The sequence below is a fragment of the Ascaphus truei genome, chromosome 2 (assembly GCF_040206685.1).
Source record: "Ascaphus truei isolate aAscTru1 chromosome 2, aAscTru1.hap1, whole genome shotgun sequence".
In the NCBI taxonomy this organism is placed as follows: domain Eukaryota; kingdom Metazoa; phylum Chordata; class Amphibia; order Anura; family Ascaphidae; genus Ascaphus; species Ascaphus truei.
Window position 1 is genome coordinate 51986830 of NC_134484.1, and position 72089 is coordinate 52058918.

Sequence of the window (72089 nt, forward strand, 5' to 3'; positions counted from 1 at the left end):
CCATTACGGTGGCCAAAATATTATGGGAGAAGTACTTCATCCATTATGGACTGCCCAATCACCTGCATTCAAATCAAGGCCAGGACTTTGAAAGTAACCTCATCAGGGGGTTACTTAAGCTGTTAAACATCACAAAGTCCCGTAACAACTCCTGGACATGCTCTGCACCCTAGAAGCATCCCAGGAGAATGAGTGGAGTAAGCATATGGAGTCCATAGTGCATGCCTACAACTGCACCTGCCACGATTCCACGGGTTTCAGTCCTTACTTTCTAAAGTTCGGGCAAGCAGCACGGTTTCCTGTAGATAAAAGTTTTAGGGTATGTACCGACAGGGTACTCAACAAGACGCACTTCAGATACGTACTGGTACAGCTGCTTCAAGAAAGTCTGCAATGAGCCTACCAGCTCGCAGAGAAAGCTTCCGTTCATCTGAATGCCAATAACAAAATGCGCTATGACCATAAGTTCCGTCATTGGGAAATTTGTCTTGGAGACTCCATTCTCTTTCGTAACCTTGGAATCCCCGGCAAACAAAAATTAGACGACCGTTGGCGCGACGGGGTATTTTAGGTCGAATCGCAGATACCGGGCCTCCAGGCCTACCGCGTAAAAGATGCGGATGGCCGGGTATAGGTCTAAATCATCTTCTGCCTATCTTACAAGTGGGGGATGATGAACCATTGACAGAGGCTACACCATTGGCCGGTGAGCCAGAAGGTCCTGATGAGACAGTAATTGAAACAACTGAGGATCCTATGGAAGGACCCTCCAGTAACACAAACCAAATTCAACGGGCACCTCCCGAAGGAGCAACGGGTAATATGCCCAGGCCTCAGATACCCACTCCGGTGGCTCCAATGAGCCCTCCTCTGGACCCCAGAAGTCCTTGCTTTATACCTCACAGAGACATTATAGAGACTGTAGTACCCCCGATGAGAGAGACTGAGCCTCAAGAGTACGATAACTACTCTCCAGAGGGAGATTAAAAAGGGCTTCGCTGAGGCCAACGTGTTATGTACCCTCCTAACCGGGTAACCTATGATTCATTTGGGGCACACAACTATGAGGCTCTGCAGTGGTCTCGCAGTAAAATCAAGTCTGTCATTGTGATATTCACGGACATGTATAACTTGATGTAGTGTTATGTCATGTGATAAGTTGTACACATTGCAATGCATTTTTATTATATAATCTATGAGGTTATGTGTTACGCTGTTCCCAAGCAAGGATATTATTCTTTTCACAGGGGAAGAATGTGGCCATGACCCCCTGGGTCCCCCTTCTGTCTCCTTACCTCAGGTGTTGCCATGCTTGGCAGCGGAGTCAGGGGCAGGTGCCGGCAGTTTGTGGGGGGAGAGCAGTGGCAGGCGGGCTGGCGATCCAGTCACCGGAGCTTTGCAGAGGGTGCTGCCATCTTTGTTATGCGCATGCATGTGCGTTAGGGAGTTGCGCATACACAGTGCCCTGTTATGTCCGGTGTCCATCTTGGTACACCCTGCGCATGTACAGGACATGGTATAGTGGCGACCAGTCCAGACATGCTCCATGGGGGAACTGCATGCCCCAGCATGCTCTTGGAGATGGCTACATCATGTGACACAGAACAGCCAATAGGGCTGCAGCAATCCCCTGCGACTAGGATTGATACATTTGGCATGCCTAGACCACAAGTCAGTCAGAGCTGGGACAAGGAAAGGGTGGGCGTGTGTACAGGGTGTCTGTGGTCCCTTGCACTATGCCAGAGACCCCCATAAGCCCAAGCTAGGCCTCGACACCCCTAAGCTTGTGGTTGCTGCAGGGACAGGCCCATTAGATAGGGACACTGCCTCTGTAGTGCCAAGTTTGAGGGACACAGCCTGGACGCGGCAGCGAAATTGCAAGCCGGAGACTCTCTTCATGGTGGGACCCTCTAGCTGGACACCACCCCACGTGGAGGGGGACTCATCGCTGACGATGATGGCGTGGGACCAGATGGCCCCTTTATCATCAGTCAGCGCTACCGTGTGCTGGAGTACCTGACATGTATCACACCTACACCTACAAGTGCACCAGTTTTAACACGGGTTGTGGGCAGCACTGTCGCACACATTGGTTGTGTTCACTCTTGTGGACGCCAGGGTGTTTGGGTGTCCAGGGACACCAAAGTTTTTGGGGGGGATATCCAATCTGAGTGTCGACATTGTGTTTGAGGACACTGTGGGGTTACCGCCATGCGTGGCCTATTTGGTGTGGGTGTTATATTATTGTTCCTTTTTCATATGCATGCAGTAAACTGTTATCTTTATCAGTGTGTATTATTGCATTGGGTCCTATGGTGGGGTTATCCAACATAGCAGGATCCAGCACAGTTGGAGGCACAATCAGCAGACGGATTAGGAACACCCCAGGCTCCCAGCAGCAGAGGTTCAGGCCTCCTGTGAGCCACAGGTAAAGCACCACACACACAGTAGCCGCCATATCTCCCATAGGGTGGGGGAATCTGCGCTACATATAGAAATTTGAATAATATTTATCAAACAATTTGGGGGACTTCTCTTTGTGAATATTAGTTTCCTGCAGGCAAACCGCATTCCCTCATTTATTCCTAGCAAACATTAGAGAGCCTTCTTTTCACAGGAGATTTCATCCCTTCAACATTATGAAAAATAATTTTAAATATGGTACTCAGAAATTACCGTAATTGGAGACATTTTGAATAACATAAAATAAAATGTAGACATGACCAATAAATATATATATACATTGTCAGATTCTGTACCAAAGGAACAATTGGAAGGGGTTGGTTGGGGGTACATTATGGGGTTTAACCCAAACTTAGGATGGTTGAATATATCAGGTGATATTACTCTTTTTAAATCTAGGAGCAACAGAATAATGGAAAATTAGAACTTGCAATACAATGGGTTGACTGAATTTTAACCAAACTTTTAAGGGTGAAAGTTCTTATCAACTCTCGAATTTTCAAACTTTTTCAAAAAGGTTGAGTGAGCTATAAGTAATTTCACACATTTTTAGTCTACTGTACAGTATATGTTTTACTCTCTAGGAAAGAGGCCTCATCTACGAGAGAACATTACCCTACAAGTGGCAAGGGCTAGCACTGACTGGTAAATGATGTGTGTCAATGTAATTTTCTACATGTAGGTTTTTGATGAACAGAAATATCATTTTTGAATACATGCAATTTACATCTAAATGCCAAACACAGTATATTTCTGTGTGCCAAAACAAATGATTTTTTTAAACACAGCTGACACAGATGGGGACATTTAAGCATAGTAAATAGACAACACAAAAGCACAGTTTGAAATAGATTTTGATACTTGCCAATCAGATTGAGGCTCTTAGTACATATAGTAGGCACCAGAATCTTTCAAAAGTGTTTAGAATCTTGAAAGCAATACACAACAGAAGCCAAGGAGAAATATGATATTGATTTAATAAAACGTATCACTGTCAGATACTACTGTTTGGTAACAGGGAAGGATAGATCCAATATGCCATACCTGATATTATCGATATAGCACTGATGGTGGCGAGAAAATACATAACACTTTATTGGATTGACAATAGGGCCCAAATCATCTCAACCTTGGCATCTAAATTAGTAGCATTTTTAGACTTATTAGATTGGACACTGTTATTGATTAAAAAAAAAACCTGGAGTCAAATATATTAAGAAATGATTCCCCTTTGTTCTCAATGCTACTGGATGATATTTGGGATGAAAGGGAAAAAAAACTTTTAAAACAAATTCTAAACAATTTAACCCTGTATGCGAGAGGTTTCCAAGAGCAGTGATATACAACCTTGGAGTGCTATATCATAATTTGAAAAATAATATTTTACATTAAACAAGATGTTTCCTTATGTTCCTACTCCCATACCACCAAGATGAGGGAATTTTACTTAACATTTGTATTAAAAGTGTACTTTTTATTTTATTTATTCAGAACAACATATTAACATTTGCACACTCATACTCAGTCATGTCAATCATACATCATTATTTTCTTATGAAATCCTGCAATGATCATGCTCAGTCTTATAGAGAAATAATGTACTGTATGCATTAGACTAGTATCTGAAATACTTAGCACTAAAAGAATCAAAGGTTTTGATAAATTAGAAATAAATTATTTATTAACAAATTGATCCAAAAAGGACCAAGAGAAGACCCTCCACAGATGCACTCTATGATAATATAAGTATACTGATATATGATTTTTTCAGCCAGCTTACATTCTCTCTGGAGTAGGGTCTGTTTAAAATACAAAACAATAACATTTTATTACATCAAAGAATATATGTGTGACATAGTGAAAAATAAAAATATCTTAAAACCCCCGTAGCGGAGTAGTAGAAATTCTCTTTAGTATTGAGATTTTGGGCAAATTAGGAAATATTTTAACCATATAGGTTTTTGGCCCAATTTCTACTGTGACATCCAAATAGGTATTATATCCAATTTTGTTTACCAGAAAGATTCTAGAAAAACATATAGTTAGTTAACTGTTTGCGATACTAGGTATAAGACTCCCTATCTCTAGTTCTAAGTCCAGATAATTATACCATAGATATTCTATTTTGACACAAATAGACTGATTTCACAGACAAGGCATGTTAACACTTAAGTTGGTGTCGTGCTTATATATATGTGTCTGAATATATGGTAGGAATAAAGACATATAGAGTCCCTAGTGTCTAGGCAAATAGTGCAAAGATTCTGCCACAGTGGGTCAGAATAAATTAATCTAATACAGATAAGCCTATTAACGATAATTAGTGTCTCCAATTTGAAGAGTTTTCTTGCCTATAAGTGATATAGCATTGTTTATGTTCATAAGTGTATTGTACAATGTATTGTAACTCCAAGGTAGGGAATTATTATTCTGCCTCGGCGGGTCAGAATAAACAGTTGCTAGTAATACAATGTTATAGTCACTTAGTCTCTCTTAGTCTCTCGGTAGTTCATACATGCATTTCGTCACAATAAGTTATAGTCATAGTGAAAGCAGATTGGTGAATACACACCATAAATGACATCTCAAATCCAGTATCTCAAAAAAATACCATAGTAGGTTATAACGATGTTTCTGCTTCACAGATATAAGACAATACTATCAGATTCTATGCAAGACACACACAGAAAATATCCATCATATTATGGCTATGTGTCTGAATCTAAAGTATGTATTATGTGGCAACGCATGCGAGAGCACTACTTATAACAAACAGTTGAACTAGGTGATCTGCCCTACCTAGTCACTAGTCACATTCCTACACTATGATACTAGTGATTGTTATGTAATAATTTATATAATAATTAATGTATCACACAGTCACAAAATATATTTCTATTATCATAATTTTTTTATTATTATCACATTATAATTCACTAATGTAATTCTGATTGGGAAGGTTATTAGTTAAATATTTACAATGATCTGTATTGACCAATAGAGGGCAGATCACAGAGTTTAATCACATTCCTACACAACAACTCAAGTTATTTATACTGCACTATTCTAAATTGTGGGTATCTAGTAGTGAATTCCCACAATGTGGATATGAATTTTCACAAATATAATGAAATACTCTAATTTATTACCTCTGTTGACATGTTAACTATACTGTTCCCAAATGAAACCCTCAGATTTATTACCTCTGCTGACATGTTGATTAGTGAAAATAGACACCTTTGCTGGTCATATGGTCACTATCTTCCAAACTTCCAAAAGTTCACTCAAGTGGATATATAGAGCTTTTTAATATTCTGAGTCCGTAATACAGAGGAGCTGATAGGTACAAATCAGGTAATTCATTCTAATAGTAGAGAACACAGTCACGCCCCCAACTAAGGGATTATAAATATCCCCTATGTAGGGTCTGAATGCCAGACTTCTCCCCCCCTGAAGAAGCGAGTTGATCTCGTGAAACGTGCGTCGTGACGTAATCGGAGAGCGACACCAATACCCGGAAACACGGCTTGTATCATGAAACTTTGAATACTCTGACCTGCCGAGGCAGACTAGTTCAACTGTTTGTTATAATTAGCGCTCTCGTATACAGCATGCGTTGCCACATAATACATACTTTAGATTCAGACGCATAGCCATAATATGATGGATATTTTCTGTGTGTGTTGCATAGAATCTGATAGTATTGTCTTATATCTGTGAAGCAGAAACATCGTTATAACCTACAGTACTATGGTATTTTTTTGAGATACTGGATTTGAGATGTCATTTATGGTGTGTATTCACCAATCTGCTTTCACTATGACTATAACTTATTGTGACGAAATGCATGTATGAACTACCGAGAGACTAAGAGAGACTAAGTGACTATAACATTGTATTACTAGCAACTGTTTATTCTGACCCGCCGAGGCAGAATAATAATTCCCTACCTTGGAGTTACAATACATTGTATAATACACTTATGAACATAAACAATGCTATATCACTTATAGGCAAGAAAAATCTTCAAATTGGAGACGCTACTTATCGTTAATAGGCTTATCTGCATTAGATTAATTTATCCTGACCCACTATGGCAGAATCTTTGCACTATTTGCCTAGACACTAGGGACTCTATATGTCTTTATTCCTACCATATATTCAGACACATATATATAAGCACGACACCAACTTAAGTGTTAACATGCCTTGTCTGTGAAATCAGTCTATTTGTGTCAAAATAGAATATCTATGGTATAATTATCTGGACTTAGAACTAGAGATAGGGAGTCTTATACCTAGTATCGCAAACAGTTAACTAACTATATGTTTTTCTAGAATCTTTCTGGTAAACAAAATTGGATATAATACCTATTTGGATGTCGCAGTAGAAATTGGGCCAAAAACCTACATGGTTAAAATATTTCCTAATTTGCCCAAAATCTCTATACTAAAGAGAATTTCTACTACTCCGCTACGGGGGTTTTTAAGATATTTTTATTTTTCACTATGTCACACATATATTCTTTGATGTAATAAAATGTTATTGTTTTGTATTTTAAACAGACCCTACTCCAGAGAGAACGTAAGCTGGCTGAACAAATCATATATCAGTACACTTATATTATCATAGATTGCATCTTTGGAGGGTCTTCTCTTGATCCTTTTTGGATCAATTTGTTAATATATGCTATTTACCTCTATTGCACCATGATTACAATCTACTAAATACATTTAATAGGAGAGCAGAATAGAACACATTTTTTGCTCTAAAATAAATTATTTAACAAGATTGCAAGAATAAGTCTAATGTGTATGGCACTTTCCTTGTATCATGTTATAACTATAAACGTCCTTTCTACTGAACTTAATTATAAATAAAATATTATTTGTAGTTACAGTATATATTTTCTATAAACATCCTTGCATATCACATAATATAACGTGTAGTTTTAGGCAGCCAAGAAATACTGTACTAAAGGTTTATTCTCCTAAAAAATGTAAATAATACAGTATCTGTAAAGTTTAAATTAGTTTACATTTAGTTGCAACTGCATGCAAGTCACACACACACATAATTAATTGGGACCCTGTGTGATCTTTCTCCTTGTCATTCTACTGAGACAGCTGTGACCTCCGTCTACAGTGATTTACTTGTTGAAAAGTGCAAGGACCCGTTATCCATACTTAAAATCTTTGATGATTCTGCAACCTTTGATAAAAAGTAACATCTACAAATTATTGTTTCATACTCTAGTTAAAAGGCTAGTGGAACACATTCATTAAGGCTCTCATTTATCTAGAAATATATGGAATCTTCCTCTGTGTATTCCTGAAATCACAAAATACGAGAATAAAAAATGTTCTCATGCGCATGTCAAATAATAAAACAATGTCACTGTCATTCATTCAAACAGTGTATTTTTCATAGTTATTAGAATAAATGAGTATATAGCAAAAACATTTTTTCATTTTGTACCCATATCTACTGTATTAAACTGCAGACAACACTTTGTTTAACAGAAAACAAGTAAAAAGACTAATTGATTAAAAACATTCTGCAGTGAACATTTTTTTTTTCTTTCAATGATTGATAACAAAGAATAGCTTATCTCAGAGGAGATAGCAATCTGGCCTTAAAGCAGGCCGATAAGTAAAGGAGGATGAAAAATGCACAACAGGGACATTTATATAAAAAAAATAGATAGTCTTAATACTAATCTTTAACAACAGCAGTAAAATAAGATTTCTTGCAACAAGAAAAACCTCTATAAACAGATGATTCCTCATGCCCCACCTCAGAGGGCACTTGCTGAAGGACTTATGAGGGATGGGGAAATCTCCCAGAATACTCTTCTATCAAGCTTAGAACTAGAATGTACCTTCTCTGGACCTGTTTGTTTAATCCTCCCAATAGGTTGGTAGTCTCCTGACTACTTACCCTGACTAAACCAATGGGGGCACACCATCCAAGGTCTTAGACCCATATAGGACAGTTACAGGATTATCTACAAACCAAACTAAGAATGTTAAACCAAACTTTAGCTGACTAAAAAGGGGACCTGGAGTATCAATACAAAGGGATCTAAAACTCATCCTCTCTTTTCTTTAACAATCTACAGGGAGAGGCAAGGTCCAAAACAAAAAATATTAGTATCATATTTGGCAGAAGGGGGCGGGGGGTGTTTCATACGCAATTGTTAATTTTATTTTTTGTTTAAAAAAAATATTTTAGGAAGACTTCCGGTGATGTCACAGCCGATGGTCTGCTAGTGAGAGAGCTCCCGGCGCCCTCGCTATTAAAATTAACAGAATAAGCTTTTCCCCCACCCCAAACTCCCCGAATTTGGACCCCACATCGAGATCAAACACTGGAGAGATGACAGGGAAGGCGCAAAAGAAGAACCAGTACCCCGTCACCAAGTTCTTCCCCCCGGCACAGTGCCTGGCTGATATCTACCCCGATGGGCAAGATGGCGCCGAGGAAGAACCAGAGCACGAGGCGCGCAGTAGCCGGCAGAGCCCGATCGACACAGAGCCCCCCGTCTTAAATAAAAAAAAATTTGACTCCCTTATCACTAAAATGAGGAGGGGGGTCCAAGAGGACACGGAAAAAGCCCTTCAAACTATACGCGCCGAAGTGGGAGCGCTGACGGAGCGGACAGAGGACCTAGAGGTGAAAATGGATGGAATTACAAACGAGCAAGCAGAGACCCACGAAGAAGTACTAAGATGCGGGGATGCGATCCGCGACATGCAAAGCAAGCTCGAGGATCTGGAAAATAGGGAAAGGAGGCAGAACATCCGCCTCAAAAATATTCCTGAAGACATCACGCACGAGGAACTTCAACCTTACCTCCGCAGACTCTTCCTACAGCTTGTCCCCGACCTATCAGACCATGATTTACACACCGACCGAGCCCACAGAGCCCTGGGCCCAAAGTCAACAGACCCCAACCGTCACAGAGATGTGGTGCTTAGAATGCACGCTTACTCCGCAAAGGAACGCATCATGATGGCTGCCAGGGATCTACGCTCCGTGTCATTGGACGGTGTGCAAATCCAGCTTTTCAATGACCTCTCCCAACTAACGATAAGTAAAAGAAATGCGATGCGTCCACTTACCTCCCACCTCAGAGACCAAGGGGTTAAATACCGCTGGGGGTTCCCCTTTAAGTTGGTGGTGCTCCGCAATGGCCGCCACCACACAGTGTCCACCCCTAAAGACGCAAAGGACTTCCTAAAAGCATTAGGGGTCCCCCTCCCTCCACAGAAGAACAACCGTCCCCGCACGGATGCGACGTCGGAGACGGCCCCCCAAGAACCCCCCCGAGCATCGGAGAGACTGGCTAGTCAGCGACTCCGGTGAATCCAGATGTCCCCACTGCTTGCTGAAACTCAGCAAATCACAGGACGCCCTCACAGACGTCCCTCGCAGACCCAGAGGCCCTAAAGACCGAAGCAAATAACTACCACCAAAACCCTCAACGAATGAGAGTCCCCATGGGCCCTGCAGACCCCAACACAACTGCCCACAAACCTTTACCCCCCCCTCCCATACCCTCCCCTCCCATACCCTGCCCCCCCCTCCTTCCTCTCCCCCCCCTTCCCTCCGCTCCCCCCATCCTCCTCCCCCTCTCCCCCCCCCCACCGCTATTCCCCCCCTCCATACCCCGTCCCACCTCCCTCACCCCCTACCCCCCCCTCTAAACACAAATATCCAGTCTACTTACCTTCCCGCTTCCCCCCGATGCCAAGAGAACCGAAGCTGCACCCGCGGAGTTCCAGACACCAGCGTAGAGCAACAGCACCCATGCCACTCCCCAAGCTCCTCAGAAGCCGTCCTCTCGCGATCTCTATGAATGAGACTATCACCCGGGCCCCAACCCGAGGAGGCCCGACTCCGGGACCGGAGAACCAGGGACTCTCCTAATAGATACCTCACTCCAGGGACACCTGCCGTACCCCCCCCCCCTCTCTCCCTACACCGGTCCCTCTCCCCCCCCGCCATCCCTCCTTAACCCCCCTATCCTAACCCCCCCCCCTCGACCCCCACCCCCCCAAACCAGAGTACCCAGCCTACTTACCCCCACGTTTCCCCCCGATGCCAAGGGAACCACAGATGCACCCGCGGAGATCCAGCCACCAGAGAAGAAGAACAGCATCCGCGCTGCTCTACAAGCACTCTCTCCGCGTTCCCGATGGTCAAGAACCCCTCCAGACCCTTAACTCGGGGAGGACCAACTCCGAGACCGGAGATCCAGGGACTCTCCGAATAGACACGACTATACAAGGACTGCTGCCGGAGGCCCCCTCCCCCCCCCCACCCACAACAATCAGGTTGTATGAACGAACACTGACACCCTCCCCCCACTACTCCCTAATCAAAATGTGATGTATCCCATTATTCCCCAAGGAAAGCCCCATTAGCAATATACAAACCACATGTGTCTAAGTAAGGTATACATATACAGTTTAAGCATGGTCCAGGGTTAAGAAGGAGCTCTCCTCAGGAGTATCCCCCAAACACCAAAGAATGTTATAAATAATATGCCCCCCTTCCCCCCTCCTTCCCCCCCTTCCCCCCCTTCTTTCCCCCTCCTCCCCCCCCTTCCCCCCCTCCTTCCGCCCCCTCCCCCCTTTCCAATAAGACCAAGGACCTTGTTAGCTGACTCCCCCTTAAGAACCCACCCCCCCCATCTCACCCCAAGGTGTCCCCCCCCTCCCTCCCCCCCCCAGGGTAGATCTGCTATGTATAACCTGTTTCACTCTATATCAATGTATGCACCAATATTGAGTGTATAGAAGACAACCACAATGTTTAGGCGATACCTCGGCACAGGAAAAGAACTCCTCCCGAGAGCAATATTTAACCACCTATTGAGAAAGCAAATACTGTGTGCCCCCCCCTCCCCCCCTCCCCACCCCCCTCATCCCCCCATCCCCCACCACCCCCCCCCCGACCCCCACCCCCCCCAAACCAGAGTACCCAGCCTACTTACCCCCACGTTTCCCCCCGATGCCAAGGGAACCACAGCTGCACCCGCGGAGATCCAGCCACCAGAAAAGAAGAACAGCATCCGCGCTGCTCCACAAGCCCTCTCTTCACGTTCCCGATGGTCAAGAACCCCTCCAGATCCTTAACTCGGGGAGGACCAACTCCGAGACCGGAGATCCAGGGACTCTCCGAATAGACACGACTATACAAGGACTGCTGCCGGAGGCCCCCTCCCCCCTCCCCCCTCCCCACTCCCCCTCCCCCCACCATCCCACACCCCCCCCCTAAGCCCCCTCACCCCCCACCCCCCCCTCCCCCCTTCCCCCTCCCCCCCCTTCCCCCTCCCCCCTCCACCCCATCCACCACCTCTCCCCCCTCCCCCCCCTCCCTCCCCGCATTCCCCCCTCCCGCGACCTCTCCCCTCCCATCCCCCCTCCCCCCCTTCCCTCCTATCTTCCCCACCTCTCCCCCCTCCCTTCCCCCCTCCCCCCCCCCTCCCCCCACTCCAATCAGACCAAAGACCTTTTTAGCTATCTCTCCATAAGAACCCACCCCCCCATCTCGCTCCAAGGTGTCCCCCCCTCCCCCCCCCATCCCCAGGGTAGACCTATCATGTATAACCAACCTGTTTCAATCTATGTCAATGTATGCACCAATATTGATTGTATAGAAGACAACTACAATGTTTAGGCGATACTTCGGCCTAGGAAAAGAACTCCTCCCGAGAGCAATGTTTTAACCACCTACTGATGATGTAAATACTGTGTGCCCCCCCTCCCCCCTCCCCCTCCCCCCTCATCCTCCCTCCCCTCCCCCTCCCCCCTCATCCTCCCTCCCCTCCCCCCTCCCCCTCCCCCTCCCCCCTCCCCCTCCCTTCTCTCCTATCTTCCCCCCTCTCCCCCCCCTCTCCCTCCCCCCTCCCTCTCTCCCTCCCCCTCTCCCTCCCCCCTCCCTCTCTCCCTCCCCCTCTCCCCCTTCCCCCCCTCCCCCCCACTCCCCCTACCCCTCTCCCCCCGTCACCCCCTCGACCCCCCCTCTCCCCCCCTCCTCCCCCCCTCACTCCCCACCTCCTCCCCCCCTCCCCCCCTCGCCCCCCCTCTCTCCCCCCCTCTCCCCCACCCCCTCCCCTCCCCCCCCTCCCCCCCCTCCCCCCTCTCCCCCACCCTCTCCCCCACCCCTCCCCTCCCCCCCCTCCCCCCTCTCTTTCTCCCCCCCGAAACCATAAAGAGTACTCAAATAAAAATCTATCGTAAGGGGAAAAATAACGATTGTAAGGGATGTATAGAGAAAAAATGGAAGAAGACGAAGGAGAGTAAGCCCCCCAAAGGCCCTAGATGAACCCTCTCACTTAGGGTCCCCCCTCCCCCTATACCCACAACTTAGTGGGGGCGCCGAGCTTTGCTTGCTGGCTGCGATCTGTGAGTGACGCCCCGAAAGGTCTCCCAGGGGTCTTTTTGTACCCCATCCCCTTGACACCAGAATGTCAAGAGGAATCTTTTTCGAGCTCCAGGATAGCCCACTTTCTTTCTTGTCCTTTTGTGTCCTCCCTCCCTTCCCACCCTTCTGTTCCTCCACCCTCCCCCCCCTCTACGACCCTTCCCCAGTGCCTACCTCTGGAACAACAGAAACTCCCCCCCTGCATATACACATTAAGGCCCAAGCTAACCCTGACATGGGAATAACTCAGGGACAGGGGTTCATCCCCGAGACCCCCCCCCCCCACTAATGGCGTCAATTAAGATCATTTCCCTAAATGTTAAGGGCCTTAATTCAACCCGCAAACGCAAATTAGCCCTCCAAGAATTTAAAAAAACTAAAGGAGACATAATTTGTATCCAAGAAACCCATTTTAACAACACAGACCCGCCCAATACATTTAAACACACATATCCCCAAGCGTTTTTTGCATACTCCCCCAACAAAAAAAGAGGGGTGGCTATACTGATTAAAAACAATACCCCATTTGCCCCAACACAAGTAACTAAAGATCCCGAGGGATGGTATATACTCGTCAAAGGTACCCTATCAGGCTCCCCTATAGCCATCCTCAACATCTACGCCCCAAATGCAAACCAAACCCAATTCCTCCAGAATCTTCTCAGTACCCTTGACCAACCGACGCTCTCCTCCCTCCTCCTCGTCGGTGACGCAAATATGGTTCTAAACCCAGACCAAGATAGATCGGGCCAGACTGCGGCCCCATACTCTATCCAGCTACAGAAAAAAGCCCAAAAATTCCAGGATACTCTTAGAGAGTATTCGTTGACAGATATCTGGCGGACCCAGCACGTGGGCCAGAGAGACTACTCTTTCTATTCAGCCCCCCATCAGTCTTAATCGCGGATCGATTATTTTCTAGGCACCAACAATGTACTCCAGGCATCCTCCCACTCCGACATAGGCCCAATAACCTGGTCCGACCATGCCCCTATCATACTCACCCTCTCTCTGCCTTTCGTCAAAACATCAGTATATAACTGGAAACTCAGCGACTCGCTTCTCAACGACTCACAAGTGATTAAGACGATTAAGCACAAGCTACACACCTTTTTCCAACTAAACAAAGGCTCAGTCCCTGCAGCAGCAATGCTCTGGGAAGCGCACAAAGCCACCCTGAGAGGGGAACTCATATCACTAGCCTCCTATAAGAAAAAAATAAAACAAAAAGCCCAGAAAGAACTTACTGAAAAAATCTTAACGCTAGAGCAATTACATAAACAATCCCTATCGAAAAAGGTGTTTAGAACCCTTGAGAAAACGAGATCCGATCTAAAAATACTCCAACTTGACGAGGTAGAGAGAGCCCTGAAATGGACCAAACAGCGGTTCTATGATAGGGGTAACAAAGCGGACAAACTTCTGGCCTCAAAATTAAGAGGTATTAGGACAAAGGCCCAGATTACAAAGATCAGAACCAAAAACGGGCAAATCTCGTACAACGAGAAAGACATCGCGCGCGAGTTTGCAGAGTTCTACACGGACCTCTACAACCTCCACCCCACTAGCCAATCAAACGATAATGATAAGAGCACCTCCGACTACTTAACCCAATGCAGCCTCCCGTCCCTCACACAACAAGAACTTGAGTTCCTAAACCAGAGAATAACCCAAGAAGAGCTAGATAATGCAATATCCTCACTCAAAATAGCCAAGACACCCGGACCGGATGGATTCTCCAACGGTTACTATAAAAAATTAGCAAAATCCCTGTCACCCTACCTCCTACTGCTGCGGCCAAGTTTATTCGAGCATTTGCCCGTTCTCGGCCGCAGCAGTAACCTGGCGTGCGCCGGAGGGTGCCGGGCGCGTGCCGAAGCCTCGGAGGAGAGGCCCGCCGATCGGTGCTTCCCCCTCTCCTTACCGGGTCCGCCGGGTCCCCCGGAACGTCCCGCCGCCGTCAGTACATCCACGCGACACCAGGGCTCCCTCGGGGAGCCCTGGGCACGCGTACAGGCGGCACAGGCACCCGATGATGCGTGACCGCGCATCGGTGATGCGCGGCACGCTGAGGGAGTGCGGCTCGCAAGCCGGGACATTTCCCGGCTTGCGGAATGAGCCGCACTCGAATAAAGTGTGCCGCCTATGTAGAAATGTTTAACTCCTTTCTACAGGGAGAACAGATCCCAGGCACTATGTCAGCAGCCAATTTGGCCATCATACATAAAGAGGGCAGAGACCCACTTCAATGCGGCAGCTACCGCCCAATATCCCTGCTAAACACTGACCTCAAGCTTTTCAGTAAAATTCTAGCAAAAAGACTGAACCCTATTCTCCCAAGGCTAATTCAAATAGACCAGGTGGGATTTGTGTCAGGAAGACAGGCCTCTGACAACACCCGCAAAATTATTGATATTATAGACCACGTGCACCTCAAACAGTCTCAGGCCTTGATACTCAGCCTCGACGCGGAGAAGGCCTTTGACCGGATCAAATGGTCCTTCCTTGACCAGACGATGCGCCAATTCGGCTTCTCCGGCCCATTCCTTGATGGAGTCCGAGCCCTCTACACTAACCCCACAGCCTTATTAAAACTACCAGGTGGCCGATCCAACCCAATAAAAATCCAAAACGGTACCAGACAAGGCTGCCCCCTTTCCCCTTTACTCTTCACCCTGTCCATAGAGCCCCTAGCCGCCCAGAATCAGAACTGAACCAACCGTAAAAGGAATCTTAGTCGGTGACAGGGAATATAAAATCTCCCTGTTCGCCGATGATATTATCCTTACCCTATCAGATCCCCTCACTTCCCTCCCCAACCTAGAAAAACTATTAGACCAATTTGGCCGCCTCTCAGACTACAAAGTCAACACAGACAAGTGAGAGGCCCTCAATATCTCTCTACCGAATCCCATATGGACAACCCTGCAAAAGAAATTTAAGTATAAATGGAATAGCTCCCATATCAAGTATTTAGGGATTAAAATAGCGAGCTCATATGGCTCACTATATCAAACCAACTACCCTCCCCTTTTCCGTCAGATCATAAGAGATCTCGAGACCTGGCAGACCCACCAAATATCCTGGTTCGGCAGAATAATATCCACCAAAATGAATATCCTTCCCCGCTTGCTTTATTATTTTCAGACCGTCCCTGTCCCCGTTCCACTAGCATATCTGAGGAATATCCAGACCCATATTCTGCGTTTCATCTGGCAACAACGAAGAGCCAGGGTCCCACGGTCAGTACTTTTAGCGTCGAGGACGAGAGGGGGTCTGGGGGCGCCGGATGTAGTCCGATACTACCAGTCAGCCCAGCTGAGGCAGGCGGTGGTTTGGAACAACCCCCCGACCTCTAATTGCTGGTTAGAGATAGAGACGCACCACGCGTCCCCGACCACCCTCTCAGCCCTACTATGGACCCACGTCCATAAAGGTAAGAAGCCCATGAGACTCAGCCTTGGAGCAATGAGATGCACGTGGTCGACATGGTTGAAAACCAAAGGGAAATATGGCCTAGCTTCAACCCCCTCTCAATTGACCCCCCTATTCGGGAACCCGGATTTCCCGCCCGGATGTTCCCGACCCCAATTCAGCCAATTTCAAGGCCTAAACATCAGAGTGGTTGCGGACTTACTGGAAAACGACGAGGTCATGCCCCTCTGGGAACTACGAATTAAACTAACGTCCCCTGATCTTCCTATATTCCAATATTTACAGATTAGGCATTTCCTGAGAACCCAATCCCCTAGCCTAAAATTCCCACCGCGCTCCAGATTTGAGACCCTCTGCCTCAGAGGCGAGTACCAAAGAGGCCTCATCTCCGAGATATATAAAATACTAGAGGCGGCCCAGCCCTCTCCTAATCATTTATATATGCATAGGTGGAGCGAGGACCTGAACGCCAATATAGACCTTGAGGACTGGGAGGATATCTGGGAGGCAGCTACCAAAACTTCAATTTGCTCCGTCACAAAAGAAAATATCTATAAAATATTATTTCACTGGTACCTGACCCCGAGTAGACTGAGCCAAATCTACCCAGGCACCCCCGACGAATGCTGGAGGGGATGTGGTCAAAGGGGGGACATGTCCCACATTTGGTGGACATGCCCGGAGATCCAAAAATTCTGGACCCGGATCCAGAGCCTTCTGACCGAGACCCTGGATGTAGAGATACCCCTGGACCCCCTGACCTACGTGCTGGGAAAACCAGTCGACGACCTTCCCACCCCTATAGCCAGACTCATGGCAGCGATCCTAACGGCCGCCAGATGCTGCGTAGCTGCGGCTTGGAAGAAAATCAAAGCCCCCTCTAGAAGAACGGTAGTCACTAGGATAGATGGAATTATGGGTATGGAAAGACTAACGGCAATGCTGAGACAAAAAATGCCGCAATTCTACTCAACCTGGGAACCTTGGCCAGGATCAGGCGCCCTGACTATCACTTAAACTTTACCGCAGGACTAACTCCCCTCCCTCCGAACCCCAAAGCTCCCCACCACCGCCCTCCCTCCCCCCCCCTCTTTGTCCAAGTCGTTCCCAACTATCCACCCCTCCTTCGTCATCCCCTCTCTTTTTCACCACTGAAAATGGGAAAATGGACTATTGTGTGTCATCAACTCCTCCCATGCTATGTACATGTACCGCGCCGTATTCCTGTGTTGGCTCGTTTTCCAATGTCTGTAACATGTACCAATACGCTGTTTGACACCAATAAAGGAAAAAATATTTTAAAAAAATATATATATATTTTATTTTTTAATGAATTAAATTATTTTTGCTCTTAACAAAAATAAACTGTATTTTCTTGAAAAGTTAAAAAAAACCTTCAAATCTACCCGTGAATAACAATGCAAATGTCATTTCTTATCAAGGATGGATCATAGAGATAGATGTTTATAAGCAGTGGTTGACAAATCACCAAAAAATCTACTCGCCACACAAAAAAATCTACTCGCCACCTAGTACCAAACGTGTGCTGCTTGGGCCAATATTTACTCGCTCGGGGGTTAAATCCACTCGCCCGGGGCGAGCAAATGTATAGGTTTGTCGAACACTGTTTATAAGTATTCCCTACCAATCCTTCCCTGTTCTGTTTCTTGATATGTTTAATACAGTATGTTAAATGAATCTGATTGACACCAAGTATTTAAAAACATTTTTAACTTTCCCATGATAATGCAAAAACTTTACATGTTTTTACAATCTTTATCTATTGTCCTTTTTTTTAATAAGACTGTTACTTTATGGAAGAACAAATAATTATAATGAAGACAATTTCATGTTATTGTTTCATTTTCATTTTTTTCCTAGTTCTGTAGGTGGACTGCCCCTTTACTATGCATATCAATATTAATACATCCTCAAACCTGAACTTAACGAGGTAACATAACAAGTTAAAAACATTGACATTTTAATTGTTTGGGGAAAAGAGAGGGAGTTCTTATTTAGTTTGGGCCGATGACTGCATTATGATGTGCTTATAAGTAAAGAGGTTATTTTGTATTTTTCCATTATTGACCTACTCTCTGCCAAAAACATCTCATTGCGTTATAGGGCCTCATGCAGTAAGCGGAGGAAAGGCACTTCTCGCCACTTTTCCGCCTAAAAAGCCTATCCGTATTCAGAAAGGGGCCAGAAAGTGGCGAGATTCAAAAAAAACGCCAGTTTGGCTGGCGGTTTTTTTGTTTCCGCCGGTGGCGGGGCGAGAAGGCACTTTCCACCTAAAAATCCAACTTTTTAAGCCACCCTGTATTCTAGTAGAGGCGAGTAGCTAAGCGGAGCTATTCGCCTCTCTAGAATACCGTTTCGCTGGCGGATCAGCCACGCAAGAGAAAGATGGCAAGTTGCTGCTCAGAGGCAGCGGATGAGTGGCGGATCGGCACTTAGAAAAAATTCAGGCCTTTTTCCTGGCTGGGATTGATGCCGGGGGTCTCCGGAGCTGATACCATTAATATCAGCACCGGAGCCCCCCGGCATGCATCCGAGGCAGGAAAAATGAATTTAAAGCCCACTTCATTAGCTTAGCGGTTAACCGCTAAGGCAATGAGGGGGTTAAAGAGCCGTGCCAGGTTTATTGTGGGAAGTGGGGGTGGGCGAAGGGTGTATTTGGCCCTTGTTGTTTGTTTAGGGCTTGCAGGGGGGTTGCGGGTGCACTTAACCCCTTCACAACCGTAGCGGTTAATACCGCTATGGTCATGAAGGGGTTAAGGCCTCCCGCTACCCACCCGCAAGCCCTAAACAAACACCGTTGGGGCTAATACCCCCATCACCCACCCCCACTACCCACAATAATAAAAAATACACACACCAGCCCCACACTAACTATATATATATATATATATATATATAACCCCAACAACACCTATACCCCCCTAACATACAGTATAGTCATGGGCAACATTACTATTATCCACAAATGGATAATAGTGCAGTTGTCCATTTAAAATACATACACAACAATAAATACAATAAATACATATAGCACTCACCCATGTGCGGCTGCCACGATGAAAGCCATCCTCATCTTCATCATGCCCATGCCCCATCCGCTTCTGCAAAACAGACACAAGAATTAAAACATCCAATGTAATGTCCCCTAACCCCTCAATCACCATAGCGGTTATTAACCGCTACAGTCATTAAGGGGTTAACCCACCATCACCCACATACCCTCCCCCACTAACTCCCCCAACCACCCTCACCCACTACCCACAGGGGAGTCCTACCAAATACCCTTGGGGCCAATACCCCCTCCCCAGCACATACAGTACAATAATGTGCCAAATAACTATTATCCACATAGGGATAATACATTATTTGGCCATTATTAAACACATTAAATACCGTAATAAAGTAAAGAAAATTCTACTAACCTCATCAATAAGAAGGCTCCGTCGCCAGCATCATCCTTGGGGTCCGTTGCCAAAATAATAAATAGCCAATACATCTCAATTACATTAACATACCAATGAACCCCTTAATCACCTTTTCGGGTACTAACCTCAAAGGTAATTAAGGGGTGAAGCCATCCTGCAATGGCAACACCACTTATGCATAACATCCTCAATGAATTAAAAACCAATTTCCTACACAAATCTCATGTAATCATTCAATCTGAAGCCTCAAATGCCACTTAAAACATTGCATTTACAGTGTATACATGTAGCATAACATGTAAACTACATGTACACGCTGCAATTCAATGTTAACAATACAGTAATCCAACTCAAATAGCCTGACATCACAAGAAGTATATTATGTCATCAAATAAAGTCACCATCAATGAATTAACAGACATGAATTACATCCCTAAACAATTAAAATACCATCCATACCAATTACACAATTAACTATAGCTATCGTTACAGAGAACAAGTTCAAAACATACAAAAAAGGACACCAACAATTACAATATACTATAGCAAGGCTCTCCATAACCTACAGTACAGCATAAAGCCCAAAACTTACATCTCTCTAATAATAAAATACATTTAACACACATCTATGCATAGCAGCATAGCCACAATCATTTACAATACAGAAAATCAAGCTTTAACAACATTATAATTTCTTACCCTGTATGTATATATCTCTCTAGACATACATACATTTGTAGCCCCGAGGTAAAATCACGATTTCTGGCCCCTCTCCGCGAGTGCCGTGGGGTCGCGGGTGCCGCCGGAGGCAGCGGTGGACCCGCCGGCACTTCGCGAGGGTGGGAGCCAGAGCAGGGAGCAGATCGAGACTGTGGTTGCCGGGGACGCGATCGGGCCGTCGCTAGGGCCGCGATCGCGTTGCCACCGGCTCGGCAGCTTGAGGAGAGGGCGCCGCCATTGCGCGTTAGTTCGCACATGCGCAGTAGGGCGAAAGCGCAAGGTAGGATCCCCAGTGCAGGGAGAGATCGCGCGAGAGTAGGGAAGTGTAGAGGGAGATTGAGGCGGCCATTAGGGGTTCGCGCATGCGCGGGAGAAGTGCGCACGTGGCCCCAGTGTTTAGACAGCCCCCTGGGAACTACAATTCCCAGGAGGCTTAGGGAGACAGGCATCAGGTGCCTGAGTGTGGCCAATAGGGCTGGAGGAAGCTCAGCCCGGGAATATAGATACATTTCCCGGGCTTTGCAGAGTCAGTCAGGAAGAGGCAGAGGAAGGAGTAGGAAGGGTGCAGGGAGCGAGTGGCTCCTGCACCAGGTAAGGGTTCTCCTTAGGTCCCCAGGCAGGCCCCAATTCCCGGTAAGGGCAGGGGGTAACTGAAAAGGGATGGCCCTAGATAAGGAGGTTACCCTTAGGTGGGGAAGGTGCAGTTTGGCAGTGCCACAGCGGATAGGGCTGTGCGCACTGGCAAATAGGCACAGCGTGCGAGCAGTGGATTTGCTGCGGGTGCCAGTGAATGGTGTGTATCGTTCTGTGTGTGTTGCTGCATGTGCTGGGCGCAGTGTGTGCAGCGTGTGTGGATGTCTGCAGGCTGACAGTGTGAGCTGTGTGTCTGCTGCAGACTGTTAGCTAGTTAATAGCTAGTTGTTAGTGAGACAGATAGGACTGGGTAGCTAGGGGAGGGGGGGCAGGTTATTGTTCCACAGGCCCTAGGAGTTTTCCCCAAGCCATCCCAGGTTGCGGTTCATCAGGGACAGGCCCTAGGTTAGGGTTCCTGTCCTGATAGGGTTAGTTAGGGATAGCGGTGGTTGCTGTTCCCGTGCGACGGTGGTGTTACCGTGAGACGGTTGCTGTTCCCGGGAAGCGGTGGGACCCTCGTTGGGGTCCACGGAGAGAAGTACCTGGATAGGATCAGACGGACGTCTGACCCTTTTAGAAGTGTTTTGCGGTCCCGAGCATCGGAGTGCTCGGAAGGTACTTCAGTATTATAAGTGCACCAACTGGGCCCTAGCTTAATTTAGTGACTGCGCAGTCACCCACGACCTCCGTAGGAGTACGGGACATTGGGTGTGGGGGATCACAGGACACTGGGTGGGAACACCAGACATTGGGCTGAGGTGATGCGGATAGAGCATAAGCATGATGTTATGTAATGAGTGATATGTGTGTGTTAAGTAAAGTGTTAGTTATTGGTTTATCGTATATGAGTGTTATTGTATTTCTTACCTAGGGCTATCTTTCATAACGGGGATCCTGGGTAAGTGGAGGCGCTGCACCAGGTAATGGTAAGGGTTTCCCCAGGCTCCCAGCTAGCGGAGGCTCAGATCTCCTGGAGCCACAGGTGTTACGCAGTTACCAGTAGTCCCTTAGAGCAGGTGTGTTGCGGGGAAAGGAACCGGTTAGACCACGAGGGGCCAATGTGAGATTGGGTGGGTCGGCTGGTTCACAAAAAGGGCTACATTTGGAGGCGCTGCTGAGAGGTATCAGACCTGGGGTGCCCTGTACATGTTTTTCTAAATTGTCCGATTTTTGTTTCGCCATGGGGAAGCCCTCAAGGCGGAGGAAGCCACGTGCTAAGTTCCCGGCCGCGCGGGAAAATGTTGCCAACAGTTATCCAGGACTGGCGGGAAAACCCGAGCCCCGCCCCCACACTGTGAGTGACTCAGTACCGAGTTTGCAACATTCCCCAAAAGACTGTGCTGCCCCTCCTCTAGAGTCCACCAGGGGGAGGGAGTGTCTTGAGCAGAAATCAGAAATTTCTGTTCCCCCTAAGGAAAGCAAGGGATGCCGAGAAGAACACCCTTGGCTGTACAGGATCATACGGGCCCCCCATTTAGTCTTGCCAATGGTGGTATGCCCGTGTGTGTTAAAGGACTGGAAGGTGATGGATGGCTGGATGGGCGGGGCATCTGAGTCACCAGTTGCCCTCACGATGACCGTGGTAGACGGGGAAGAATGTCTGCACGGCCGTCTGAATGACTGTGAGTGTGCCGTTGGTGAGCTGATCCAAGGGCCTAAGTGTCCTGACTGTGCGGCGCAGTTCCTGCAACCCAAACCGCCAGCGGCAGAGGACACTGTTGCCGAAATGGAGTGTTCCCTCCCCGAGGATGAGAGAGACTGCCAGGGGTTACACCCTGATGTGTATGAGCCCTGGAATTTGCCAGGAATGGAGGTCACGATGCTAATGTGCCCCTGCCTGAGTGAAGCCCTTAAAGATGGAGTCGAACCATTTCAGTTACAACTAGGTTTCAGGCCAACTGAGGTGGACGGAGAAACGTTTACCCAGTGTTTTGGCCTCAAATGTGGCTGTTTCCGGAGGGAGGCACTGGCGTGGGAGCCCCAATGTGAGTGTTGCGGGGCCTGGTTCCTAAAGCCTATCCTGCCCCAGGCGGCGGAACCAGCCGAGGAAGAAGAGGAGGAGCCGGACCTCCCTCCTACAGTAAATGATACTTGTCCTCATTTTGTCTTAATTACAGAGGCCTCCGGGGACCCGTGTGTCCAGACCACTGTTGCAGACCCTCTCAAAGGGGACGTGCAAATGGAGGAGCAGGAACCTCTGATGGCGGAACCTGCGGAGAAAGATGCGCCTGATGGTGCTACCAAGGTGGGTGAAGCCGCTACTAATGCTTCTACTTCAGCGATGGAGGTGGTGGAGGGGCCGTGTGCCCAAATGGACTTTCCAGACGCTAAGGCAGAGCTCCAGATGTTGGAACCCCAGATGTCGGTTCCAGACCCGGTTCCCGAGCAGGAACCACCGAGACCAGAACCACAGATCACGGAAGGCCAGGGTAAGGTGTTTATACCCCCGCCCATGTGTGGTGATTCTAGCGACCAACCGAGCATGGTGATGCGCCTGCCGGCGGACCACTCCAGTGAAGTCACCGAGGCAACCACCTCAACTGATGCAGACCCTGATGTGGGCCCGTGTGCCCTGCAACGGCCAGTCCGGCCTACCACCGAGGTACCAGCGGTCCCAGGCTTGGGATCAGTACCTGCTGACAACGATAGGGGTAAGTTGACGGCCCCAGGGGTGTCGGGTGTGAGCTCCCCGGTGATCGTGGAGCCTGGTGACTCCAAAGGTAGGGTCACCCGGGCGATGGGCTCACCCCGTCATCGCGTCCTGGTGGAGGTGTCTCCCCCAGAAGATCTCTGCGGATCATGGAACGAATCCGACCTCATCCAGGTATCCGGTGTAGCGGACCGGAGCGACACATACTCCTGCACGAGGAGTCTCCAAGCTTGGCCTTCTCAAGACCCGGGCCTACCCGAAGAAGTGGTGCCGTCCGCGGAAGAAGTCACCGTTAAAGGGATTGCTGGAGCGGACAAGACCGCTCTGGTAGTTGTGGCCTCTCCCAGGTGCGCGATGGAGCGCTATGTTCGCCATGTGGTGGACCGAGGCAAGAGACTGAGCCTCCCTGTCTCCCGTGAGACGAGACCGGAGGATCCGGCAAGGGTCAACACCCAGGACCCCATACATTTTTTTCTGCGAGAGGGAGAAGGTGGGTTGGTGCAAGGGACAGAGCTTGAGCTCCAAAAGACTCACAGGAGTCAAGGTGGGATACCCTCACCCAGTCTGTTAGGGGCACTCCACTCTGAGACTCATCTGGCCTCGGGTATCCATGGGCTGATGTTGGGTACAAATGGGGAATTGCTTGTGTGTGATGTATCGGTTACAATGCATTTTCCATTATATAACCCACTGTATGGTTGCTACCCAAGCGAGGGCGTTGGGATTCTGCGAAGGGGAGAATGTAGCCCTGAGGTAAAATCACGATTTCTGGCCCCTCTCCGCGAGTGCCGTGGGGTCGCGGGTGCTGCCGGAGGCAGCGGTGGACCCGCCGGCACTTCGCGAGGGTGGGGGCCAGAGCAGGGAGCAGATCAAGACTGTGGTTGCCGGGGACGCGATCGGGCCGTCGCTAGGGCCGCGATCGCGTTGCCACCGGCTCGGCGGCTTGAGGAGAGGGCACCGCCATTGCGCGTTAGTTCGCGCATGCGCAGTAGGGCGAAAGCGCAAGGTAGGATCCCCAGTGCAGGGAGAGATCGCGCGAGAGTAGGGAAGTGTAGAGGGAGATTGAGGCGGCCATTAGGGGTTCGCGCATGCGCGGGAGAAGTGCGCACGTGGCCCCAGTGTTTAGACAGCCCCCTGGGAACTACAATTCCCAGGAGGCTTAGGGAGACAGGCATCAGGTGCCTGAGTGTGGCCAATAGGGCTGGAGGAAGCTCAGCCCGGGAATATAGATACATTTCCCGGGCTTTGCAGAGTCAGTCAGGAAGAGGCAGAGGAAGGAGTAGGAAGGGTGCAGGGAGCGAGTGGCTCCTGCACCAGGTAAGGGTTCTCCTTAGGTCCCCAGGCAGGCCCCAATTCCCGGTAAGGGCAGGGGGTAACTGAAAAGGGACGGCCCTAGATAAGGAGGTTACCCTTAGGTGGAGAAGGTGCAGTTTGGCAGTGCCACAGCGGATAGGGCTGTGCGCACTGGCAAATAGGCACAGCGTGCGAGCAGTGGATTTGCTGCGGGTTCCAGTGAATGGTGTGTATCGTTCTGTGTGTGTTGCTGCATGTGCTGGGCGCAGTGTGTGCAGCGTGTGTGGATGTCTGCAGGCTGACAGTGTGAGCTGTGTGTCTGCTGCAGACTGTTAGCTAGTTAATAGCTAGTTGTTAGTGAGACAGATAGGACTGGGTAGCTAGGGGAGGGGGGGCAGGTTATTGTTCCACAGGCCCTAGGAGTTTTCCCCAAGCCATCCCAGGTTGCGGTTCATCAGGGACAGGCCCTAGGTTAGGGTTCCTGTCCTGATAGGGTTAGTTAGGGATAGCGGTGGTTGCTGTTCCCGTGCGACGGTGGTGTTACCGAGAGACGGTTGCTGTTCCCGGGAAGCGGTGGGACCCTCGTTGGGGTCCACGGAGAGAAGTACCTGGATAGGATCAGACGGACGTCTGACCCTTTTAGAAGTGTGTTGCGGTCCCGAGCATCGGAGTGCTCGGAAGGTACTTCAGTATTATAAGTGCACCAACTGGGCCCTAGCTTAATTTAGTGACTGCGCAGTCACCCACGACATCCGTAGGAGTACGGGACATTGGGTGTGGGGGATCACAGGACACTGGGTGGGAACACCAGACATTGGGCTGAGGTGATGCGGATAGAGCATAAGCATGATGTTATGTAATGAGTTATATGTGTGTGTTAAGTAAAGTGTTAGTTATTGGTTTATCGTATATGAGTGTTATTGTATTTCTTACCCAGGGCTATCTTTCATAACGGGGATCCTGGGTAAGTGGAGGCGCTGCACCAGATAATGGTAAGGGTTTCCCCAGGCTCCCAGCTAGCGGAGGCTCAGATCTCCTGGAGCCACAGGTGTTACGCAGTTACCAGTAGTACCTTGGAGCAGGTGTGTTGCGGGGAAAGGAACCGTTTAGACCACGAGGGGCCAATGTGAGATTGGGTGGGTCGGCCGGTTCACAAAAAGGGCTACACATACATACAGTGGCAAGAAATGATATGCATAAAAAAAAATGAAGACATGAAAAAGCAAAAACAAACACATTAACATTAAATACATTTCTTTATTTAACTTACCATTACTTGCCCCCACCGACTCCTGTTGATCAGCTTACTCACGAACCAATCCACGAACAGGAACCCATAAAATAAAAAACCATAAAATAATAAACATTAAAATAATAAAACACGACAATCCAGGAGTCTTCTAGTTGTAATCCATCTTCATCTGTATTCTTCTACCTTCTTCCGGGGTCTTCTTGCCGTCCGGTGCCACGCCCTGGTCTTCTTTCTTCAGAGGAGGTCCTTCCTCCTCGGCGTCTGGCTTCAAAATGAGACGACATAGGCTTTTAAAGGCCTATGACGTCACATTTTCGTCATATGGTTCCCACAGCCCTGATTGGGCCGTGAAAACCATGTGTTTTGGCCGATGTAAAAAAAAATGATGACGTCACTTAAAGGCAATACCAGCACAGCCAATCAGAATGGCTTTGCTGCAATTGCCTTTAAGATGACGTCATGAAAAGACACATGGCTGGACTCACATGGTACGGCAGCCAATCAGAGCGTGGGAAGTCTATCCCTACTCTGATTGGTTCCAGTACCATGTGACAGAGGCTTGGGGGAGAAAGGATGTGACGTCATTGAAAGCCTCTGTCAGGGATGTAATTCATGTCTATTAATTCATTGATGGTGACTTTATTTGATGACATAATATACTTCTTGTGATGTCAGGCTATTTGAGTTGGATTACTGTATTGTTAACATTGAATTGCAGCGTGTACATGTAGTTTACATGTTATGCTACATGTATACACTGTAAATGCAATGTTTTAAGTGGCATTTGAGGCTTCAGATTGAATGATTACATGAGATTTGTGTAGGAAATTGGTTTTTAATTCATTGAGGATGTTATGCATAAGTGGTGTTGCCATTGCAGGATGGCTTCACCCCTTAATTACCTTTGAGGTTAGTACCCGAAAAGGTGATTAAGGGGTTCATTGGTATGTTAATGTAATTGAGATGTATTGGCTATTTATTATTTTGGCAACGGACCCCAAGGATGATGCTGGCGACGGAGCCTTCTTATTGATGAGGTTAGTAGAATTTTCTTTACTTTATTACGGTATTTAATGTGTTTAATAATGGCCAAATAATGTATTATCCCTATGTGGATAATAGTTATTTGGCACATTATTGTACTGTATGTGCTGGGGAGGGGGTATTGGCCCCAAGGGTATTTGGTAGGACTCCCCTGTGGGTAGTGGGTGAGGGTGGTTGGGGGAGTTAGTGGGGGAGGGTATGTGGGTGATGGTGGGTTAACCCCTTAATGACTGTAGCGGTTAATAACCGCTATGGTGATTAAGGGGTTAGGGGACATTACATTGGATGTTTTAATTCTTGTGTCTGTTTTGCAGAAGCAGATGGGGCATGGGCATGATGAAGATGAGGATGGCCTTCATCGTGGCAGCCGCACATGGGTGAGTGCTATATGTATTTAATGTCTTTATTGTTGTGTATGTATTTTAAATGGACAACTGCACTATTATCCATTTGTGGATAATAGTAATGTTGCCCATTACTGTATTGTATGTTGTGTATTGCTGCTATGTTTATTGGGGGCATTTGTCCCCAATAAACATGCTATTATGCGTTAACCCCTTCATTACCTTAGCGGCTATCCGCTATGGTAATGAAGCAGCATTAATGTATTTTAATAATATTGTGCAGGAGCAGGGGGCCCCCTGAGCTGAACCGCATTTATTTGTGGCTCCGAGACCCCCTGCTTCCCGAGTTACAGGCCCCGGTTTGGGGCATCGGTTACAGTGTGGACACCATGTTTGTTGCGGGCACGTAGCGTATTGGAGGCTATAAACATGGCGGCTACACTGCCCATCCGATCACACATAACGGGGCCTGTAACTCGGGAAGCAGGGGGTCCCTGGTCCACAAAGTGATGCGGTTCAGCTCGGGGGACCCCCTGCTCACTGTACAGTATTATTAAATAAATATTCATGCTGCTTCGTTACCGTAGCAGATACCCTGTAAGGTAAGGAACGAGTCTTTATTGAATGTGTGTTTTACTCATAGTGTAGATGTGCAGAGGGTCTCCGGAGCTGAAGCGCTTTTGTTTTAGGTCCGGGGACCCCCTGCTCCCCGAGATACAGGCCCCTTTAGGGGGTGGCTATATCCCTCTGCTTTATTTACATGCCGCGGTCACATGATCGGGACCTTTAAATGCAGAGGAATACCGGCACCTCATAAAGGGGTCTGTATCTCGGGGAGCAGGGGGTCCCCCGACCTGAAACCAATGCGGTTCAGCTCCGGAGACCCCCTGCACATGTACACTATGAATAAAAGTTGTTTTAAAAATAATTTTTATTGTGCTGATGTTTGCGCCGAGAGAGCAGCGGATCTCTCTCGGCTGCAAACACAACTCGGCAGGGGACAGCTTCTCGGCAGTTTCTTTCCAGGCAGCCGTCCCGCCACCGGTTACATGCCATTTCATCAAATGGTGGTGGCTAATTCATTCGCCAGGGATTCGCCCCTTACAGCATACAGACAGTTTAACTCGCCAAAAACATGGCTAATTGCTAAACTGGCGAATGCATTTTTTCACCGCTTACTGCATGATACCCATAGGGTGCAATAACACCTGCTACATCAGTAGTTTTGTGTGAACCATTTGCCAACTGCTGGTTAACATTTTATTAGAAAAAAGGTACATATACATACATGTACATACAAACAAAATGTGCATCTGTAATGACTAATATAAAAGTCACTTCAAGTTCAATGAGATTGAAAGCCAATCACAAGCTATATTATTTTCTGTACTGAAGTGGAGGAAAGGAGAAAAAACTGTATTTCCCTTCTTTATGTCATGACTTACAAAGCATTTATATATAGCACTAAGGTTATTAAAGAATTGATCAAAAGTGCAGACATACTGTACAAAGCTGTTTCTGCTCACTTCCTAAACAATTTAGCAATTTTCATTAGAAATGTCTATCAAGCCAAAACTGTGGCAATTCTGTGGAAAAAGAATTGCACCAGATGTTTCAATGAAAAAACATCTACCTTTTCACAGGTAGATGTATTTGTTTGCATTCAAATACACCATTATTATTTCTTTACACAGTGGGATCTTGCCTGGTATTGTGGTTTTTTTTATGGTGTGCGATACATTTTCAAATAGAGGTCGTTGGTCCAGATTCACAGAGAACTGCTATTAAGTTAATAATTAGTTAACCTAAGTTAAAATCTCATTAAGTGTTAATGTGGTTGTTTTAAGCTCCATAATGCCATGTTATGTGCAATATGTTAAGTACTGTATAATATCTGTTAGGGCTAATGATATGCAAAAAGGTTTTCCCCATAACAACTTTTATCCATAGAGCTTCAAAATAGTTAATGCAGGGATGTTATGACACACTAGTAAAGTCAAACGTAAAGGTGATGTTACTCCCATTCCATCCAGACCCTGTGGAATAGCTGAAATATATGCTAATGTAAAGATATGTAGCATATTCAAATGATTAAAATTAGCATATATCTCAGGTATGTGTTCAGTTATGTGCACAGATATCTCTCCACGTTGGAAGGCATATAGGTATATAAATCCCTGGCCATGCATCTTAACCCAGGCTGTGCTCAAAGCTGTGAAATGCAGCAAGCATAAGCTTATAGGGGACCATGTTATATGGTTTTGAAGCAAAAGGTGGCATGGTGTGCTCATTTGCATGTCATTTAGCAGAATCTCTTGCTGCAGTGGAAGTGCTGTGTGCTGGGTGATAATGGTGAAAGGCGGGGTTGCAGACCTGTCTAAGACATTCAAATGAGCATATAGTAATACAGTATTTCCATTTTCTATATGTTTTACTGTCAAGGGTTATTGTCACTTTTTTTACCCACCACAACTTAACTGTGTAGAATATAGGCTAATTTTAATATACTATGCATATCTGTATTAGCATATATCCCAGGTATCTATCTATCTGTCTGAAATCCCATATTTCTGGGTCTTGATGGGAGTAATGCCACCATTAGCGAAAACACTTAACACCAATCATATTATGTGAAGATTGTCTTGTTTCTTCCAAATGCACTCCATCCCATCTTACATAGTTACATAGTAGATGAGTTTGGTCTTCTTGTTACTCCCGTAACCGATGTTGGGCATCAGTTCAATCTATGCTAAATTTAGACAACAGATACTTTATCCTATATCTATACTTACTTATTGATTCATAGGAAGGCAAACAAAAAAAAACATTAAGGGGACAAATAAATTCCTTCCTTAATCCAAGAATTGGTCATCGGATTAATTCCTGGATCAAGATTTTTCCCATGTTTATTTATTTGGTAAATCCCTGAATACCTTTCCTTTCTATAAAGATGTCCAACCTTTTTTTGAACAAATTTATTGTATCTCCCTGTTGCAGCGTACATGCAACGACAAACGCGGGGTCTCTTGACAAGTCTTATTTATTCAGCCTTCAAACATACAGCACACAAAACAAAATAGCTTTTCTTCAGCAGAAAAAACAAAATAGCTTATCTTCAGCATGGCAAACAAAGCAGGTTCTCTTTAGCATGCAAACAAAGCAGGTTTTCTTCAGCATGCAGGACACAACAGTTCATCAAAAAATGTACTTTGCAAACAGACCGTATATCAGTAATCTCTACAGTAACTCACTCCTGTCTCCTGACCACATCCTGGGGTTTTTAACACACCTTGATTAGGCAGCTGGGATTCAACTAATTGCCATGAGTTTCCCAGCTGAAGTTAACCTCACCACTGCTGCACTGCAGACTAAACATATGTCTGCCAGGCATATAGCTGGTGGCTTTTATTTACCCTGTCACACTCCCATCTCAATCTCCATGGGTAATGAATTCCACATTTTAACTGCCCTTACTGTAAAGAACCCTTACCTTTGTTGCTGGTGAAATCTCCTTTCCTCCAAGGGATGCCCCGAGTCATTTGTACTGCCCTTGGGATGAATAGTTCATTTGAATAGTTCATTTGAAAGCTCCTTGTACTGTCCCCGAATATATTTGTATATAGTTTTCATATCCCCTCTGAGACACTCTTTTCTAATGTAAATAAATCTAATTTAGCTTGCCTCTCCTCATAAAATAGATTGTCCATCCCCTTTGTTAATTTAGTGGCTCTTCTTTGCACTCTCTCTAGTTCCAGAATGTCTTTTCTAAGGAGTGGTGCCCAAAATTGTACTCCATACTCAAGGTGTGGTCTTACTAATGCTTTGTTAAAAAGGCTTAATTATGTTTACTTCCCTTCCATCCATTGCCCGTTTAATGTAAGATAAGATCGTGTTTGCCTTTGCAGCTACTGCATGACTTTGCTAAGTCTGCTGTCTACAAGCACTCCTAAATCCTTCTCCATCAAGGATTTCCCCAATTTATCCCCATTTAATGTGTAAGTCGCCAGTTTATTCTTGCATCCCAAATGCATAACATTACATTTATCATAAACCTCATCTGCCATTTACCTGCCCATGTTTCCAGACTCTCCAAGTCCTTCTTGAGAGAAATTACATCCTGCTCTGATTCTACTACCTTACACAATATATTATCATCAGCAAAGATGGAAACTTTTCTCTCGATGCCAACCTCAAGGTCATTAATCAATAAGTTAAAAAAGCAGGGGTCCCAGTACCGATCTCTGAGATACTCCACTAACGACTTTAACCTAACCTGAAAAAATTCCATTTATTACAACCATCTGTTGTCTATCCTTCAACCAGTTTTCAATCCAGGTGCATACATTATTACTGAGTCCAATTTGCTTTATTTTGTACACCAACCTCTTGTGTCGAACCGTACCAAAAGCTTTTGCAAAATCTAAGTAGACCACATCAACTGCATTACCTTGGTCTAAATTCCTACTTACCTCCTCAATTAAACAAATAAGGTTAGTTTGGCAAGATCTATCCTTCATAAATCCATGCTGACTATTACTAATAAATTTGTTTTTCATTAGGTATTCCTGAATATTATCCCGTATTAAACCTTCAAGTAGTTTCCCTACTATTAAAGTCAGGCTTAAAGGTCTGTAATTCCCAGGTTGTGATCTAGCTCCGCAGCGATCCCACGGGACACAGGAGCTTCCAACTTTTCTCTCGATGCCAACCTCAAGGTCATTAATCAATAAGTTAAAAAAGCAGTACTGATCTCTGAGCTTCCAACGGGGTTTCTCCTTCCCCTTCTCTGCTCAGGTCTCAGCTGGGCAGGCACGCCGGACCGCGTGTAGCCGGAACAGGCGTCACCACGTGCACAATGACAACGTGGGACGCAGGCAAATAACAGCAGCGCTCTGTGGCAGATGAATACAGGCAAGGCATGCAGCTGGAAGCCTGTGAATTGTCCGTGTAGCTGAAAGTCCAAGGAGCTGTTAACGATGTAGAGGGTACTCTGAAACGTCGGTGGTGCACAAGTGATCCGCCCTACGCGTTTCGGAAGACTGCGCTTCCTTCCTCAGGGGCAAAAAAGTAGTGCATCAATCACAACTAGTCCACCTAAATATAGTCCCGGTTTAAAGGTACAGTGTCCTTAATAAAGAATCTTGGACATGCGCATTGGGAACATGGTGTCTGAGTGTCTCAGCTACAAAAAACATACACATACTAACACAAAAAATGAAACATACATTTATACCATATGCCTGTCAAATACATAATGGTATTCCTGTTATTTAGCCAAGCTGGAGACATAGGAGTTATACATATATATTAAAATAATGACACTAGTCTGTTCAAAAGGTATGCATACATGAATAATATAACCTATAAGGATTTTAACTGAGCAGAGAAGGGGAAGGAGAAACCCCGTTGGAAGCTCCTGTGTCCCGTGGGATCGCTGCTGAGTTTGGGAGCTGACATCTACCATCACGAGAGGGGATACTCTCTGAATTATCCACTGCATATTTACCACCAGAGTCTGGTAAGCGGCCAGCTTAGCCAGTGTTGGTGTGCACATATATACCTTTTTGTGTTTATTATTCATTATATATTGAATTATCTTATTAAATGTTTTTATTGCTCATCAATCATCTGTTTGTCTCAGCCTTCGTTGTCTATATGTGTTAGTATGTTTGTTCTTTAGGAGGTTTTATTGTATTACACTATGTTTGTTTTTTTATCTTTTACATGATTTGACCGTCTTCGTGAGGAGAGCCCCAGAGGACATCCACTTCTATCTGGTTGTATATATTTTGATTCAGGCTTAGCGCCATAGATATAACATTTTTCTTCACATGTTATGATCACTGTTACACAAATGTTCCAGGGCTTGAATATTTGTTATTACTTCTACCTTGCTTGATATTACAAAATCCAGTAATGTCCCTCTCCTGGTTGGTTCCTCAATTAATTGGGTCATATAATTGTCTTTAAGCACCCCCAAAAACCTGTTTCCTTATCTTGTAATGTTAATCTCATTGCCCCAGTTTATGTCTGGATAATTAAAATCACCCATTATGCAAATATGACAAAGTTTTGATGACTTCTCCATTTGCAAAATTATTTTAGCTTCCTCAATTTCATCGATATTTGGTGGTTTACAGCATATCCCTACAAACATTTTCTTTATACTTTTACCTCCACTGCTAATTTCTGTCCACAAGGTCTCTACATTTTCATAATTCCCTTCGTAAACATCTTCCCTTATTATAGGCTTTAGATCCAGTTTAACATATAAGCATACTCCACCTCCTCTTCTATTTGCTCAATCCTTACGCAAAAGGGAACTTTAAATTAACTGCCCAGTCATGAGTTTGATCCCTATATACAGGAAGTTGGCTTCTGCATCAGCTGAATAGTGGGGATGCACTCAGGGATAATAGTACTTTGAGAACTATGAAACAAACAGGGTCCCTGTTTGGATATGCACTCCACTTTACAGATGTAAATTATACATATTGGAAAGAGGTGGTATTAACCACCTCCACTGATTAGAGGGGACTAGCATCTGTGTCCAATTTCCTGCAAACCAGAAGGTTAGAATTTGCAAACCATAATAATTGTATTTTATTTTAAATTTTATTATGGAGTTACTCCAGTATGTTTTGTCCCATAAAAAGTGCCTCTCTCCTCTCACTCAGTATCCGACAAGAACGCCAAATCTAACCCACATGAAGCTGCTGCAGATTCCATATACACTGTTCCTGGTAAGTGGATGACGCCAGTGCGTCATGCGTCACGACGTCCGACGCGTTTCGTCACGTGAGTGACTTCTTCGTCGGACGTCGGACGTCATGACGCACTGATGTCATCCACTTACCAGGAAGTGTATATGCGGAATCTGCAGCAGCTACATGTGGGTTAGAATTGGAGTTCTTGTCGGATACAAAGTGAGAGGAGAGAGGCAGTTTTAACTGCATTGCTGGGGTGGCGCTCCAATATTGTGTTGTGTGGACATTCCTTCTGTGACACTGAGGGTTCCATCCAAGCGCCACGAGTGCCAGTCCTTTGGATTCAGCTATACCACCACTGAAGTGGAGAACATCATCTCTCCCTTCTTCTGCCCTGATGACATCTTATACTGATAAGTATCTGCATTATACACCCACAGCATAGCATCATTGCTCTGACTACACCCTGGCTGCACCTTCCCCTTTCCACAGTTCCTGGAAGCTTATAGATTGTCTCCAATGAATGTTTTTATATATTTGAAGTGAGTGCATGTCCTGGCGGCCTCTCTTGAATTTGAATAAATTTGTGTTTTTTACAACAGTATTATGCTATGGAGCTGGCGCTTCTTTTTCTCTTGTTCTTGTAGATTTCGTTGATCTGGCTAAATAATATAGAAACTTGCCTCCCCATACAGTGACTGGAACATCTTTCTTGACTTGTTTTCATCTACCATATTGGACTGGTCTGTTCTATTTTTATTTTTTCACTGGACACTGTTCTATTTATATATTTTTTGTGTTATTTTTATATATAACTCATTTTTGTTATATATATATATATTATTATATCTATTTTTTAATTTTATCTCACACCAGTACACATTTTTTACAACACAAATTGTTATTGCACTATTCTAGAACACACTAACACTCACACACTTATAGCGCTACTCTCTTTTCTGTATACGTAAATATGTACCCAGGGTGGTGGGAAAACATGCATGTATTCAGTTAGGAGATGTCCCTCCACACACAGCAGGTCGAGTTATGGTCACGCTATATTGACAACGTGCTGTTGTTGTGGAAGGAAACAGAAGCACAGTTTCACGAGTTTGTGAAAGTCCTTAATAATAACAATTTCAATTTTAAGTTGACGACCGAAATAAACCTTAGTAAACTTGTCTTTCTGGATTTAGAGATCACCAGAGACAGTGATGGTTTAATTCAAACATCTGTCCACACTAAAAAAATGGCAGCCAACAATCTCTTGTTAGCAAGCAGCCACCACCCCAAACCCCTGATACAGGTATACCAACAGGGCAATTTTTGAGGGATAAATGCAATTGTTCGAACATAACTAACTTTGAAGAGCAGTCAGCAATTATGCGTCAGAAGTTTCTCAATAGGGGATACACCAGAAGTTGTGTAGATAAAGCGTATAAAAAAGCAAATTAAATGGATCGCACAGCTCTACTGTATGGAAGTACCAGCAAAAATAAGGAAAATGGTCCAATTAGGATTATTGGTACATACAGTACAGTAGACACTGGTGCGAAATAAAAAAAAGCCTTAAACACTCACTGGCATATCCTCTTGGAGGATAAGGATTTAAAGAAAGTCCTTCATTCTGTACCCTCCATAACTTACAGACACCCTCAACATTTAGCTGACACCCTGACACACAGTCACTACCAAGGTCCAGTGAATTAAACATGGCTAAAATCCCAAACAGTGGGGACATACCGCTGTGGGGCATGTAAAGCCTGTACGGTACATACATCAACCCTTCCCAAAATTATGAAAATTGGAATGGGACAAAGTCATTCCAAATTAAGAAATTCACGAACTGTAAATCAGTTGGTATAATTTACTTAGCAACGTGTCGATGTCGGATCAAATATGTGGGAAAAACCTCAAGGCAATTTAGAAGACGGATCCTCAAACATATGAGTACCATCAGGAACAAACAAGACACACCAATTGCAAGACATATAAATGCAGCACATGGAGGAAATATGTCGTGCCTCAGTTTCCAAGGAAAAAAACAAATTTATCTGGGAATCAGGCAAGGGGACCTAAATAAGGCATTGTTAAAATCTGAAGCAAAATGGATTTATTTATTAGGTACCCTAACACCACAGGGCCTAAATGAAGGTTTTGCTTATACAGCCTTCCTATAGAAATATGTCTAGAATCTAGAATACACTGTAAATAGTCTCTAACAACTCTTTATATTCAGAGTTGTACCCTTTGACGTTTTACCTACAGGCTTGTTGAAGCCCCATCACAGACATGTCATGTTTTCATGCTAAGTAATTGTAAGGCCGCCACCCACGGCGCCCGCTCCTACTCTTACCTCCGCTGCCGGGGTGCGTGGCGTCCAGTCCCGTGGTCTCTCCTCCCTTCCTCCATCTGCTCCCACACATGCGCGCCTCCGGGGCAGACCCCCGCGAGCGTCACGGCTTCTGCCTCTCTTCCTGGCGTGCTCCCGCCTCCCCTTCCATCGCGGGCGTCGCGCGTACGAGCGAACGCCACTATGTCCATCTCCACTGCTGCCAATGTACTTGTTCCTCCCACACCTGCCCTGCATACAGCCTCAGCCTATCAGCGCTCTACCTTCATCTGACCTCACTGCTGGTAGTTCTCATTGGCTCCTATCAGTATTTAGTGCTACCAGCCCAGAGCTGATTGCTGAGCATAGTCAGTCTCTGGTTGTGCTTGCTACAAGATACTTTGCAGTCTGCTCTTGTATTCCGTTACAGACCCTTCCTTGAATCTGGACTCCCGACCTCTGGCACCCTCGAACCCCGGCTCGCCCTACGGACTTCTACCTTCTCCTCTCCTCAACCTTGGCCTTGGACTTCGACTACTCTTGATATCTCCAACCCGGACTCTGGCAAGTACCTCTACGATTCTACACTCTCCTGCCCCGACCCAGGCTATCCATACTACTCTGCTTACCGGACCTGCTCACACGGCTGTAGGGCGGTGGTTTTCCTGTATCCCCACCTCGGCCTCGTGGCCCAGTCCGGTTTGTGGTGAGCACTCCTATAGTCCCGTGACAGTAATGAACCAGGAAGTTCTCGTTTTTCCAATGAAAAAAACTTAAGCAATATTATCTCACATATATCAATATATATATATATACATAACTATATTGTGAGGATATACTGGCATTTATATTATTTAATCTTTCTTTTTAACACCAGTGACCCATAGCAGGGTCATGTTTTAATTTAGAGCTTACCTCTGTGAACACTAGATGTACCTGCTTACGCTGTTTGGCTTGAAATTAGTTGATTACAGTGCTTACCAGCGGAAGGGGTTAATATTTAACCTGAGGATAGTTGCAAATGGCAACCCGTGGTTATATAACTGAGAGCATGTACACAGGCACTCCCACCTCTGAAGACGTTCGTGACCGAACGAAATGCGCGTCGGGTGTTAGTGACATCATGGTCACTCTCTCACTAGCGCACTAGCTAATCTCTATACATGGTCTAGTGAACAAGCTTAAACTTTGATGTGGCCCTATGAGGCATCCACTAGCAGAGAAAGACTTTAGTTGACTTACCAAGGTCTTTAGCGCGACACTGCACGGCTCTGTTAGCCTGCATAAACTGTTTCTCCGCTTTCCCTCTCCCCTTCCCTCCCCACCACCCTCCCTACAGCTTGAGTACGGGGTTTGAGGAAGTTACAGTGCCGTTAGATAACAGCAGCACTTTGCTACCATACAGTGTGGACCCATGTGGCATCCACAAGCAGGTACACTTACACGGTACACTTACCACTGTTTCGTCTGAGCAGGCTGCAGCATTTCCACAGTCTGTGACACCCTTTCCCCATGCCCTCTCCATAGTTTGCTTACAACTACAATTATATATAGAGAGGTGCAGGAGGTTTGGATCAGGCTACATCTATCAGTTTGTGTCATCTCAGACGATGGATACATTGCACATCTGATATTTCAGTTACCTTGGCATGTTACATTGTATATAATACACATACACATATGGTTGCTATTAAGTTTATTTGGTATTATTTCTCTCACTTATGAGAGTCTTGGGTATTATCTTTGTACTAGTTACAATGTACACCAAGCACTTGTTTCTTTTCACTAGTACACATGCCTAGATAGAGTATCTATCACATGCAGACATCTTCTATATGTGGATGGTTGTTTGCTTCCATGAGGTTTTGCGTTACAGTATGTTATAGCTGGGACAGTACTATTACACATTCACCTGCAGTTCTGTACAAGCGACAATGTGAGCTCCAGTTTTAACTTTACTTTTTTGTTTTGCCTTTGAATATAATAAAACCAGTATTATTTTTTCTAATCAGTGGAGGTGGTTAATACCACCTCTTTCCAGTATGTATAATTTACATCTGTAAGGTGGAGTGCATATTCAAACAGGGACCCTGTTTGTTTCATAGTTCTCATGAGTTTGATACCACCATGTTTCAGTAATGCCTATGATATCATACTGCTCCCTGGCAGCTATTAATTTAAGCTCACCCATTTTATCTGTCGGGCTTCTTGCATTAGCAAGCATGCATTTCAGTTTTTTTTCAGCCTGTACTATTATCTTATCTGCTCGCTCCTTTCTGTGTCAACTTGGTTTAGTCTTTATAAGTTTTCTAGTATTATTTTCATGTACTATTGTTGTCTCACTGCTTGTCAAACTCGCACTTGCCCATATTCTACCTCCAAAACCCCTTGTTTCCTCTTCTATTGTATTTAGTTCATTATCTGTTTTCTTTACCCCCTCCCTCCATCCTATTTTAAACTCTCCTCCAGCCTTTTTAACATTCTCCCACCTAGCACAGAAGATCCCTCTTCATTGAGGTGCAATCCGTCCCTTGAATATAGATGGGGCACCTCTCAGAAAAGGAGTCTCAGTGCTCTAAAAACCCTAAACCCTCCTTCCTACACCACTTTCTTAGCCATGCATTAACCTTCCTAATCTCTGACTGTCTCCCTGCGGTAGCACATGGCACTGGTAGTATCTCAGAAAATGCAACCATGGAGGTCCTTGCCTTAAGCTATTGGCCTAAATCCCTAAAATAATGTTTTAGGACCCTCTATCTTTCTCTAACTTTATCATTGGTGCCAACATGTATCAAGACCGCTGGATCAATCCCAGCCACCCCCCCCTAACAATCTGTCTACCCGATCCACAATGTGCCGAACCCGAGCACCTGGGAGACAACAAACTGTTTGGTTAATGCGGTCATGGCAACAGATTGCCCTATCTACCCCTAATATTCCCCTGTCTGCTAGAAGAATCAGTCTCCCCCAGCCTTGACATTTATGCTTGACACTCCCAATATCTTCACTCAATATGACAAATCTATTGGGATGGGTCAGCTCAGAAATTACCTGCCTCATCTTATTTAACCTGCTTCCCCTTCTAACTGTTACCCAGCTACCTACCTGATCCTCACAAACAGCAACCAAGCTACCTACCTGTTCCTCACTAATTTCCCCACCATCTGTACCACTAGTCGAAGATAAGGCCTGCTCAGCGAGCTCTAAACCCCTTTCAAGATTGCTAATGTCCCTCAATATTGCAAGTTGCCTCTTCAGATCAGCAATCTCTGACTCTAAAGAATCATTCTCCTATTGATTTAATTCCAATAGTTCCCATCCATTGTTACTTGCCAACAAAGGAAGACATAGTTTTCAACTTCTTCTAGTTCTGTTCCATTTATTTAAATCTTTTTAGCGTGGACACATTTGTTAAACATCACTTTGGTGTTTCTGAGATTCATGTGGAACCCAATCCTTAGTTGCTTAGGCAAGTTCTCTAATTTGTTGCTGGAGGTCTACTGGTCTTGGGTCAAAAATAACGTCGTAGGTTACTCAAGTATTCAGGCATTCTCTCAAATGTTCTTTAGAATCAATCTAATGAATTTAGATGCATTTAGAACCACTGAGTTATATACAGAATGAAAGGCTTTTTTCTATAATCTATAAATTCTAAGATGAGTAGTAGATCATACTTTGGAAAATCAATTTGTTTGTACAATTATGATGTTCTCTATTGTGTTTTATCCTCTATGAAATCCAGTTTGCTCTCTTGGCTGGGCAAAGTACAGGGTCTGTTGCAGCTGATTACTAGAAAACTTAAAAAAAACATATATAGGGCGCAAACTATGTCAAACATACTTTTATATGTAACAAATATTGCAAAAGGGCAATCAAATTAACAAAAAGTGGTGACGCGGCATGTCCGCGCGTCACTGTGACGTCATTGTCACGTGTCGCGCGCGGCTACCCCGGCTTCCCCGACATCCCCCGAAGTTGAAGTTAGGTAAGCAGGGGTACGGGGAAGCAGAAGGGGCACAGCAGGAGCAGCCAGGGGGTCAGGAAGGGACAGAAAAATGCGCGCAAGTGGAGGGGAGTGCATGGAGGAGATGTGGCTGGCACGCAGTCTAGTTTCAGCGCCAGCCGGAGTAAAGCCCCGGTCAATTACGGGCAAATGTTAGAATAAGATGTGTCGCTACAGTAGAACCCTTTCAGTGTGAGATGGGAAGGCAGATTATTGGAGATAAGGAAAAAGCTGAGGTATTAAACAAATTCTTTGCATCTGTGTTTACAAGGGAAGAATCAAGTACAATAGTAGGGCCGCAGGAGGAAGCCACAACCTCCATATTAATGAACAATTGGTGAACTGAGGAAGAAGTTCATAAGCGACTTGAAAAAATTAAAGTAAATAAGGCACCTGGCCCCGATGGCATACATCCAAGAGTTCTCAAGGAGTTAAGCTCAGTAATAGCAAAACCATTGTATTTAATATTCAAGGACTCCATTTCCACAGGCTCAGTACCACAAGATTGGCGTAAAGTAGATGTGGTGCCTATATTTAAAAATGGAGCTAGATCACAACCGGGAAATTGCAGACCTGTAAGCCTGACTTCAATAGTAGGGAAACTACTTGAAGGTTTAATACGGGATAATATTCAGGAATACCTAATGGAAAACAAAATTATTAGTAATAGTCAGCATGGATTTATGAAGGATAGATCTTGCCAAACTAACCTTATTTGTTTCTTTGAGGAGGTAAATAGGAATTTAGACCAGGGTACTGCAGTTGATGTGGTCTACTTAGATTTTGCAAAAGCTGGGGTTGGGATCAAGAGCAAAGTCTCCATCTTTGCTGATGATACTAAATTGTGTAAGGTAATAGAATCAGAGCAGGATGTAATTTCTCTTCAGAAGGACTTGGAGAGACTGGAAACGTGGGCAGGTAAATGGCAGATGAGGTTTAATACAGATAAATGTAAGGTTATGCATTGGATGCAAGAATAAAAAGGCGACTTACAAATTGAATGGAGATATATTGGGGGAATCCTTGATGGAGAAGGATTTAGGAGTGCTTGTTGACAGCAGGCTTAGCAATAGTGCCCAATGTCATTCAGTAGCTGCAAAGGCAAACAAGATCTTATCTTGCATCAAACGGGCAATTGATGGAAGGGAAATAAACATAATTATGCCCCTTTACAAAGCATTAGTAAGACCACACCTTGAATATGGAGTACAATTTTGGGCACCAATCCTAAGAAAAGACATTATGGAACTAGAGAGAGTGCAGAGAAGAGCCACCACATTAATAAAGGGGATGGACATTCTAACTTATGAGGAGAGGCTAGCTAAATTAGATTTATTTACATTAGAAAAGAGGCATCTAAGAGGAGATATGATAACTATATACAAATATATTCAGGGACAATACAAGGAGCTTTCAAAATAACTATTTTTCCCACGGGCAATACAAAGGACTCGGGGCCATCCCTTAAGGTTGGAGGAAAGGAAATTTCACCAGCAACAAAGGAAAGGGTTCTTTACAGTAAGGGCAGTTAAAATGTGGAATTCATTACCCATAGAGACTGTGATGGCAGATACAATAGATTTGGTCAAATAAAGGTTGGACATCTTTTTAGATGGGAAAGGTATACAAGGATATACCAAATAAGTATACATGGGAAGGATGTTGATCAGGGATTAATCCGATTGCCAATTCGTGGAGTCAGGAAGGAATTAATTTTTCCCCTTACTGGGGTTTTTTTTTTTGCCTTCCTCTGGATCAATAAGTAAGTATAGATATAGGATAAAGTATCTGTTGTCTAAATTTAGCATAGGTTGAACTTGATGGACCTATGTCTTTTTCAACCTCATCTACTATATAACTATGTAACTATGTAACTATATTAGCATATTCAAAATTGCATATATAATAAAAACTGCACACTCTCACAGCAAACAAGGGTAAAAAATGGTGTGGCCTGCTGTAACCCTTGCTGGTTCAAAGGATCTCAATTCAATTACCATTTCACATTCCAATGTTTTCACTACATTATGGTAAATCCTTGTGGTTGATTATGGTGCTCCTTCTTTTTGAACAAGAATTCCTCCCTCTGTTTCCTCTTCATCTGTGATTTCCCTGCATTGTTTGACCTCCCTATTGTTGATTTTAAAGCCCTAGCATTAAAGTCATGTTTCCCTTTCTCTGATTCCCCTGCTATGTTTGATGTACCTACAGTATTACTGATTCTAAGACTCTTGCCTTAACATTTCCCACAATATTTGGTATACTTATTACTAATCCTAAGACTCCTGTTTTAAATATATATTTTGCAATGGATGGTATACATAGACATTTTGTTACAATACATTTTTGACATATTCACTTAAACATTTCTCAGGTAGGTACATGTTATCCAGATAATATTCTTATTAGTTCGATCCCCTCAGGTTATACAGTCTTTGTATTTATCGCATTGGACTTCCATAGTGGGTTTTTTGTCCATTAACTTCTAACTGTACCTTTAGTATCACACTGTATGTATCTCAGTCTTTGTCCCCCTTTTTTTTAAATTTGAACATAAACTTCTTTAACCCAAACGGAACACTCTTACCCCAGTATAGCTAAGTAGATTTGTAATTACCTTATTTGGCTGACCTCTTCCTTGGCTGGCTAGGGATTCCGACCACCTTGCGATCATCTAGGAAAGTGGGATGAAATTTCCTCCCCTGCCTAGCACTCCCTATATATTTTATCTTGAGCTGATTTCTTTGTTATTGCCTCTGTCTGGTCTTACATGGCAGATGAATTTATCCTGTTTTTGTTGTGGGAAGGATGCTATTATCATCCTCCACTGGGAATAACATTTGTTATGTTGACTATTTTCTTTTTGTACATATGTTATTTTATCTATAGTATTAGTTTGACGAGTAGGAATTTGATTAGTGCTATGTTTGGTGCATCTGTGTCTAGCCACTTTGTCATGATTGCCTTTCTGGCTGTCAGGAGAATTAACTCAGTAGGAAGTATAGCTTCTCTGTTAAGGTTTATTTTTATTGACCATGGCTCTGTATCAGCGAATATCATAGGAAGTGGGTGTTTCTCCCAGTTGACATTTGTAACCCTTTTTATGAATTGTAATACTTGTACCCAGAATTCTGAGATGGATTCACATGACCAAAGGCAATATTTGAGATTTGCCTTCAACAGACCACATTTCTGGTATTTTGTTGTGTCTGTCTCAATATTTTGTATTTGTCTGACAAATGGAATATAGGCTCTGTGCATTAGTCTATACTGCATTTCCCTCCAGTGCTCTGACACAATTATTTTACACATTTTAACATACCCGGATACTAGTTCTTCCATCGACTGAATCTCCTGGAAGTCTTACTGCCAGGATCTCAGTTTTTTCCTGTTGATCTTTTCCATGTCACATTCTCTTGTCAGTTTATGTAGCTCAGCTAGTGTGTACCTTGTCATGCTTTGTTTAAAAAAATATCAAATGCATTGTTGCTTAATATGCGTTTTTTGTAGTATTGCAGTTTCTTGCTATATCCTCTGGATCAATATACAGTAAGAACAGATATAAGATGAAATATCTGTCTTCTAAATGTAGCATAGGTTGAACTTGATGGACGTATGTCTTTTTTCAACATCATTTACTATGTTACTATGTATGCCGCCTTACTGCTGTGGAAGCTCTTTGACCCTTCTACCAGCTTCTGATATATCCTGATACAAATTTTGCCTTGTCCTTATACTCTTCTGCCTGCTTCCTGCACTGACCCTTGCTTGACCGATCATTCTTCTGACTTCCACCTGCCCTGACCCTGTATGGCCTGACATCTCCACCTGCCTTTACTCTCAGCCAACTATCTATACCATGGATTTGAATCTATGGTTCCGGTTTCCAAATACCATTGAGAGCCTCAGGTACTATAAGACTCTCCCCGTGGATTTCCCTGTCCTTCCTGATACCATCAAATAATTGTTATAGCGTTGTTATAATCATCCAGTTCTCTGAGTTGGAGATCAAATTAAAAGAGATACTGAATTTTCAAGTTTTCAAAGGAACTCAAAGGTAGGACACATAATACAATTTAGAGAGACAACAATGACTACAAGAAGGGGAAAGTTAAAAAAAAAACCTCATAATATAAATTCCTTAAATGAACACAGACAATGAATCATTATGTGATCACAATGAGCCACCAAACAGATCAAAATAGGTACAGTATGCTAGATTTATATTCTCTCAGAATAAATAGATACACATTGATTTTTTTATCAGACCTAAAAAAACCAGAAAACTTGTAGAGGTCAAAGGAAATCGAAGGGACAGAGAAATATGGGTTATCTCAATCAATTGAAAAGATAGATGCTCTTAAGATATGACTTCCAAAAGATGACAAAACTGATTTTTTAACTTTCAATTAGGAAGGAAGGGAGGACAAGCGAAAGATAATGAACTGCACAGAATTTATAGAAATAGGGAAATAGCTATGGCTCATTGGGGTGGAGTGGGGAGAAGGGGAAGTTTAGCAAGCAGGGAGGCACCCATATTAAATACAGATAATATGAGTCAATGTCTAAAGACTAAAATCAATGGTAGGAGAAAGGAAGGAGCCGATAAGATAACAATAACAAAGACTTTTAACAACCTTAATTGCATGCTTCATAATGCAAGAAACCTGACAGATACACATATTAAAGTCAGAGAACAATTGAAAAGCAGTGATCATAACATGGTCTTATTTGAAATAAATTATCAAAAACATATTTTACAGGTTTTAAATTATAATAAACTAAGGAATACTTTATAAGGAATATATTTTGGATTACATTTGTCTATAAAACATTTTAGGAGATAAATGGGCAGTCTTTAAACATTGTCAGGAAAGCACACTCATCAGTGTATACCCTTGGGAAATATAAAAGAAACAAGTCTAAACCAATGTGACTATATAAACTGGAGGGGGAGGAAATGGAAAGAAAGAAGCATGTATTACGACTGTTTAAAGTAAAAAGAAACAGTGATCATATGACAATTATAAGAAATGTAACAAAAATTGCAAAAGAATAAACAGATTAGCAAAAATGAAAAAGGGATTGCAATATAAAGTAAGACCAACCCTAAAAAAAATCTAGTACATAAATAACAATAAATAAATAAATACAAATTAGAATAAACTGTAGGACCCTTTCAGTGTGACATTGGCAGGCAAATTATTGGATATACAGTAAGAAGAAGGTGGAGGTATTAAATAATTATTTGCCTCCAAGTATTTTCCAAGGAGGAGCCAATTACAAAAATAAAGGGTGATGCTCCAACCTCAATATTATTGAACAATTGGTTAATATTATCTGATATTAGAACAAAATCACAAAGAGACAGAAGTTGGGGAAAAACTTTTATTCACACACAGTTCAATCACTGTGTATAAAAATAAACTGAGAGCTAATTTGAAAAATCTAGTAAACAATATTATAAAGAAATAAACTATATACAAAGTTCAGCGCCTCCTCTTTGCTGTCTAACTGGCAGGTTCACTTGGCCCCTTGGTGCCAGGCCTGTTGTTATAGGGCCTTAACCCCTGTCTAAAAGGGTTCTAAATAGAAAACCTGGATCTGACTGACGAGTCGAGCAGTGAGCTGGCTAATTGCAGCTACATTATTCAGTCTCCACCCAGCTCATTGGTCAGGTAGAAAAACTTCCTGCGTAAACTGCAGTGTATCATTCTAGCACATGGAAGTTGTATGATGACAGAGAGGCATCCTAGGAAACCAGACCCTCTATTCCAGGACACAGCAGTCCTTGCAACCAGTCAGAAGGTGCCCCGCACAGACACCAATCCGTACCCAGAGACTGATATACAGTAAAGCGCCCCCTGCTTATACTTTGGAATTTGGGGTCAGAAAATGGTAAGAGGTCTATCCTCCCAGCCCTGCAGATAGGGACTGGGAAGTATGACTACTATTTCCTTATTGCTTAGCAGCTCAAAGTCATTTAATTACTTCAGCTGTGTTTGCAATATCTTCATTAACACAAATATTTTAATGTACTCCGCATTCTTAATTGCATCTTTATTATTTGAGATGTTTTCATATCATGACTATGAATACATTTCATGTGTGTATATATAGACATATAGATACAGTATAAATCTTATTTAAAGTTTTTTTTATTTTTATATAGAATTATTTATTAATGTTTATCCTACATATACTGTATATCTTTGTGAATATTTTGGCATCAAATCAGACCTGCCATGTAGTGAAGGATACTGTATACTACCCTATTTGCCATTAAAACATCAATAAAAACAAGTGCAAAGATAAGCACTTAAATATATCTGTAAATATCTTTCTCAGGTATATTGACATTATTGCAATCTTGGAAAATGTAATTACTGTATATCGTTAGTACACAATATGTGCTATTTACTCTTTATCTTATATTTTATTCACAAATGTCTTTATTACTGTATATATACACATAAATCTTGTTTGCAGTAACTTTTAGGGCCTCATTCAGAGAAGGTTGATAAAAATTATCGCCAGGGCATTTAAAATTACGTTTTTTTGGGTGTTGCTATCACGGTATTCAGAAAGCCTCGATTACCTGTGATAGCAAAATTCCCAAAATGGGCAAGTTGCTGCCAGCGAGAGCATCGAGTCTCTGAAAAGGCCTAAACCGGCTATTCATTTCTGCTGCAAAGAGAGCGGCTCTGAGAGAGCCGCCTCTCACAGCGGAAATGTCGCCCGAAAATTATTTATTTAAATATACATTTCTTTCATGTACAGGGGGTCTCCGGAGCTGGACCGCGTTGGTTTTATGTCCGGGGACCCCTGCTTCCCGAGATACAGGCCCCTTCATGGGGTGCCGGTATCTCCTATGGAAGGAAATGTCCCGGTCACGTGACGCGGGACATTTCAATGCAGAGGGATACCGGCACCCCATAATGGGGCCTGTATCTTAGGAAGCAGGGGGTCCCCAGACATAAAACCAATGCGGTTCAGCTACGGAGACCCCCTGCACATCTACACTATGAAAGAAATGTATATTAAAAAACATTTTAATAAACATCAATACACGCCCCCCCCCCCTCCGCCCAAACCCATACAGTTCAGTAATGGGCAAAATAACTATTATCCAGATAGGGATAATAGATTATTTGCCCATTATTAAACACTGCATTAGCATACATAAATAAAGTAAATAAATACAGTTATACTTACCACAACAGCAGGTCCCTCTGTCCTCCGCAGCAGGAAAGCATATATACATAATAAAGACATTCTAATGGCCCCTAACCCCTTAATCACCTTAGCTGTTAGTAACTGCTATAGTCATTAAGGGGTTAACCCACCCTGATCCGATACAAACCCGGGAAGCCTAAGCACCCACCCCTGACTGACTATACCCAACCTGTACCCACTGAATAGTATAGTGGTACATCATACCCATATAATAATAATATGGGCATGATAAGCCTCTATAGCACTCAATGGGCACCCTAATTACAATACATTAATACACAAGACACACAATAATAAAACATAACTAAACTCCAAAAAAACACACTTCACTAAATAAAAACAGTAGCCAGCTAATCCAATCAATTTCAATCAATCGAATCAATCAATCAATCAATCGAAAGTTGCGTTGATCAGAACACGTCAGGTCAGAATAGACGCAAAAAAAGCTGGACTTGGAAAAAATATTGCTTTTCATTTTTGCATGCGCAAAACCCATACAACAGGCCGGCGGGTGTCAATGCAATTGTGTGACATTTCATATACATTTGTGTAGCTGCTGGTTTGTTGGTTTATATTTACAATCGATGCTGGATTTATTGCAACATGCAACGTGGTGATTTTAAGATTAAGAATTCATGTTTTGATTTATGCATGTTTTATGTGTTTCATAATCGGCAAATAATATATTATCCATATCTGGATAATAGTTATTTTGCATATTATTGTACTGTATGTGTTGGGGGGGTTGCATGTATGTATTGAATGTATAGGTCCAGTTAATTTCTTTTACATACAGGTTTTGTTCCTTTGGTCTGCAAGAGACCTCTGGAGACCACCTGAAGTCTCCTCGTGCTTCTCACGGGTACCAGGCTGCGTGGTCGCCAGACCCCCGTGGGAACCACCCAAAGCCCCTCAAACACCTGTGGGTCTGACCCGAGGCTCCCAGACATCCGCGGGCCTACCGTGGGGACCCAATTGTGGCCCACGGTGACCCGCGGAGATCACCTGGTGGGCCATGGCGCCTGGCGGGACCCAACAACAGGCCTCCAGATCCTGTATGAAACAAGTTGCTGGTAACCTGTGGGTCTGTGAGGTGACCTGTCAGGCCCACCGGGGACTCACGTGGGCCTGAGGTATGAACCCTGTATGTAAAAGAATAAATCATGTATTTAGGGGGGGGCACAGGGGGTGGGTTATGTATTTAATAAATAGAATGATGTTTATTGTGGGGCAGTGTGTTGTTTTTATTGTGGGTACTGGGGGTGGGGGGAGATGGTATTGGCCGCAAGGGTATGTGGGTACGCATCCCGGCTGGGTAGTGGATGAGGGTGGTTAGGCCTCACGGGGTGGGGGGGTGGAGGGTTAGTGGGGGAGGGTATGTAGGCCTCCCAAGTGATGGGTGAGGGTGGGTTAACCCCTTAATGACTGTAGCGGTTAAGGGGTTAGGGGACATTACATTGGCTATTGTGATTGTTGTGCATGTTTTGCAGCACAGGAGGGGCATGGCAGGATGAAGATGAGGATGAAGATGGCCTTCATTGTGGGTGCCTGTAAAAGGTAAGTGTCATATATATTGACTGTATTTATTGTAATTTATATGTATTTAAAACGAGCAAATGCATTATTATCCATATGTGGATAATAGTAATTTTGCCCATTACAGTACTTTATGTGTTAGGGGCGGGGAGTGATGTGTGTTGTTTATTGGGGGCAATTGTCCCCAATAAACATGCTAATGTGCCTTAACCCCTTCATTGCCTTAGCGGCTATCCGCTAAGGCAGGGGGGCGCAAACTTTTTTCCCTGCGCCACCCTGCCGGCTGTCCCCTCACTCTCACGCCCCTCCCCAACCCCACCTTACCCACGCTCCGGCGTAATGACATCACGTTGCCACAGCAACATGACGTCACATGACCTCGCAGCATCATTTTGACACCGCGTTGCCATGGCGACGTAGGGAGGAAGCCGCCGGAGCCACGGTAAGTTAGGTTTACAGAGGCCCTGCAGCTCCCCAGGCACTTAATTTAAGTGCCTTCGGGAAGTGCGCAGGGCCTCTGTAAACCCCGCACCCCCCCGTCGGCAGTCTCGCGCCCCCCCTGGGGGTCGCGCCCCCAGTTTGCGCACCGCTGCGCTAAGGTAATGAAGCTGCATTAATGTAAATTATAATAAGTGTGCGGGAGCAGGGGGTCCCCTGAGCTGATCCGCATTGATTTCTGCCTCAGATACCCCCTGCTTCCTGAGTTACAGGCCCCGGTTTGGTGCCAGTGTCACTGCCATCTTTATAGAGCCCACGTCGTGTCTTGGACGCTATAAAGATGGCGGCGACACTGGCACCCGATGCCCCATACCGGGGCCTGTAACTCGGAAAGCAAGGGGTCACTGAGGCAGAAATCAATGCGGTTCAGCTCAGGGGACCCCCTGCTCCTGCACACTATTATTAAAATTACATTAAAGCATCTTCATTACCATAGCGGCTATCCGCTACGGTAATGAATTATTGTTTATTGTTATGTGTGTTTTAATACTAGTGTAGATGTGCAGGGGGTCTCCTGAGCTGAACCGCATTGGTTTCAGCCTCGGGGACCCCCTACTTCAGGAAATTTAGGCCCCTTTATGGGGTGCCGGTATCCCCTGCAGAATTTAAATGTCCCGGTCACGTGACGCGGGAGCTTAAAAGTGCAGGGGATAACGGCACCCCATAACGGGGCCAATATCTCCTGAAGTAGGGGGTCCTCGGACCTAAAACCAATGCGGTTTAGCTCCTGAGACCCCCTGCTCATGTACACTATTATTAAAATTTATTTATTTAGTCTACGATCGCCTGTAACAGCCTTGCATGGAGATGGCAAATCTCCATGCAAATGTTACATGCGGTTTTTTTTTTCTATCAGCTAGCGTACGTAAAGGTTAAGAATGCTAGCAGGGGGAAAAAAAGCATCACGTACGCTGTGGCTGTTCTGAGCTAATTTGAGCAGGTACGTTAAAAAATGGGCTCAAGGCCTTAGTGAATCGTGTCCCCGGCTTCACTTTTTAACGAACCTGCTTTTTTGCAAAATCAGAACGCAAAGCCATTGAGCTTAGTGCATAGCCCCCTTATTTCCAAATCTAAAGAACTGGGTTTCTCTCACTGATCTCTTTCACAACTCTTTTTTTTTCAGCCAGACTTCACAGGCAACTTTTTCTGCCAATATATATCCTTGTTTTGAATTGATGGATCTGTTTCAACATTTCTGAATGCCTTGCTTAGCTCTTTACTTGCTGTAAAAAAATATTGAGTGCTCTGTTTTATTTCTGGAGATGTAGGCCATGATATTGCCCCTCATTACCACTTTGGAGGAATCCCAGACAAGTATTGGGTTTGATCTATGGCCCTTGTTTGACTCAGCGAATTCGCTCCAAGATCCTTTTAGATAGTTTACAAATTCCTCACTTTACTCATATAATTTGGGAATCTCCCAAGGTTTGAGCTTGATCTGTCTTGTCCCATGTCCCATGTCCAAATCTAGACGTACCATGGCATGATCAGATATAAGTATCTATCCTATTTCTACATTAGCCACCTTTATTTAGTAGATTTGCATTTATTAGAAAAGTGTCAATTCTGAAGAAAATGTTGTGTACACTGGAGTAGTATTAAAAATCCTTTCCCAGTGGATTGTGCATTCTTCAGCAATCAACAACCCCAATGCGTCTCGGACCAGTTTCATATTTCTCGTTTGGATGTTTGTTTTAGGCGTATTGCTTGTGGAGCTTGATCTATCAAGGAATGTATCTTGGATCACATTCCAGTCTCACCTTAGTATAATATTCCTGATTTTATATTTTAGTAACTTATTTGTTATTTCCTGGAAAAATGCTGATTTATGATAATTTGGGCCATATATGTTTCCAAATAGGTAGTTTGACCTTCCAATTTTAACTTCTGTGGCTTCGAATCGGCCCTCACTGTCACTCTCCGTTTTTATCACCTCTGTCGGTAAATTGTTATTTGTATGGATGGCTACCCCTGCTTTTTTTCCTATGGCTGGGGAAAAGATTCTTTGCCCAACCCAGTACCTTTGTAGTTTACAACTTTATTTTGAGTCTAGATGTGTTTCTTGAATGTAGGCTACTGTATATCTGCTTTTTAATTCTTCAAAATATTTAGAATTTTTTGCGTTTAATTGGATTATTTAGCCCCTTGACATTCCAGGTTAATATTCGTGTAGGCATTTAATATGTTCTTTGTTTATTTCGTGTCCTCTGTGACTATTCAATTTGTGTATTTCCAACCATTTTCCAATTCATAATTTTGTAGAACCGACTTAACAACATATTATAAACTGTTAACTTATACTTATAAACGTATAACTTTTGATCACATTTGGACTTCTCTTTTTTCCAGAGGAAAACCCTTTGTACTAGGTGGCACTCTTTGGAGACAAATATTTTAGCCTGTGTCCCTCCTGGGGCCATTTTTGCCTCGTTGTTGTTTTTATTTGTATATATAGGTTTGTCCTCTATAACATAACATTTTTTTATTATTATTTTTTTCGTTTTGATTTTTATCTATTTACCCTCTTGTCAAGTGTCCCTGGCAGACTGATCACTTCTGCTGTTGTAGTATGAGGATCTTCCCCACTCCATCTTGTTTGATTTATCCCTATCTCTTTCCCCCTGTCCTTGGAATATTTAGGATTTATTCATTTTACTGTGTGTTTCCCCTGTATGTCTGGGTCAAAGTATGTTGGTCTATTTCTCATCTGTGTCCCCTTCATATCTCTGTACCTTGTCATTGTGTAGTCATTATACAAGTTAGACTGATGGTTTTGTTGTCTCGGCTTACGCAGCTTCATTACAAGCCCAGAGAGGGGAACACACAGAAACACAACAATTAAAACATGAGAAGAACATGAGTGAGAATTTGCTAAATAGATCCTCAACCCCTCTTAACCCCCCCTACGTGTATCTTCCTAGGTACTTTCCTCAGCTCTCCACCCCCCTCTATTCCCTGCAGCCCTTCCATACCTAATACGTGAGTTTATACAAACATACCCCTCTGCTCCCCAAGCCTCTAAGGTACTGTATGAGGGTTAACATTTTATACCTAAGGTCTAGGGCCTCCTCTGATGTGAACCTCCACCTTCTATCCCCCCTGCCCCCTTCCATTCTATTTTGAGGTTGCATATATTGGGATTCAAGATGACACATCCCCCCTACTCCTCCCTTTGCATCCATTTTTATGGTATTGGGACCTAATAGATTTGAAGTCCTATTGTTAAGGATACAAGACTTGTTTTAACATAGTTATTTGCTTTTCTGTGCTCTGGTATTCCCTCCTGCCATGAATATCTAGTGGTAGGCACTGGCTCGAGTGCAGTCTGTTCAATTGCGAGCATTCACATGCAGGAATAAACGGCAGGGGTTGAAGGCGGAAAAAGTTCCTCTAAACTCCATTTCTTTATCAGCCGTGTTGTTTCTTCTGATTTTAATTATGTGTGCTTGTGTTAGGGACTATACGTACTGGATCAGCATAATTTGGGTAAAATATAAACCTCAGTTCCACCCTACCATCATCATTCAGCATTCGTCTGAAAGCCGCCATCTGTGCCACAAACTTCTCCTAATCATGGGATGTAAAAAAATGTATTCCTTTGTCTTTGAATATTTTCAGGGTTGCTGTATTGGTCAGGGTGAATTTCCTTATTTGCTTATAGAGAGGGCTGCAAACTCTGCAGAATTCTCTCTTTTTTGTGATATCATAACCGAATAGCCCTGAAAGATCATGATCCGTTTAGTATCATATATCAATTGTTCCATTTTCTTGAAGGCTTTTATGATCTTCACTTTCTCCTTAAAATTCATGATCTTTTATATATCCCCCTTAGGAAGGTCCCATTCTGTAGGGTTTCTGGATTCTGTTGGGTTTCTGGATGTATTTTTGCTATCACTAATACACTTTGATTTTCAACATTGAGTGCTGTTTCTTGTTTACCAATCCTTGGAAAGGTAATGTATAACTACATTCTCTATATGGGACGTGCACCTGTGGCTTACCAGCACCTATTGGAGTGCCAACTGCCTTATCTGACATATATATTAAAGATCATGAATATATATATATAGGTAGTCTACTCTAATAAGAGCAAACAAAAGACAGCACTCGTGGTAAGTGAAAAAAGACCTGTAATCAGGTATACAACAGCACAAACATGACCAACGTTTCGGTCCTCGTGCTGAGCACTACCATGAGGAAGGTCCCATGAGGACCGAAACGTTGGTCATGTTTGTGCTGTTGTATAGCTGATTACAGGTCTTTTTTCACTTACCACCGAGTGCTGTCTTTTGTTTGCTCTTGTTAGAGTATTCTACCTTCTTCTATTTATTCTTATAAGATATGCACCGCAATTTTTTTTTGATCATTGGAGTGCCAGCTGCCTCTTTATTATATATATATATATATAGAGAGAGAGAGAGATATATAGATATATAGATATATCTCTCTCTCTCTCTTTCTCTCTCTATATATATATATATATATATATATATATATATATATCAAACAAAAAAATAGGTAGTAGCGCCTTCCAGTCCCCAACTGACACAAATATTGCAATACCGTGAAATAATAATGTGACCAATGGTGTTAGGAGACAATATATGTGCAAATAGAAATATATGTGAGTGCATGTAAGTGCATTTTAGGCTTGTTGTAGCCATTTTTTAATTAAATTTGTGCAATCTTTGCTATTGTCTACTCTCTCTCTCTGGGGTTTCGTGTGATATGGGAGATCCTTGAATCACGGAGCTTTAAGGGATTGAGGAAGTACTCGGGGGATTCGTGGTACCAGTGGATGCGGAAGGGGATCAAGCACAGATTGTCTCAACTGTATTCAGAAAGAGTCATTCTTGTAAGTAGGCATTGTCTACATTGGCATCTATATTGTGTAAAGGGAAGCTTTTAAGACCAGGAGTACTGCGCAATGGTGTGCCTTTTTATAATTTCCAGGTAGATTGGGATGTTGCAGCAGTGAAGAAAATCTTCCGACATCATGTCCATGATTTGGACTCTTTGGGGGAATCTTAAGAGACTGTTTTGTTTCCTATGGACACAGTGTTATTTTGAGCGCCAGGTATCCTTTTTTCCATACCATACTGTTGTATGCAGGTTGGAGGTAACTTGCATTGTGGGAAGCCTTTGGCAGCTTTGTCCTTTTGTTAACACAATTGGTTTTTCACATTTGTTGTTTTAATTTTTGCACAGTATTATAGTATTTGTTGCAGTTGTATATTTATATCTCAAGTTAAGCGCTATTTAGTTAGGGTTCAATTCAATTTATAACAAATAGAAATATGAATGACAATAATTATAAAAATATATAACTGAATAATTATAAAAAACACATGAAAATATACAAAACCGAAAAATATATGTAAAATATACAATACAAATTATAGTCCAATTCAAAAACACTGTCCATCAGAGTCTCTAAAGCCTGTAAAAAGGGACCACCAATCCCTCAAGGATATCTATGATCCCACCAAGAACTCGCGTGAATTGTTTGAATTGTTTGAATGGGACTGCCAGGGACCTCCGCTGTTAATCAGATGGGCCATTAGTCTGTCTGCAGAAATGTCACTGAAATGTTGCAGCATGTACCCAGGATTACCTGGGTCTTGTTGGTGATTGCCCCAGATTGGTTTTAGAATATTCGTCGGCACTATAGTACATATAGGCAAATCACCTATCACCAGTGTGACGGACGCATGGGAGACCTCCCAGGAAACCTTTTTTTATTTTGAAATACTTATAATGTGGTGGGTTGGTTTTTTTTTGAGCTTGCTGGGATTTTGTGTGGTTATGAACTTTTATTTCCAGCTGGTCTCAGCTGTTTGGAGGTTAGTGGCCCCTGTCCCCCAGGGTTTAAGCTCGCCCCTCCCCACTTTCCAAGTTAGCAGGTCTTTTTCATTTTACTGGGTTTGGACAGATCCAATGTGGTAATTCTCCCTCCAAATAGAGGTAAATGAGAATTTCAGTCAGGTAGTGTTAGGACCTGCTAATAGTCATTCCTTGATGTGGCTTGCAGGCTTATAACGCTTTGGCAAAAAGGGTTTAACTAAATTATCCTTTTTCAAGAGAATATATAGGTATTTCACTGTGTATTTTTGTCTTTTTTTGTACACATTTAGCCATGCTCAGTAGCACTCCTTTTGACACATATACATACAGCTCAACCCCGTTACAGCACGGTCCGCTACAATGCAAATCCTCTTATAACGCGGGCTGAGCATTAAAAACAAACTTAACATATACAGTACATAGGTTATTTATAGAGCCTGTTATTTCATACCAAGCCTGTGGTGTAGAGGTAGGGTAATGGTACCTGTATAATGAAAGGTCCTGGGTTTGATTCCTGTAAGATATGGTATCATTTATAATTTCTAAATGATAAATTGGCAATTTATAAGTTATACAATAAAAATAAACTAATAATTATTATTATTTTTTTTAAAAATAATTTATAAATGATACCATATAATACAGGAATTGAACCTAGGACCTTTCATATACTGGTAGCATGTATGTAGCACCTTTACCCCCCCCCCATAAGTGAAACTGGTTTGCTGCCTGTATGTTTCCTAGTGCTGTGCATACCTGCTGGTAGTATCGGAGGCTCTGAGTTGCTCCTCGATGGTGTTGAGAAGAATTAGGAAAGGCTTTCAGGGTTCCTTTGCTCTCTGTTGGCAGCGCCTCTAGTCAGCGAGGAACCTGGGTCTGCAGGTTGGTCCATACTGACACCTCTCTTATCCCAAGGCAGTGAGTCACACACTTACAGTAGATGGTTCAATGGATGTTTATTGCATGTTCCAGAACTAACAGCAGTCCTCATTCCCTGGAAGGTTACCTTAAGGCTTGAGGCCCATCTAGGTTCCATTCTGGTGCTCCTCCTGTATACCCTAGTGGGATACAGGGTTGATTGTATCACTCCACAGGGGGAGGAAAGAGACACACTGATTTCGGGGAGAGTGCCAGTATATACCCTGGGGGTTTGGGCTTGTAACCCTGCCCCATAACAGAGCAGGTCTGATACTGACAGTAAAAAACAGAGAAAATACTGTGCGCTACTATCTAACCTAAAATTTAGAATATAAATATAGTGCAGTGACTAAACCACATAAATAAGTGACCAAGAAATAAATCACAATAACCACAGTGAGGGTGTATATATGAAGAAATTATATCACATAACCGTGTATTTGTAGAGGCGTCTGCTGCTATAAACACAGGGGGTGGCTCAGCACCCCCCACACTCTAAGAAATGGAAACAAAAGAAACAGCGCACAACGCCAAATAGTGAAGCAAGTAATGCTATATATTAGTAATTACAGGGTAATAAATCTGCGTACATCAAAACAGTGGAATAGGTGCATTTAGTGTGTTTCACAGAAGTTACCACTCAGCAACTGTTGTCAGAAGAGTCTGCAGCTTGCTTCTCTCAGCGGGGGCGCTGCGTTGGTTCAGGAGCAGGATTAATGTCCAAAACCCCTCATCCAGCATTACATCGCTCCCAAGGGGATTTCCCTTTACAGCAACCACGCTCCGTTGCAGGTATTGGTGCTTGGTGAGACCGCTCGCGCTTCCAAGCCGTCTGGTGCAGCTCGTGTAGCTCAGCGAGCAGATCCACTGTACGGGGGTGAGACCACAGCTCTGCAAGGGTACACTCGGCGTGCCACCAAGGGATATCACTGATCTATGTATCTCTGTTTTCCCTGCTCTGTTCTATTGTCTATACGTATTTATATTGTTACTTTTAGTTGCATCTTTTATATGATACTATCTATTTTAGTACTAATGTTGTGTTTCTTTTATTCCAGCATGCTTTTAATTATTTATGCTAGGTTTAGTTTATGTTTATAAAATCTTTTTATTATGTATGTAGTTAATAAAGTTATTGTTTTAAAAGTAATGATTTCATCTTCCCTATCACTTTAACCATTACCTAGTCTAGATGATTGGTCCATTTTTAATTGTTTGACCAATGAGACGTCTTTGTTAGGTACTTAAGACCTCTGGGTAATGGCTGAAGAAGTAGTTTATTCTACGAAACATGTTGGATGATTTTTATCTAGTGCCTTAATATTGCCATTGCCTCCTTTGGCTTCACCCTGCTAGTATTACTCCCAGTGGTAATTTTGGGCATATGAGAGACTTTGAGAGACTTTGAGAGACTTTGACTGCCTCCCTGCCGGTTCCCTCGCTGCTGCGGAGACTGTGACGTCATCACGCAGTATCCCGTGACGGAGCGACAACGTGGCACGCCGAGTGTACCCTTGCAGAGCTGAGGTCTCACCCCCGTACAGTGGATCTGCTCGCTGAGCTACACGAGCTGCACCAGACGGCTTCGAAGCGCGAGCGGTCCCACCAAGCACCAATACCTGCAACGGAGCGTGGTTGCTGTAAAGGGAAATCCCCTTGGGAGCGATGTACTGCTGGATGAGGGGTTTTGGACATTAATCCTGCTCCTGAACCAACGTAGCGCCCCCGCTGAGAGAAGCAAGCTGCAGACTCTTCTGACAACAGTTGCTGAGTGGTAACTTGTGTGAAACACACTAAATGCACCTATTCCACTGTTTTGATGTACGCAGATTTATTACCCTGTAATTACTAATATATAGCATTACTTGCTTCACTATTTGGCGTTGTGCACTGTTTCTTTTGTTTCCATCTGATACTGACAGGCATCACATCAACTACATGTGACCCAGCCAGTATCCTCCCCCAGAATGAGACCCTCAAGTTATTGCTAGGCCCGCCCTTGGATACAGTAAGTGTAGCCAAGGCTGCAATAGCAAACTAGGCCTTCATGAGGAATTAACCCCTCCAGTTCCTGTCCATAACAGGACTTATACTGTTTGGGACCAAAGGAAGAGGTAGTGGCTGGAGGCAATGCTACACCTATGTGCTCTGGGAGCCATGTTTCACAGAATTCTACGAGCTGATCCTGTTTTAAGGATTCTGGCACCCCTATAATTCGGATATTTTTGCGTCTGGACCTGTTTTCAAGGTTGTCCAGTTTTTCCTCTAAAATACTTGTTTTCCCTCAATTCCTCAACTGATTGGTAAGTCTCAGACAGTTCACCCCCAACAGTACTGATTCTTGACTCTGCCTCTTCAACCCTGGAGGTGTGTGCGGGGAGTTCATTTTTTAACTCACCTATAGACTTTTTTATTCTGTCAGTGTTCTGTTATAATTGTGGAAGGAGCTCCCTGGCTACAGCTTTGGCAATTATATCATGATCTAACCTTGAGGGGAGTTGATTTGATGCTCCTTTACTTTGACCTATTTCACTAGGAGCTGCCTAGTGTCCGTTGGTCATTTTGAGTGTTTCTCGCTTCTCTCCCCTTTCTCCAGCAGCTGTTGTTGCTTCAGAGGCATTTGAGAGGGTCTGGAGAGGAATTTCTCCATGCACCAGTGCCGCTCGGTAAGTGTAGTGTACCTTTAAATTTTTTCGTTTCATTTCGACTACTTATTGTGCAGTTACTTCGGTTTATTCTTGGAGGACCAGCAGAGCATAGATTCGCGCGGCTTTACTGCCCTGGCACCATACCAGAAGTCCACTTTATCTTATCTTTAACAGAAGTCTTTACTTAACAATTCATTATAGAAAAAAAAAAACTTTTAACTTTTATCATTATTATAAGTGCTCTTTACCTGGAATCAAACCATCATTTTTTAAAGGCATTTTTAACTGCATCACTTACTTCTTTTCCAAGGAGCAACTTGGACTACAATACCTAGAAAGGAAAATATAGATATTGACACGAAAAATTAACGATATTCAATCCTACAGAGCTACAGAAAACTTCCCAAGGTGTTTTGTTCATTCATCTCAAGTGGAGAGACAGATTATAATTGATAAATAGAAAAAGCTTCTCTTTGAAGCAAGATTTTTTTCCCAGTCTCTCCCTTTAATATGTAATTTTACTTCAAGGACAAAGAATTTTAATTGTGACACATTTTATCTTTTTTCAGCGAATTATTTCCCAGTTACATTGAATTTAAACTTATATTGTTTACTGCGAAATTTACACCCATTGCATCTAATGCCAGTATGATATCCTTTCATTTCTTAAAAGCATATTTCCTTCTCTAATTTATTGTTGTTATCTACCAGGGTGTTATCTACCAGTGTGACATTTTCTGCCCGAGATTGTTTGCTCTCTTAAATATTATTAGTGGTTGATCAGAGGATTGTTTTTAATTCTTCATATTTGTGCAGTATTGGCAAGTGATTTTTTTTTAAATACTCCTAATTTTAGGGGGCATTCTATTACTTTGTGGGATTAACAACACAACATATTAAAAAGGGATGAATTGGCCTTTGTTTTATTACGCAATATCATTTTATCTCTATCAATTTACATTTTGTGAATGGTTTTATCTAGATGTTGTCCCCATGGGATATTTTGTATCCACCTATGATTATGATGGCTGATGGCCATTAAATCATTTGTATCATCTACCTTTTTATAATACATTTTGGTATGTATAGCTTTGTCTTCCAAATACAGTATAATACAGTACAAGAACTAAAAATGAAATGCTTTTGTCATTACTATTGAATGTTAACTGTATATTCTTATGGTTGGAAATAAGATAACATTTGAACCTTTCAAATTCTTGATGGCTGCTCTTCCATACAAAAACTGAATAATCTATGAAGCAGCGATTGAGCACCAGGTTTGCACAAACATGGTAGCCAGATCAGATTATCTCTCCTTCCCACATCCTCATGCAAGTAGTGGACATAGTCAGAGTCTCTTTAAAGGTATTCCCTATGGGCAATTTATACGCCTGAGGAGAAATTGTTCGAATCTTGAGGATTTCCATCTGAGATCAATTGAATTAATCGACCGGTTTTTATCCAGAGGATATAACTATGATACTATATTAGAAGCACATCATAATGCGCTCCAACAAAATAGAGATGATCTTATATATAGATCCCTGGAAAAGAACAAAATAAAAAGAAACAAAAATAAAAACAATGTTATTGGTTCAAATGTAGATACCCTATATTTCATTACAGTATTTAGTAGACAAGCTGATGCAATTAAAAATATTGTAAACAAACATTGGTCCATTTTGACAATAGACCCCCTACTAAGAGGTATCACCACTGTTAGACCTAAGTTTGTTTTTCAAGAAGCACAGACTTTAGGCAATATGGTTTCCCCTAGTGTAATCAGGAAGGATAGATTGGTTACTAAAAAATATTTTTTTCCTAAACTAGTAGGGTGCTTTGCTTGCGGGAAATGCAACATTTGCAAATATGTCTTACGGTCTAAAATGTTTACCAATATAGATAATACTAAATCTTACAATATCTCTTGTTTTATAAACTGTAGGATGGAATATGTGATTTATATGTTTATTTGTGGGTGCAATAAGAAATATATAGGTCTGACCACACGTATGTTCAAATTGAGAATTCTTGAACATATGAGACTCATTTTGAAAAAAGATCAGATGCATCCAGTGTTTAAACATTTCAGCACATGTCAAAATGGGTCCCTCAATAACTTTAAATGTATTGGTATCGAACATGTTCAGATCCACTACAGATGCGGAGATAGAGACAATGCACTTTACCGCAGAGAGGCTCACACTGGATACACTGATCCCTAAAGGGTTAAACACAGAGTGGGATGTGAAATATTTTCTTTAAGCAATCAACATTATATATGGTCTCTTTATGTATTATATCTGCCATATTCTTGTAAGAGTCTTTGATCTCTTGTATTGACAGCAATATATTAATTGATAAGTTGGTTTATACAAATCCACTTGGTATCTATACATTAGATGAATGATTTTTTAAGAATTTATCATTATATTCGAATAACCCCCACTTTTTCATTTCTTAATTTTTTCATTTTTTCTTTACCAACATTATACCATATCTAGGGTTCTTCCTTTCTTTTTAAGAGTCCTTAACATTTTATTTGTTATACTTGACAAGAGAATTAACTGTTTTCTATATATATTTTGCTTTTTGCAATCTATTGCCAATCAGTTTTTTCTTTACCACAGAATTGAATCATGATATATCCTTATTATGAATTTATTACATTTTTTGATAGATTATGCTTTATGTACAGTATAACATGTATTTTTCGTTTTTGGTAAATTTTTATGAATCAAGTTATGCTTTATATCATGTGTGTGTTCTTTACTGTCATGACAACAAATGTGATTATAATTAATTGCAATTACCCACAGCTGCCTTTCAAGAACACAGGAGGGGCTATATTAAGAAGCTTAACTCAGGGTCCCAACCATACTCCTTAAGAAAGGGCTTTTAGAGCCTGAAACGCGTAGGAGGTTGTTTTTTTTATTTTGTTTGTCTTTTCTTTGTTTTTATGTAGTTAAATAAACGTTTTTATTTGTTCTACACCTGGTGAGCTGAGGGTGCTTTATTCCTGGATGCTGCAGTCTCATACCAATCCCAATTCTCCTGTATACTGCTTGCCGATTGGAGAGACGCACTGTGGCTGTGAGGGCACCTTAATGGGATTCTTTGCTACACCAACACTACTCGCGGGACCTGCAGAGTGAGGGGAGCGTTCCCGGACGGACCGGAAGTGGGTGCACATACCACCGGCACTCGGGAGCTCCACAGAGTTTGAGAGAAGGAGGTAACAGCAGATTCGGAGTCTACGACGCCTTCACCCAAGACCGGACAGATATGCAGTGTTAAGGGAGTGCTACACTATGGGATCAACAGAGAGTTATAAAATTTTCCTCTGATATATGCTTATCCCAGGTAGCGTTGTCCATTGGAACTCCCTCTCTGCACATTTCTGTCTTTGGACACTTCTCCAAGCAACACATGCTGAATCCCACATTTGAATTCTCTCTCACGTTCAACCACAGTTGTCCAATATATCATTGACTTTATATTATATATATCCCTTTGCTCTCCGTTTTGAGCTTTGAGCAGCCTTTTTCTTGGTATCTCCTATCCGGAACCTCTGTTCACTACAGTTTGTTTCCGGTTGACAACAGGAGTAGCTGCGTACTCTCTGGAGCTCCTGCTGGACGGTAGCTCAGAGGTGCCATACAACTCGTGGGAGCAGGACGTGTGAGCGGAGCAGCAGTTTCCAGCGTCTGGTGAATGAGTATTACTCATTACATGCTTGATTACTTTTTATGTTAGTGAGTGTGCATTTGTTGGAGTTTTATTGGAATATTAAATTTTGTATCTTATCATACTACACTAGGATCGGGCGCTTTCTTCTCTTCTCATTATATATAATATATATATATATATATATATATATATATATATATATATATATATATATATATATACATGTTTAACCAATATACAAAGAAATGGTTAAGGATATACATGCCAAAATACAAATATCTCGAAATATCAAACAGCACCAAGCCAAATAAATATCTAAGACATGCAAATAAAAACAATCAATTTGACAATGTGTACATGATACAATTAATCTGTGCATCGTGTATACTTTGCAAGCAATGGTCAAAATCAAATACACTATTCCAAACAAGATACTGTACAAACCAATCATTAAGTACAAACAAAGCAAATCAACACAATTAAATTACCATCAATTAATTCATCCAATCTCAAGTCAATTACAATCAAAATCAATTACACAGTTCAAATCCTAAAAACAAACCGTGCTGAAAAATAATCTATGTCAAAGTAACCACCATGTGACTAAATCTAACTTCCAAAAATAAGCCAATTAAATCATCTATTGCAAACAGCCTTTAAAATAACCTTAGAAAAAATACATGTACATTACAAACACATTTTTACACAAAGCAGCAAATTTCAATAAAAAAAACATGAAAACAAAGCAAGCAAACATTATGCAAACAAGTTTTTATTATACCTGTATGCATGTCCATCTATAGTTTACATACATACATACATACAGGTGCAATAAAAGAGCATACAAAACAATTTAATAACATTAAAAATAAACATACAATACATCCATTGACTGTCCCTGTACGTATGTATGTCCAGTGACATACATAAATTCAGGGCCAATAAATGGACATACAAAAAAAATGGATGACATGAAAAAAATGCAAAAAAACCCTCTAAAAGTAAAATAACATACATTTCTTTGGTTTACATACAATTAGATGAACGACTCACCGAATCCCGTTGAACCGGATGTGTCGAAGAAATAATCCAACAACAGGAACCAGGTAACCATAAAAAAATAAACCATTACTATCCAAAAGTGTCTGTGTCTTCTTTCTTCTATTTGTAATCCATAGCGGCGGCCTTCATCCGTATCTTCTCCGTCTTCATCTATATCTTTTCCGTCTTCTTCCGGCTCTTCTTATCTTCATTGGCCACGCCCTGCTGTTCTTCTTCTTCGGGAGGTCCTTCCTCCTCGGCGTCTGGCTTCAAAATGACGACATAGGCTTTTATAGGCTTATGACGTCACATTTTTGTCATATGGTTCCCACGGCCCTGATTGGGTTATTTTTAATGGCTTATTTCTGGTACTTAGATTTGAATGATGGTGGTTACGTTCAATTAGAATTATTTTGGCAATGGTTTGGCTTTAGGAATTGAATAGGGAATTGTATAATTGATTTGGATTGTATTGTAATTGGTTTAGGAAATTGATTGATTGATGGTAAATTTCTTTATGTTGCTTACTTTCTATTTGATTTTGTGGATCGCGGGGTCAGCCGGGGACACTCGCGCGACCCCTGGCCTCCCTGGGGGGACCCCCGTGAGGTCAGCCGTGGACACCCGCAGGCCTGTTGTATGGGTTTTGCGCATGCAAAAATGTAAACAAAGACATTTTTCTAAGTCCAGCTTTTTTATCACCTGCCTTGAGCTGGCGATATTTTTTGAACGCAACTTTCGCGTAAGATAACTTTGCTTAGCTTACTGAATCCCGGAGAAGGGCAGAATTCAACGCAAACAGGTTATCGTACGAGCAAAGTTGGACTTTGAAAAATTTCCAGGAAAAAGTCACTTTAAGAGCGCAAAGTGCCTGTTTGCGTGGCTTAGTGAATCGTGTTCGGCGGAGCATCACGTTCTGAGAGCACTTTGCGCTCTTAAAACGACTTAACGGAGCTTAGTGCATAGCCCCCATAGAGTGCAATTTAGTGGTGGATTCTTTGTTTGGATCTTCTTTGATCATATCTGGAAATAAAACAACTGATCAAAACAAAAATGATGAAATAAACAAAAATCTATTTCATTGATCAAAAATAGATTAAGCTCTTTCGGTATTTTTTCCTCTTCTCAGAATCTGTGTTATTGCTTTAAAGGCCGATTTGTGATCTATTATTGAGTATAATGATGTGACCTCACATGTTACCCATACTGTACATAGTTAGACTTCCATTAGAAAGTTTGCATAACTTGGAAATGTACAACCCACGTTTTATGATAGAAAGGTCATTTTACTACATATTTCAACAAAAGAATAAATAATCAATATATATATTGGGATAAATTAGATGTGAGTGACTTGATCCTGATATAATGGTTCAGTCTGGTGGTGTTTAAATATCTTTGTACATTTTTGGTATGAAATAAAATATAGGAACTTTGGGAAATGCTATATTCAGAAACTCATATTCTACTTTTTGTTAGAATTTAGTTTTATACTATTTTTTGTAGGAGCCCATATAGTCTACTTTAAAACTTTTCCATAGGTTTCTTTCTAGTACTTAATACAGATGCAGCATTTGGTTGGTGGCACTTGCCTCAGAAAATGCGATACGGGCACATTTTATATTCATCTGTGCTCACGGAATCCCAGCGGCCAGACTAATGGCCCATTGGGTAAAATATAAAAGGAGTCTCTGGGTCTGAATGGGACTCTCGCTGTGTGAATCCTACTGGGCTGCACCTGTCCATAAGAGGCATGCAGTAAGATTGAGACTGAATCAGTCATGCTCCCTGGGTGCCTCTAACAGGTGATCACGTGGTTTAATTTTATTTTAATAATACAGTATTGTAGCAGGGGGTCTCTGGAGCTGACCCTGGATAATAGCGCATTTACCAATTAAAAAATAAAACATAACCAAAATACTACGCAGCCAGTATTTAATAAAAGTTGTACCTACCCCTGCCAGGATGAGGGTCATCCTCGTCCTCCTCATCTTCAGTGGGCACCGACAATAAAATAAAAAAATTAACTACTGACCCTTTAAAACCTTATCAGTTATTTAAACCATTAGCGGTAATTAAGGGGTTAACCCCCTACCACTTCTCACCTGGGAGGCATAACCAACCTCCCTGAGGCAACTACTTCCACCCTCCATTCCCTGTACCCATTGATTGTCACTGTGATAAAACCCTGCCCACAATATGTGTATGGATTGCCACAATGGCAATGAATTGGCAAGCTACAAATAAAAAACAAATACTAAATACAATACATTACATTTAAATAATAAAAAAAAACATTTGTCAGTAAACAATTAATTATTAAAGTGATAAACCATGGCCACAATATGAGAATGGATTTCCACAATGACAATGAATGGGCAAGCTAGAATATAAAAAAAGCAAAAAATAAAATACATTACATTTAAATAAAAACAAACATTTGACAATAAACCAATTGATTGTCATAGTGGTAAACCATGCCCCCAATATGGGTATGGATTTCCACAATGGCAATGAATGAGCAACCAAAATTTTAAAAGAACCACAATACTTGACATTTAAATTAAAAAAAAAACCTTTACTAATAAACCAATTAATTGTCACTGTAGTAAACCATGCCCACAATATGGGCATGGATTACCACAATGGCAATGAATGGACAACCTAAAAAAAATACATCTAAAAAAAAATACATTACAATTAAATAAAAACAAACATTTGCAAAAAAAATGCATTGATTGTCACTGTGCCCTTGAAAGGGGCATAGATAAACACATTGCCAAAAAATAAGCAACCTAAAATTAAAAAAAACGCAATTAAATAATATGCAATCAATGTGTGTCTTACCTGAGGACCACACCAAAGAATACAACATCATCATCATTTTGATCAAAGCTGTAATCAAAGAGATACAATTGTGATTTCACACTCAGGAGAGTTAAAAGCACATTTTATTCTTTGAAAAAACATATTTCACTATATTTCTTTTATCTATCTTCCCTCTTTATCAACATATTAGGATAGTGCCTTGGATACAAGTGTGATCTGCAAAAATGCCTTAAAATCAAGAGAACCCCCATTGTGAGTGCAAAATTAGGAGAAACCCAGCAGTCAATCAATAAGTTTAAATACAATGCACTAATTTTGTGTTTGTTTTCTTTCCTCTCTTTTTAAAAACTGATCATACCTTAAGTTTCAGTGGATGACATAGGTTGAAGTACATTGAAAAGAAATGTATGAAATAGATATATAATCTCAACAAAATACCTTTTTGATTTTTGTTCCTATAGTATCTATACAAAGCAGCATAACACAGATCTGTGAAAAAAATGTGCAAATGCACATGCACCTAATTGCAATTGGGGTGCGCTAGGTGTGGCCACAGGATACTGCATATAGGTATACAAAGTTGTGAATAGTGTCTTGGGGGTGTGGATTATAGACCAATATTGTCCTCCAGATTACGGAGACACAAAATCAACAACAACATATAAAACCAAGGAATAGAATACTAAAAACCATTATTCATAAAACCTAAACAACAAGAGTGTATAAATAGTAAAAACTATAAAAAATGATAACCACTGATAGCTCTTATCCTTATGGAGATGCAGACTAGAATCTAAGCACAGATAGATACATAATTGATTCACCCCCTGTCAGTCCTTTTGGTGACCAATTAGGTTAGAGTGCACTCTGAGAGGTGGGAAAAATTGATACTCTCAGTCTTTCTGTAGTATGAGATGATCTTCTTTAGGTGAAATAATTGCTGCCCCACAAGGAGAGGATACCACTCCTCTAGTTTAGAGATAACCTATGATAGTGTGGAGTCTCACTCCCTATGGGTCTCTGCTGCTGGCTGGAATTTGTGAGACAATGTTAACTTCTGGGGTGTCTTCCGGACTGCTCAGCTGTTCTGCTATTTCGGGCGATGATCCGCTTTGAGACCCGCTGCCTCCGATGATCGGCGGGAGCTGTAGATTTCCTATGTGGATGCCGTCTAATTGCTGTTGGCACGTAATTTTCCCCAGGCTCTTTCCGCTGTGACAATCTCCTTGTCTGTCCTCCCAGCTAATGCTGCAGCTCATTGAATGGTTTGTGAGACCTCTCACTGCGATCTGTGCAGTCTGCGTACTGTGCTTAGCTACTCCTCCTACAAGTTTCACCACATGATGTGGCATCGTCAGGGATGGGTCTGCATCTCTCATTACCCCATTAAATACTTGATTAACTGCAGAATTCAAGACACTAGTGTCAGTTACACAAAACGTAGAGGATCAAAAAATGCAGCCGCTCCTTAAGGGTACAGTACTCACCAATAGGTAAGTGTAAAAAACTTTATTAAACTACATAAAAACAGATACGGTCCACAGACAGACCAAAAAGAACCTCCTCCCATGCATTTCGAACAGCTAGTGTTCTTTCTCAAGGAATGTAGTGTAGGGACAAAGGGAGGGTACTATTTAAACCTCCCTGCCCACAATCTGATTGGTGCACAGCACCTAAAAGTAATCAAGATCACTTTTATTTTATTCTCTCTTTAATATAGATGGTCTGTTGTCTAATAGGAATTTATCAGCATAATAGATCAAACACCATGATTGATATAATCAATCAATGTTGACCATATATATCAAAACCATTATGGGAACCAATATCAAGTTGTAACTAAGAATTGATGTAATTGAGTGCAACCCAACCATTGTGTATTTTGCTAAAGGTAGATGTATAAACCATCCAGAATAGCCATATAAACATTACCTTACACGGAAACATGTCATAGGGTATATTAAAAAGCTCACATTAACTCTCGTTGAGGTTAGTAGCTGTTACTCCAAATATTGTCTAATATGTTGCCTGAAAAGAACATTTTAGCATACATGTATAATAAAATTCACAGAAAATGTTTTAAATCTCATTCAGAGTTGAGACCTTTTGGAATTAATGAATCTAAAGCAAAAATCCAAAAGGCCTCACGTTGATACAGAATTTTAACTCTATCACCTCCCCGAGTGTGTGGTTTGACATATTCAATAATCATACTGTACATCTGAAATTCGTCAGACTACCATTCTGACACAATTTAAAGTGATAGGAGACCGGATGGATGATATCCATGCTGGAGATGTGTCTCATGTGCTCAAGCATTCTGATTTTGAATTGTCTCATTGTCAATCCTATATATCTCTTGTCACAGCCGCAGGTGACCATGTATACCACATGGTCTGTTCTGCATGTGACAAAGGACAGAATATGATACAGTTTAGGATTATCTTTATCGGAAGTGAAAGTTTTAGTTTTTTGAACATGTTTACAAACTTTACATCTTCCGCATGGAAAGCACCCACACAGCCCTGGAAAGAAACACTTAGGGCCTCATGCAGTAAGCGACGATTATGTGAAATCGGCAAGCTTATCGATTAGTCATGTTATTGGCGTTTTTCCCTCTCCGTATGCAGTAAGTGCCGAATACATTCAAAATCAACCCGAAAACAAATCCGCCCACTCTCACGATGATGAGCCGATCACACACAGGTGTATCGGCGTGCGTGGCGGGGTGCTGTTAGGTTGCACAATCACAAATCTTGCTGAATCAGGCGAAACAAGCATGTTTTTGATTGCGCGCCATATTTAAAGGCAACGTGTACTGCTAATCATTCTCTGTGTTGTTGGGAGTGAGAGAGAGAGAGAGACGCACAGAGCTGGACGATTGAACATTTGCATATTGACTGAGAGACTTGTTGTGTATTGGGTGAGCTTTGTCCTTTGTTGTTTTGTTTACATCTTTGTCTTGTTTTATATGTGGAAGTGGGTCGTGTGATTGCCTGTACATTTATTGTCTGTTTTTTGTGAGTGCTGGAAGTATGCCCGCAAAGCGTGGGAAGAGTGATGCTGGTGGGAGTGGGAGTGCTACTCGTGGGAGTACGCGTCGGAGTGAACGTACTGTTCAGGGGAGTGATGTTGCTGGTGCACCGAGTGGTGTTGCTGGGAGTGGGAGTGCTGTTGCTGGGAGTGGGAGTGCTGTTGCTGGGAGTGGGAGTGCTGTTGCTGGGAGTGGGAGTGCTGTTGCTGGGAGTGGGAGTGCTGGTGCTAGGAGTGTGAGTGCTGGTGCTAGGAGTGTGAGTGCTGGTGCTAGGAGTGTGAGTGCTGGTGCTAGGAGTGTGAGTGCTGGTGCTAGGAGTGGGAGTGCTGGTGCTGGGAGTGCTGCTGGTGGCGCAGTTGCTGATGGGGTGGATGGTGGTGGCGTGCTTGCTGGTGGCCAGCTTTTGGAGGCTCTTCCATTGGAAGAAGGAGAGTCCAGTCAGCACCAGCCAAGCTCTGACCCTAAACCTGCTCGGAAAAAACGTGTGGAGAAGCCACGTAATCCTCGCTTCAATGACCAGGAAAATAGGGCTCTTGTCACTGGCATTCTGGAGCACTATGACAGTATATATGGACATTTAGTAGGTAAGTGTAACTTTACATTTATTATTCAAATACATGTGATCCTAGGTCATCTGAGTTTTGTTCATATGCAAATATGGGTACACAATATCTTTCTATGTTCATTAGTGTGGAAACACAGCTTTTTATCATGCCTTACAAGGACAAATAAACACAGGCGGTCAATTTGCCAGAACTGCATACAATATGAATGCAACCTTGCTTACATGTATAGGTTTAGTAGTGAATGCTCATGTGCTGCACATATTACACATAAAACAGCATGTTTGCTATCACTTGGAACAGCTAGCAGTGTAGGAAACTGGTGCTTATATTATTATTCATTTACCTCATATCTTTTATATGTTTTTCAAGGGCGGACAAGTGCAGCAAGCAAAAAAGAAATGTGGGACACAATAGTCATTGGTGTCAATGCCTGTGGGAATAGTGTCAGGGACAAGTATCATTGTCGGAAAAGATTTGATGATATTAGGTCCAAATTGAAAAAGAAAATACAAGACCAACGCGTGCATGCTACTGGCACTGGAGGTGGGCCCACACCACAACGTCTCATATTGACTCCATTGGAGGAGCTGCTTCGGCCAAAATTACTTACCGTCGTCGTGGAAGGCTTGGCTGGTGACCGTGACATTGGAATTTATCCGTCACAATTTCCAGCAGGTGATAAATATTACTGTACTAGGCGTGTCGTTGCTTACAGTTATTTTGCATATTTACACTGCTTTTTATACTGTCTTCACAATATAAGCATACCTGCATCTATATATGTATATGTCTGATTCTGTATATATATATCTCAAAATAGACATATATGTAGTAGTCCTACTAAAAGCAGTAACTAATATAGCACGTGCCATTGCGTGCTCATTTACATGTGAATTCCCAAAATGCATAGCTGCAGTGGAAGCAATTGATGGTGGGCGAAGATGGGGAACAACAGGGTAGTACACGTGTAACACATGTTCATGAGAAATTATTAGTAGCTACAGGTACAGAACAGAAATATGTATCATATTATTGTGTATTTTATTGATTTTACTCCGACAAACATGACATTACTGCCTATTTTAAGCATGCATCAAAGAAATTGCATGTAACGGCCTACAAACATCACTGGCACTAACACATCTATAGTTGCTTATGAAAAGGTCCATTTTTGCTTTATGTCATATACAGACAGCATAATGAGGCACACGTATCATATGTTATGTCATTGTTTTCATAACTTAAACACTGCAGATGACTACTTAGCTCATCTACCATTGTGTTAAAGCAGCTGCAATTAATATCTCATCACAGCATACACTTCAACAGAGGGGGTGGGGTTCAGCACACACACTAATTACAGCCTCATTTCACGGTCAACTTAGTTCACACCATTTGCACCTGTTTCAAGTCATTGAAAGGTGTGGCTGATTAGGCTTTTTGGGGAAGGGAATACCTTTCTTACAACCTGAATAGCACAACTGAAGTTAAT